The 60,948-nt window shown below is 43.2% G+C and overlaps 1 protein-coding gene across 2 annotated transcripts; it reads right to left on the bottom strand.

Moving 5' to 3' along the window:
* Positions 1-16,061: 16,061 nt before the first annotated feature.
* Positions 16,062-54,444, bottom strand: DCLK3 (doublecortin like kinase 3). Of its 2 annotated transcripts, XM_083188215.1 has the most exons (5): positions 54,204-54,444; positions 37,145-38,928; positions 33,484-33,616; positions 25,451-25,618; positions 16,062-18,528 (listed from the first exon to the last, which is right to left on the bottom strand). In XM_083188215.1, the coding sequence occupies exons 1-5, from the start codon at positions 54,259-54,261 to the stop codon at positions 18,332-18,334; spliced, it is 2,340 nt and encodes a 779-aa protein (XP_083044341.1). In that variant the 5' UTR covers positions 54,262-54,444; the 3' UTR covers positions 16,062-18,331. The 2 variants fall into 2 exon arrangements, with proteins under 2 accessions (XP_083044341.1, XP_083044342.1); XM_083188216.1 differs by lacking the exon at positions 25,451-25,618.
* Between the last annotated feature and the right edge of the window lie 6,504 nt (positions 54,445-60,948).

Consider the following 60,948-nt stretch of genomic DNA (forward strand, 5'->3'; position numbering starts at 1 on the left):
TACCTTAGAATAAACAAAGTGTATTTGACCCTTCTGGGTCAGGCGATAAAGATAGCGCAAAAGAACCGTAGTTAGGGTCCAAATGTGACACCTCAGAAGACAGTAGGTGTTATAGAAACCTAATAATATGGTAAAAAATGGGGTATTCATTTTTATTTTTATTTTTAAACCATATAATAATTTTTTTAGAAAGATTTTTATCCTTTCTATTCCCTTTATGGTACATACCTTCTTATATTTTTAAGATGTTTAATTTATCAGATGTCATTGACAATATATTTATAGCTTGAATGAAGAACCTAATGAGGAAGATATATATGTATATATATGTACCATCACTCAATGTTTTTAAGGCATAAAATGATAATGATAGTAGTGGATACATAAGCATACAATAGCATACCTAATTAGGGCAAATTCAGATTTTATCCCAATGTGTCCAAGAAAGCAAGATATTTTCTTTCTATTAGACCTACAAGTATACAGAATTTTTACAGAATTTTAGTATAATAACCAAAGCCATCATTTTCAAATTAAAAGATTCTATCCTAAATGGAGGTTAAATTATCACCAAAAAATGGTCTTACCCTGTGTCAGAGGAAAGGTGTGCACTCATTGGGATCCAGACTGCAAGTGATTGTGAATGGATCTGGCCTCTCTATATATAGGGCCTATCTATGATGTCACTTCCTTTTTGAGAAAATATTTTATTTTTGTTTTTCTATATATAAATATAATATAATATAATAATATTATATTTATATATAGAAAAACAAAAATAAAATATTTTCTCAAAAAGGAAGTGACATCATAGATAGGCCCTATATATAGAGAGGCCAGATCCATCCACAATCACTTGCAGTCTGGATCCCAATGAGTGCACACCTTTCCTCTGACACAGGGTAAGACCATTTTTTGGTGATAATTTAACCTCCATTTAGGATAGAATCTTTTAATTTGAAAATGATGGCTTTGGTTATTATACTAAAATTCTGTAAAAATCCTGTATAATTGTAGGTCTAATAGAAAGAAAATATCTTGCTTTCTTGGACACATTGGGATAAATCTGAATTTGCCCTAATTAGGTATGCTATTGTATGCTTATGTATCCACTACTATCATTATGATTTTATGCCTTAAAAACATTGAGTGATGGTACATATATATACATATATATATCTTCCTCATTAGGTTCTTCATTCAAGCTATAAATATATTGTCAATGACATCTGATAAATTAAACATCTTAAAAATATAAGAAGGTATGTACCATAAAGGGAATAGAAAGGATAAAAATCTTTCTAAAAAAATTATTATATGGTTTAAAAATAAAAATAAAAATGAATACCCCATTTTTTACCATATTATTAGGTTTCTATAACACCTACTGTCTTCTGAGGTGTCACATTTGGACCCTAACTACGGTTCTTTTGCGCTATCTTTATCGCCTGACCCAGAAGGGTCAAATACACTTTGTTTATTCTAAGGTATGTACCTTTAATATTCCTCCATAAATTGTATGTGTAAAATAATTGGTCCTCTTCATCCTCCTTTATCCTAGTCTCTCCTTTTTTCCTATTTTATATACTTTTTATGTACTACATATGTACTCTTATCAATTTTTATAATGAATATCATGTTTTGTATAAATGTAATGTCCTAAAAAAAGTTATGTATCTTATAAAATGTATGTTATATTTTAGATCATGTACCCCTGATGAAGTCTCTAACGAGACGAAACGCGTTGGGTGTTGGTCAGATGTACTGAAAATAAAAAGAAAAGCTTCTTATAAAAGAACCACTGCAATTTGTCAATATTCTTTGAAATATTTTTATTGAAATATATGTTGGACATTACAAAGTTGGGGCGCTGAAGACACTATTGTTGATATAGATATATATATATATATATATATATATATATATATATATATATATATATATATAGAGAGAGAGAGAGAGAGAGAGAGAGAGAGAGAGAGAGAGAGAGAGAGAGCACTTTTGTCCCAATAGGTACTCAAAGTGCTTTACCATTGTCTTTACAGCTTAATATACAAAACAGGCTTAACACTAGATGTCAGTGAAATGCTTGAGTAAATACTTACGTTTTTAGTCTATTTTTAAAGGATTCTACAGTAGGGCCTTCTCACACTGTGTGAGTTCCATAGAGTTGGAGCAACAAAGTTGAAAGCTCTACCCCAAGATGAATTCCAGGAAAGTTTAGGTACTGTTAGTAGTCCTTCTTCAATGGATCGTAGTGATCGAGTAGGACAGTAAGGAATCAGAAGCTGCTGCAGGTACCTTGGGCCCTGGTCATGTAGGGCCTTGAAAGTGAGTAAGCCAATTTTGAAAACGATTCACCATTTTACAGGTAGCCAGTGAAGGTAGTAGAGAATGGGAGTTATGTGGCAGTAGCAGGGCTGGTTAGTTAATAGTCTGCATTTTGTACCAGCTGCAAGCAGTGCAATACTTTTGATAGGAGCCCGAAATAGAGAGCATTGCAGTAGTCTAGGCGTGATGATATAAATGCATGTATGACTTTAGGAAGGTCTTCTGAGGGAATTATGTGCTTGATTCTGGCTATATTCCTTAGATGATAGAAAGAGGATTTGATTGTGGCTGACACCTGATGTTTAAGTGTCAGGCCACTATCCAGGGCAACACCAAGATTGTGCACATGATGTGGAATCTTGGTGTTTCTTGGCCTTAAGCACTGGCCGTTTTATCAGAAGGAAAACTTCTGATGAAACCAGTGCCTCAGGCTGAGAATGCGTGAAAGGATTGGCACTTTTAGTCACCTATGGAGGCATACTAATCTCAAAATCCCTGACAACAGCCACCATTTAAGGTGGTTTATCCCTTTTTATGTAGGGGAAGGTGGGGCTAGTTGTTACAAATGTAAGTTATTACAATGAATCTAAAACAACACCCATGTTGTGCAGTGGATTTTGCAACTGGGAACAAGTTTGAATATGTAACCGTCAGTGTTCAGCGAAATGGCACTAACGCAGATGTATTTATTTAGTGGGTACCTAGACAAACTCATTTTTTTGTCTTGTTAAGTCAATAGATCCAAGGGAGGAAATAAAAAGGAAGGGGCACTCTTAAACCTCGGGAAAATGTGCTTAAATAGCTATTGGTAAAATACAGTATAACCTATATTTTATCATCTAAACTACATGAATGGTACAAAAAACATAATGTCAATTCAAATTGATAGAAAGCGTTACAAAAATATATTGTATATCTACACGTATATTGAACTGTATACAAAGAGTACTGTTTTGCCTGTACATTTTTCTGTTTGTAGCAATTAACAGGGCTGTTTCTAGACAATTTGGGTGACATTCTATGGGATGAGATCTGCGTTTTTTTGCGTTAATTAGACCACAAAAAGGCGTTATCGCATTTTTCTGTGAAATCGCCAATTTAATGGAATGCGCTAAGGGAGTGAAATCACATATTATGTGCGTTAAGGTATGCGGACTAAAAGTGCGAGATTAATTCGCATTTTTATCGCATCCAGATGTTTTCGTACAGAACAGTATACAACTCGCTTATTTAATGCAATGCGCATTTGCAAATCGCACTTTTTAGGTGTCTAATTAACGCACTTATTTCAGACCAGGTTCTCTTTGGCGAAGTAGCCAGAACCCTGCACAGATCGCAATGTTCTGTGCAGGGTTCTGGTGTTAAAAATAAAAAAAACGGTTAAAATAAAAAAAAAACGAGCGCGGGGTCCCCCGCCAGAGCATAACCAGCCCCGGGCTCATTGAGCCGGTGCTGGTGACATAAAATCAGGGTCCCCGACAAATAGGGGTCCCCTTGATTTAATGAAACCAGCACCAGGCTAAAGGTCCGGCGCTGGTTCCCAAAATACGGGGGACAAAATGACTAGGGGTCCCCCGTATTTTAAGAACCAGCACCGGACCCAACCAGCCAGCAGGGTAATGCCACAGCCGGGGGAAACTTATTATATAAGCTCCCGCGGCCAAAGCATTAACCCCCTGGCTGGTCAGCATGGGCAGGGGTCCTGGGGAAGTGCCCCCCCCCCACAATGAAGGGGTCCCCCCCCTCCAGGACTTACCAGCCCATGCTGATAGTCCGGGGCTGTCCCCGATGCCCCTGGGCGGTGGGCATCGGGCTGATGGATTGTGTAAAAAAAAAAAGAATAAAAACTATTGTTTTCTACTGGCGAACTATGAGTCCCAGCAAGCCTACCCCGCATGCTGGGACTTGGAGAACCACAAGTCCCAGCATGCGGGGCATTAAAGGACCCGCTGGCACTTGGAGTTCTACAGTACAAAAAATAGTTAAAGAAAACAAACTGACACACTGAGAAATAAAAGTTTAATACACACATAACACACACTGATACTTACCTACCTTGAGCCCGTAGGTCGGTCCCTGGATCCTGGGTCCGGGCTCCGGGGCTCCAGGGCAGAAGAGTCCGGTTCCGGGGCCTTGGTCCTGGGGTTCCGGGGCTCCAGGGCTGAAGAATCCGGGGTCCAGGATCCGAGGTAGTCCCCAGGGGTACCTAAGGAAGGAAATCCTACTCACCTGGTCCCCGGCGACGACCTCGGCATCCTATCCGGCAGAAGCGCTGCTCCCATCTGGTACCCGGCTCACAGGACTTTGACAGGCGCAGAGATGTTTCTTCCTCGGCGTCTCTAGTCAGAATGATTTCTGGCCAATCAGGAGCCGAGAAAGTCTTAAAATACGGGGGACCCCTAGTCAGGGGGACCCTGATTTTATGTCACCAGCACCGGCTCAATGAGCCCGGGGCTGGTTATGCTCGGGCGGGGGACCCCGCGCTCGTTTTTTTTTTTTTAATTTGCGCTTTCCTGAAAACGTGCGATTTTCAGACATGAAAAACGCACATTTTCAGGACTAAAGACAGCGCACCACTTCGCCGCAAATCGCACCTCTTCGCACTTTTCAGCCTCCAAAACGCATCACATTAAATATGCGAATTATTACTGAAAAGTGCGATTTGAGAAAGTGCGATTTGCGGAGATGTGGTGCGCTAAAAAAACATGCGCATTTATCTCAAAGCATAGAATGTCACCCTTTGTCTCCAGTGCGAATAAATAAAAATTGCCTTTGGCACGCGCCACAACTAGGGTGTGGTTTAATATAAGGGGTGTGGCCTAGTAGGAAAACAATTACCTTTCACCTCATTTTGCAACCTGCATGACCAGACATTGGTTACTGCAGGAATGGTCGTTGTCATTCCACGCTTAAGTTGACTGGCTGAAGGCAACACAGTGACATATAAACATAAAGGCCCACACAGTGACCTAGTAGGCCTCTCAAATCAAGACCAAACATTGACAGGCTACTTAAATCAATATACACGGTTTATCCATAATGCCTATTACACGTTATTCCAAACACCGTGATGCCCATTACACATTACGCCCCACACCATAATGATGTCCATTACACATTATGCCCCACACCATGATGCCCATTACACATTATGCCCCACAATGTTATGCCCATAACACATTAAGCACCACTGCGTAATGCCCATTACACATTACCCCCCCAGAGTTTAATGCCCAATACACATTACGACCCACACCATGATGCCCATGACACATTATACCCCACAGTAAAAGTCCCATTACAAATTATGCTGCACACCATAATGCCCATCACACATTATGCCCCAGATCCTGATGCCCATTACACAATATGCACCACACTGTAATGCCAATAACACATTATGCCGCACAGCGTGATACACATTACACATTATGCTCCCCAGCATAATGCCCATTACACATTATGCTCCCCACTGTAATGCCCATTACACATTATGCCCCAAACCATAATACATAATATGCCCCACAGTGTAATACCCATTACACATTATACCCCACAGCATAATGCCCATTACTCATTATGCCCCACAGCTTAATGCCCATTACACATTGTGCCCATTATGCATTATGCCACACATAATGCCTATTACACATTATGCCCATTACACATTATGCCACACCGTAATGCCCATTATACATTATGTCACTTAAGTGATACTTACCTACATGGTAGTTGCCAGGAGTTACATGCTCATTGCCATGGGGGATTTTCTGTTTGTTGCCATGGGGAGATTACATGCTCGTTGCCTAGAATGATTTCATTGCCCAATGGGGAAAGGTTTACTTGCTAATTGACCAAACTCAGGGGGTTACTGGTGCACTGCGCGCCTGCCGCTTAAATTTTTTTTAAAAAGTACTGTAGCTGAGGAGCACGGCAGCCAGGAGCTCCCTTCCACCAGCAACTGGCAGAGGGGAGCTCCTGGCAGCAGATAATAGACAGCGGAGCGGCTTCTACGGCAGGTCATGGGGGAGCTGGCACCCGGGCCCGGTGTCGGCTATAGCAGTGGCAGTCAGCGCAGCAGACAAGCTGTGCAGTCACTTGGTGTCAGGTGAGGCACCCTGTGAGGTTGCATGATTTGTCCGTCTCTAGAAACGGCCCTGAAAACTAGCCCCTTCTTCCTCTATTCTAATTATTGTAATTATTTTGTATGTAATGTAGAGTAATATAAATATGTCATGTATACTACCAGAGTGTGTAATGTCGCTTATTATGAAAGGAATTTTCATTCACATAAAAAGACAGTTGTAATGGACACATTAACTCAGACTGCATAATAATTTATATGTGGAATAAAGATCACAAATTTCTCTAGGTTTATTCATATAAAATGATACAATATATATAGTTGAAGATTATTATGATTGCCGGCTTTAAGACAAATAAATATTAGAGCATTAAAGGGGCTTGCACACAGGGCAATTTCAGCCCCATTTATAAATGATCTAACTAGATCGCTTAGAAATGGAGCACTGATCGCTCCGTATGTATGGCCCCATGCAACGGCAATGAGCAGCCCACATGTGCTTGCACTGTCTTTCCTGCTAGATCGCGTGCTTTGCCTATGAACAATAGGCAAAGCCCTGCTCAGCACACATCACAGGTATAACGCTGGCACTTGTGGTTTGCTAAGTCCCAGCATGCAGAGGAGGCCTTCTGGGACTTGTAGTACACCTGGGAAAAACAATGTGTTGTTGTTTTTTTTAAATGAACGCGTATCAGCTCAGTGTCCACTGGCCAGGGACATTGGGGACAGCCCTAGTCTTCAGCACTAAAACCCTGTTATCGGGGTTTTACCGCATTTTGGGATGCTCTAAGCATCCCCTGCCAGGTAACCGCGACGTGGGGCATCACCAGAAAAATCTGGTGATGCCCCATAGAAGCCTATGAACTTCTACCACGACCCACCATTGTCCCCCACCAACCCCCGCCACCCCGCACCGACCCCCCCTCACCTGTGTCCGGGCAGCACAGAGCTATGCTGCCCTGACCTGTAACCTCCTCCTCCCTGCACTATGATCCTCTTCCGGGTGCAGGGAGGAGGAGAGCCCGGCACAGCAGCGCCGGGTAAGGGAGGGAGGGGGGAGCCACCAGGATCCCATGAAACCCACTGACTCTCAACGCAAAGGACAGCTCAACGCAAGAGCTGTCCTTTGCCATAATTATCACATATGTTACAACATATGCGATAATTATGTCGGCGATGAGCAGCGAAGGGGGGCGGAGCTGGGGGCTGCGGATGTTTGAACATCCTGCCCATAGACAGGGGAAGGCTGGGTGGACCCCGTCCCCCAGGTACCCCATCCAGGGCTGACCAGCCACAGTGCGCATGGTGCGGATGGGGGACCTTATGTAAAAAATGTCCCCTGGCTGTGGCATGACATTGCGGGCTGTTGGAGCCCAGTGCTAGTTCCAAAATATGGGTCACACCCAGTTATTTTGTACCCTGCATTTTTGGAACCAGGCCTTGTTTCATTATACAGACCTTTCCCCATTAAGACGTTATCAATTGGGAGCTACAGTATTAACAATTCTACGTGCTTGCGATGCCACCAAACAAATGCCGATATTTTCCATTGCCTATGGTCTTGCCCTTTTATCCAATACTTGTTGCTCCTAATTCACAGATATGCGGAAGCCAAATTGATTAATCAGGTTCCATTCACAACGGAGTTTGGAGATCTTGGGAATTTTTCCTTCCAATCAACGTATGACTTTACATAGTAAGAAACTGTTACTGGCCCTTAGTGCTGCGGGTTGTAAGACAATTTTACAAGGATGGCTAGACAGCACACCTCCACAAATACTATTATTTTTACAAAAACTTAATTTTATTTTAGAATGGATCAGATGGAAACTTTGCTGTCCAAAGAAAAGAAGGTAGCGAGTTGATGACCTACCACTTCCTATAAGGAAACATTTGCATGGCAGTCTCAAAGATACTACCTGGTACCTCACTCAGTTGGCAGCAAATGGTCCCCCGATAAATCTACATTGATTGTATTTCTCTGGGCGGTGGTTTCTCTGGGCTCCGAGACTATCTGTAAGGATCCGGGGACCACCTTGCCACCCCTACCTCCGTTGCCTCAAACCGGGATTGGCGGACGTGTGCAGAGAGCTAGCCTTCACCACTAATAGCCGCGTTCGAGGGAGCCAGTTATTCCGGCTCCGACCCCGATGCCACCTTGTCTTATGAGAGGACAACACGACCGCCAAGGCCAATAGAGAGCAAGGGTACCGCTACCTAAACTTACAGAAGGCAAGGGAACCCTGGATACCTGGTGCGTAATACCCCCGGAGGAAACTACCCAATCATACGGGGTAGATCCAGGGGAGTATGACTAAACGTAACAATACGTGAAGGAGGAACATGAATGTAAATATAAATAATGAGCAAGGTAGCAACCATGCTAAAGAAGATGGTATGCTATCATAACAAATGATGGCAACAATGCCTAAGGTGGAATATAATAACAAAAACACAACTGGCAGCAATGCTTCTAAAACGATGGAATAGAGAATCAGAAAGCACTGGCAACCAGGTTCTCTGAAGAGACTTATCTGTAGCAGGACAAGGGTACACGGGACACGGCACGAGGCACGGCACAGCACAGCACAGTACAGAACTTCCGGGAACCAGGAACACTAAGGCACACTGAGGTATGACCAAAGCTGACTGAAGCTGGACAGAGTGAACTGAACAATGCAACTGAATACTATAACTGGCACCGGAGTGTGTGAGCAGAGAGTCTTTATAGTGAGCACAATGTGGTGCTGATTACACATTGCCTAAAGGTGTGCACTGCAGGCTAGGAGCCTAATCAAGACACCTGAGTCCAGAACACACAGCACTGAAAGTAACCTGCAATGGCCCAGGCTGACCACTGGATGCCACCAGCGAGTAAACACACACACACACACACACACACACACAGGCTGGGATAAACCCAGGGAGCAGAATCCAGGGAGAACATGAAACTACACACAGAATATGTGAATCTGCGCATAACACAGATCCGCTGGAGGCGGATCCTAACACTATCACAATAAAAAACACTCTCACACTTGGTTAAAGGATGGGCTTCCACGCCGGTAACTTTCTATGTTGTTTATTGTTCTTGTTTCTTCAGACATTTCTAACTGAAAACAGATTTGATTATATCAACAGAATGTCTTCATTTTTGTCACAATAACACATATTATGTAACTGAATTATACCAATAAATATTTCACTATTGATTATATTCACCTATGATACTTGTTGTATACCATCTCATGTGATTGTATTGTATTTTCATTGATGCCTCAATGCAATAAAAAAAAAGAAATATGGGGGACCCCTGTGCTTTTTGTCCACCTCAATGACCCAGGGGCTGGTTATGCACAGGAGGGGAGACCCCATGCCATTTTTTTTTAAAATAAAAATGCACATTACATTACCATGTCTCCTAAATGTCCTCAAATTTGCACATTTTCGTTACATAAAATCACACATTTTCATGACTAAAAATTGCACATTTTTGTGACTGAAAATCACACCATGGGTGAAATGTAATAGAATGAGAGATTCAGAAAGTGAGAGATTTGGTAAGAAATCTCCAGTTTTTTTAAACCGGCAATCATTTACAATCATTTGCCGCTGTAAAAAAACTGGAGATTTCTTACAAAATCTCTCACTTTCTGAATCTCTCATCCTATTACATTTCGCCCCATATCGCTTTTTTTGGCCAAATTCGCATCTCATTAGATTTTAGTCTAATTCTTCCAGAAAAATGCGATTTTGAAAAAACTGATAAGGTGCAATTTCGAAACCTTACTAAAAATCGCATCCCATTAAATATCACCCCATAGGTGCATACCCCACTCACCTGTGGGAGATTAAAAATAACAAGACACTTCTTGGAATGTTTTGGAACTTTACATTTGAATATATGTATTTTTCATTTTTTTTTTTATGTTTCATGGAGCTTCACACACCTGCATTGAAGTGTATCTCAACGAAAAGAAAATCACCATATCTGGACTATAGTTCAAGACACACATCACACAAAATAATATTTTTCTTGCCATGGTTATCATAGCACCTGTGATGATTCCAATTGTTGCATTGCATTGTAGTTGGACTAAATTAAGGCCATGTTATACTGTAACATAATTTGATGTTGACACATTAATGGATACCCTTTTTGGAAAGTGTTTATTTTGCAGATGCTTTTTGCCGTGAACATGTATTTAATTAACATATATTTACATAATATATTTTAAATATGCCCTTCACATTTGTTTGTATTTAATTGCATTGTATATTTTAAATATACCTTTCTGACTAGTGTATATGACACTCATTACAGTGTATTGCTGAGTAATAGTGTAATGCATTTGCTACAACTGCCTAGCCCAATCTCTACCCTACATCTTAATGACTCATTGGAGTCTTTTGAGGGCTATGGGGGAAGGGTGGGGGAGGCACGGTGCCCCTTCGCAAAAGCAAGAGCCCCCTCCCGTCTTGTACCACACACTGATGGGCTGGACTGGGACTAAAAGTAAGCCCTGCCATTTAAAGCACACATGGAGTCAGCAGCTGACTCCTGGCATAGACTTCTTCCTGGGGACACATACGAGGAGGAATAGGGACAGACATGAGAGGAAGAATAGGGGGAAACTGGAGAGGAGGAATAGGGGGAGATGTGAGAGGAAGAATGGGGGAGATGTGAGAGGAGGATTAGGGGGAAATGGAAGGTGGAACAGGGGGATATGTGAGAGTAGGGATAGATTTGAGAGGAGAAATAGGATGAACTTTGAGACAAGGAGTAAGATGTGAGAGGAGGAGTAGAGGGAGACATGGAAGGCAGAGCAGGAAGAGAATTGAGAAGAGTAGGGAAAGACTTGAGAGAAGGAATAAGGAGAGATGTGAGAGAGATGGAAAAGGCTGCCTACATGGGGTGCACGCTGTTCGAGGGGTTAGAAGTTGGCTACAGAAGTGAGCATTATGGGGTTAGATGGAGTCTGGCTATAGGGGTCAAATTTATATGTGGAGGGAATCAGACACTATGGAGGTTGTGTTGCAAGCTGGCTACACAAGTGAATCCTGTGGGCTGGGTAGGATACTGTATGTTGTGCATACTGTGTGTTGGGACTGGGTAGCCGTAGACTGGCTAAAGCAGCTCACACAGCAGGGGCTGTAGGCTGGTTTCAGAAGTTCTCACTGTACAGGGTGGGGGCCTGGAGATTACTGTAGGAAAGAGCGGCTGGGTGGAGATGAGGCCCCATTGATACATAATGCTGTAATGTGTTTCTTTGGTGCTTTCCCCAGGCAGCTGCTGGTGGTGGGTGTTTTGTCTTTCGCTCTGCTAAATCTGGGGTTTGCTGGAAGAGGGGGCGTGACCAGTGCGCTTTACCCAGCGGGCCCCATAGTGTGGAGCTTTGTTAGTTTAGTCTTGTGTAGCTCCTCCCTCCAGAAGATACTTGCTGCAACCAATGGATGATAACATCCAGTTTGCGTTCCATATAGTGGAACACAATTCCGGGAACTGCATCAACAGGGCTGGTAGGCAAAATGGGCAAGCCCAAAAGTCACGGTAAGCCACCTCATCAGTGGGGATATTGGACCGGCTAACCAGCAAACTGTCCAGTGGCCCAATCTACCGCTGGACACACCCCACGAATTCTATGTACGCAAAGGTCTAAACCCAGACCTGATTAAAGTTGGGAGGTTTGTTACACTTGAGTATGCCTGGTGGAGATGTTACTGTTTTTAAGCTCCGTGCATCTGTAGATGCATGCGACTCAACGTGTGTGTACATATTCTTTTTATGTTATATCTTACATACCTCTGGAGTGGAGTAATCTCCATACTAAGAGGGTTATTCTGGTTGATTCGCCCTGCGAATGGTGGTATGCCCAACCATTGAATGATTTAGAACATGCACGCATTTCTAAATGACTCTCAGGTCACTTAGATTTGTGTGCACCCTCTAGAGGAAGTGGGCAGGCAGCTGACATCTGGTGATGTCAGCGGCCGCCCCCAGTACTGATGTCATTGCCCGATTACCATGGGAAAGCCCATGAAATGCTGAATGTTCCCATGGGCGCGACTATCCGCCCATGCCTCCCGGCCGCAGCCTTGGGTGCATGCATCTGGTGAACAGTCTGTTCGGCGTGGCTGCACACATGCAGTGTATATGCATGTGCATATGACAAACATCGGTCCCTGTGCGAACGAACGCCGGCTGCGAATGGACCAGAATAAGGTCCCAAATGCTTCTGAAAATGCTTCTGAAAATGCATAAATATCAGCAGAATTTCCACATTTCCCCCAAAAAATGTCACAAGCCACATTTGAGAGGAAATTTTGTACATTTTTCAAGTAGAATTTTATTTAAGTTTAAATCAAGTCACACCACACAACTGGATAAACGGGCAGTCATTTTTAAAGCTGTAGTAACACAATATTTACAAATACAATGTAAAATGGCCTTCTGGAATTAAATATTGATTCACAGGAATTTTCACTGCAATTATCCTAATTTCTACAAATGTTTATTAAAAACGTACTAGAATTTTGCAACGTTAAATAGAGTTTATCAGAACTTCTGATACTGTATTATGGAATTTTTTGCAGTGAGACCTCCACAGATGTTACAACAACTGAACAGCTGAGGAGTAAGACATGGGTGATAACAGAAAACAGTTTCTTACCTTTCTTTACATCGCTAATGTAAATAAACTGCAGTTGTCTAGAATTCCAATTAGATTAATAAAAGGCATGCAGTTTTCAGAGTAAGAAAATTAGCTTTTTACTTTTTGGCAACAGCATGGAAATATGAAGGTAAAATTATGCATATAACCTATGCAATAATCATTAAAACACATTAATGCATAGGGATATTTACAATTGATGCAGGGTATGTGGTACACAATAGTCCCTGGGTATAAAATGGCCCTGCACACCCTGCACCCAGAGTATACCATATGCCAGCTTGCCAGTGAAATCTTTGGGTAGATGTCAGAGTGTTTTGCAAGGACAGACTCTGACACTGTTCCAGAGCCTATGCTTGCTTTTGTGGCTGTGCCATCTTCCCGAATATTACTGGGCACCATGGAGGAAAACGGACCCTCTTGCCAGCACAAGGTAAGAAGCACAACTGGAATGAGTGAGGGAAGTGCAGTGCTGTTTTCGGTACTCTTTACCTAGATGGGCGCCCGCGATGGAAATCGCGGGCGTCGGGGGTAAAAATCGCGGTCATCGCGGGCATCGCGGGTACATAAAAATCTGCTACCCGCGATGACCGCGATTTTCCCATAGGGAACAATGTTAAAAAGGCTGATTGAGCGCGATTTTCATGTAAAATGCCTCAATGCCCGCGATTTGGCCATAGGAATCAATGTTAAATGGGCTACAGAGCCCAAATAGGCACAATTAACCCTTAAATGTCCCCCCAAATTTTTAACGCCACCCCACGATCCACGCCAACCCGAAGCGTGGCGAGCGCAGCGAGCCCGCGAGGGGCGGCGGTACGCGTCCTCCGACCTTTTCATGCCCTACTATCCACTAGGGCGTGGAGTGAGAATAGAATAGTGCAGCGAGCCACCGAGCCCGAAGCGTGGCGAGCGCAGCGAGCCCCGCGAGGGGACACGGATACCTTCACAGGTAAACGCGTCCCCTGGCGGGCTTCACAGGTGTCCGCGTCGCCACGGACACCTGTGAAGCCCGCGAGGGGACGCGTATAACTGTGAAGGTATCCGCGTCCCCTCGCGGGGCGCGCTGCGCTCGCCACGCTTCGGGCTCGGTGGCTCGCTGCGCTCGCCACACTATTCTATTCTCACTCCACGCCCTAGTGGATAGTAGGGCATGAAAAGGTCGGACGAATGCTTCTGAAAATGCTTCTGAAAATGCATAAATATCAGCAGAATTTCCACATTTCCCCCAAAAAATGTCACAAGCCGCATTTGAGAGGAAATTTTGTACATTTTTCAAGTAGAATTTTATTTAAGTTTAAATCAAGTCACACCACACAACTGGATAAACGGGCAGTCATTTTTAAAGCTGTAGTAACACAATATTTACAAATACAATGTAAAATGGCCTTCTGGAATTAAATATTGATTCACAGGAATTTTCACTACAATTATCCTAATTTCTACAAATGTTTATTAAAAACGTACTAGAATTTTGCAACGTTAAATAGAGTTTATCAGAACTTCTGATACTGTATTATGGAATTTTTTGCAGTGAGACCTCCACAGATGTTACAACAACTGAACAGCTGAGGAGTAAGACATGGGTGATAACAGAAAACAGTTTCTTACCTTTCTTTACATCGCTAATGTAAATAAACTGCAGTTGTCTAGAATTCCAATTAGATTAATAAAAGGCATGCAGTTTTCAGAGTAAGAAAATTAGCTTTTTACTTTTTGGCAACAGCATGGAAATATGAAGGTAAAATTATGCATATAACCTATGCAATAATCATTAAAACACATTAATGCATAGGGATATTTACAATTGATGCAGGGTATGTGGTACACAATAGTCCCTGGGTATAAAATGGCCCTGCACACCCTGCACCCAGAGTATACCATATGCCAGCTTGCCAGTGAAATCTTTGGGTAGATGTCAGAGTGTTTTGCAAGGACAGACTCTGACACTGTTCCAGAGCCTATGCTTGCTTTTGTGGCTGTGCCATCTTCCCGAATATTACTGGGCACCATGGAGGAAAACGGACCCTCTTGCCAGCACAAGGTAAGAAGCACAACTGGAATGAGTGAGGGAAGTGCAGTGCTGTTTTCGGTACTCTTTACCTAGATGGGCGCCCGCGATGGAAATCGCGGGCGTCGGGGGTAAAAATCGCGGTCATCGCGGGCATCGCGGGTACATAAAAATCTGCTACCCGCGATGACCGCGATTTTCCCATAGGGAACAATGTTAAAAAGGCTGATTGAGCGCGATTTTCATGTAAAATGCCTCAATGCCCGCGATTTGGCCATAGGAATCAATGTTAAATGGGCTACAGAGCCCAAATAGGCACAATTAACCCTTAAATGTCCCCCCAAATTTTTAACGCCACCCCACGATCCACGCCAACCCGAAGCGTGGCGAGCGCAGCGAGCCCGCGAGGGGCGGCGGTACGCGTCCTCCGACCTTTTCATGCCCTACTATCCACTAGGGCGTGGAGTGAGAATAGAATAGTGCAGCGAGCCACCGAGCCCGAAGCGTGGCGAGCGCAGCGAGCCCCGCGAGGGGACACGGATACCTTCACAGGTAAACGCGTCCCCTGGCGGGCTTCACAGGTGTCCGCGTCGCCACGGACACCTGTGAAGCCCGCGAGGGGACGCGTATAACTGTGAAGGTATCCGCGTCCCCTCGCGGGGCGCGCTGCGCTCGCCACGCTTCGGGCTCGGTGGCTCGCTGCGCTCGCCACACTATTCTATTCTCACTCCACGCCCTAGTGGATAGTAGGGCATGAAAAGGTCGGAGGACGCGTACCGCCGCCCCTCGCGGGCTCGCTGCGCTCGCCACGCTTCGGGTTGGCGTGGATCGTGGGGTGGCGTTAAAAATTTAGGGGGATATTTAAGGGTTAATTGTGCCTATTTGGGCTCTGTGGCCCATTTAACATTGATTCCTATGGCCAAATCGGGTCCATTGAGGCATTTCACAGTAAAATCGCGTCGGTCGGGCCATTTAACATTGATTCCTATGGGAAATCGGGTGCATCGCGTCGCGGGCATCGCGGGTACATTTATGGACGGCCGCGACGCGACCGACGCGATTTCAATGTTTAACATGGGTTTCAATGGGAAATCGCGGGCATCGCGTCGGTCGCGTCGCGGCCACACATAAATGTACCCGCGATCACCACGACGGGCGCCCATCTAGGTAAAGAGTACCCTGTTTTCTCTATACAGAAGGGCCCATGCAATTATACCCAGAGTGTACACTAACCGATGATGAGGAAAATTGCTGTGCTGAAAAATGCTCAGTGCATACACGCTGAGCGTTTATCGCCCGTTTTCGTCCCGAGTTGGACAACTTTCCAGAGCAGGGCGCTATAAAAAGCCATTCGAACCCGTCACTCATCTGCTGATAATACCAGCAGGCAAGCGACTGGGCAAGCGATAATGCGTAAGCGTGCATCGCCGCTCATTGCTGCTCTGTACACACTTGGTGGCTTTCGAGCTTAAAGCAGCTCAAACGGTAAACTGAGTGGCTTTCAGTTCAAAGTCACCCAGTGTGCATGGGCCTTAAGAAACTTTTCTCCAGTATCTATCTATATTACTCTTGACAAACAGGATCAATGCAATAAATCTACAGATTTCAAATACAATGTTGATTACAATGTTGGTGGAAAATTAGTGTGAATAAACGGTAAACATATTTAAGTGGCCTAAAGTTGCGGTACTGCCACTATCCTTCATGATATCAGCGATGCTGCCGGGTGAAGCAAGCAGCACATGCACACTGAACAATATCATTAATTATATTGTTCAGTGATGTCACCGGGTCACCTCGCAGTGCATGCAATCATTTGACGATATGTGAAATTGAGCTGCATGCACATTACCAACCTTCAGGAGCATGCATCAATAGTTGTTCTTAAAATACACCTTGGGTGATAGTTTATAAGATATTGCTCAGAAGGCCCAAAATGAGCGATACTCTTTAATAAAACCACCCTATGCGTGTTTTGTGTGTTTTAGCCAGGAATAAGTCTTCTCCAGGGATGGTGACTGCTGGGATCCTGACGACATCCCTTCTCCTTCAGCATAATCTTACCTGGCCAGGGATAGCTAGAAGCAAGTATCAACAGTAATACTGTAGCTACTGTATTTTCAGGTCTCTCTGAAGAAAACTTCCCCATGCAAAGCATATTAAACAAAAACGACAAGATGTTTGTCATTTCGATAATATTGGAGATTTCTTACAGGAAAATAAATATTTTAGTAATTAAAGTTTAAAAAAATCTTTTATTACTCATTTACAGTATGTTCATGTTTTTCGTAGTGAAAGTGAAACTCCAAGGGGCAAATTTAGTAAAACTTGTAAAAGTAAAAAGTGGAGATGTTGCCCATTGCAATCAATCAGATTCTTGCTATCATTCCTCTATTGCATCCTACAAAATAATAGACCAAATCAGACTGGTTTTGCAGTGTAAATGATTTTGCCACTTTAAAAAAACTGGAGCTTTTTTTTTTACCAAATCTCTCACTTTCTGAATCTCACATCCCATTACATTTCACCCAATGAGTCAATAACTGTAATAGAAGTGCATGACTTTTACTAGATAATGTATATCGCTGTGTAAAAACCATGGTTTGAGTTTCTCTTTCATATTTAGAAATAGGTGCATGGATCATCTACTCTGGTATATAAACAAGTGTGTTTTTCCCTAAACTTTGCATTGTAGTAAAATAATAAGTGCATATTATAGCAGATAAGCCTTTTCCTAACGGGAATAAATAACATGCACAGAATTCCATTATAGATGAAAATGAAAAAAGTGACATGCCCAAGGTGCATTAATACTTTTGTCATCAAAAGTTAAAAAATGAAGAAAAAAAAACACAGATGCGCAACCTTGATGCAAAGTGTACAAATGAAATCAAATCATGTGAATTAATACATAGAAACAAACCAAAGCCATTTTTTACTGATAGTCCCTGTTATTAACATATAATTATGTGACAACCTCTCTTCCACTGTTTCCAAGAGTAACTGTATAAACTGACATCATCTGTTACCATTTTTACACATTACACAACAAATGTTCTGCCACAATTGACACATCTCTTACCTATGCTATACAGTATGAAACATTTTTTTTATTTCAAAATTAAACTCAGTAATTGGAAATGTTGCTTGTGATGAGAGCTGTAAATCAGTTACCTAATAAACATATTTCACAGACATAAGTGGTGGTGAAGAAAAAAATAATAAACCGTAAAATTACTGGTTGCTGTATGAATACTCCTTCTGACGGCGGTTCTGGAAATGACGCTCAATATTCATGGTAACTTCTCTCTGTAGATTTCGATCACTCATTTGTCCTTGTGATCTGACCCAGTTGTGCTGCAAAACACACCTGGCAGTAAATCTTTTCCTGGGATTCAACACCAACAATCTGCTGATCAAATCTTTAGCTTCTGCAATTGGAGAGAAAACCGTTAGCAAATCCATTAGATTGCACTGCGGTATGTAGCTTTAGAGGCATAAGTCACATTTACTAAGATAGGAGTTATTTTGAAGATGCAATGTTGTTATGGGCAACCAATCAGTTTCTAACTTATCTTCTAGAAGGTGCTAAATAAATAAGTAGAATCTGATTGGTTGTTATGGGCAACATTCCATCTTCAATAGAACTCTCATCTTAGTAAATTTAGCCCCATAATTAAAGTGACAGAATACTAACTCATATACTCATATAAATCATATACTGTATATGTAGGGAGTTACTACTGCCTCTTCTACTTAAGTAATTTGTCTGCTTTCATGTGTTCCATCTCTTTTCTGTCTAGTTGTTATCCGGTCAGCATCCTGGTAGACATAATGCCGGCAGTCACATTACTGAATGGGGCACCCCAGTGAGCACCAGAAGACCTGTGCCCCAATGCAGACATTGATAATAAAAATTACTTAGAGCCTGATTCTGGTTTGATTGCTCACTGCCATATTCGACAATGTTTGCACTCTGCACATACTTATATTTTCATATCCGTATTTGCAGGGCCGCGTGCCCACAAAAATGGTGGTTGGACCCAGGAAACCGCTGGGCGTCCCCATGCAAACGCAGGTGTGTTGAAGCCTGCCAGGAACGGATAACTGATGTCACAGGACATCAGCCGCCTGCCCCATTCTCAGAACCGGACGCTGCAAATATAGGTCAGTCAAAACTGACATATTTGCTAACATTGAATGATTTCACCCCTGTACGCTCCCCTGCAAATGGATGTTTATTCTAAACACCCATTTGCATTGTGGCATGGATGTTCACGTGGCAGGGGGCCCACCCCCTGCCACGTGAACATCCCTGCCACAATGCAAATTCACTCAGCCGGTGGGTGGCATTAGATGGCTCACTAAGCAGTGAATTTACGCTGCTAAGCGAGTCAACCAGAATCAGACCCTTAGGGGGAAATTTACTAAAGGAAATTTGTAAAAAATAGGTGTATTTGTATCCAGAAATACACTTATTTTTGACATTTACTATCCAAAAAAGTCGGCAATTCGTATTCGTATTGATAGCACATCAATATGCATACGATTTGCCGTATTTTCGGGATAGTAAATGTCAAAAATAAGTGTATTCCTGGATACAAATACAGCTATTTTTTTTACAAATTTCCTTTAGTAAATTTCCCCCTTAGTGGCCAAATAGGTTAATCCTGCTTAGGGGGCATACATGCTGGGCAATTTTAACCCAATTTCTAAGCGATGTGATAAGATCGCTTACAAATGAAGCATGGATCACTCTAGAAGCACTACAGCAGACAGCAACACCCCAGGCAGAGAAGAGGAACTGCACCGGTTTTCAAAGATGGCGGGTGCTAGAATGAACACTACAAGCCGTATAATGCAAACTTGCTGACATTGTATACCTTCCCCACAGGGGGATCCCTTGAGGGAAGGTTGTATAATCATAGCCCCACTCCCTACTACACATAAGGCTATGACAGCAAGTGAGCAACAGATGCCATCACCCAAGACTAAAGGTAGTAGGAGTGGTAAAGTCACTGCACTTGTAGGGTGCCTGGAGAGAGGAGCAGAGCACATCCTTAGGACATGTCTGAGATCCATCTTCTGGCTCCAATGCTCACCCAGTGTTTGTTCTGCAAAATCTTGCCCAAGGGAGGCCTCTGCTCCGTTCTGTGGAACTATCTGGGCACTGCCAAAGGTCTTGTTATCAAGAATATGGAGAAATGCCTATACTGTACATGTATTTGTGCCCATATAGGGGCATTTATGTCCCTCCAACATCTATGGAAATCATCCTTTTTCCATGGCACAAGTACTAAGAAAGTGAAAGTGGGTATCCCCTCTTTAAATAGATGCCCCGTAATTTATGGAAGCCAGGCTTGTGGAGATCTTTCCTCATTCATGGACTGTGTATGGGTTATTTACTCCACATTGTATGCCCACTAGTGTGGGTAAAAAAAAAAATTCAAGTTTGAAATTCCCAAAAAAAGTTGTGGATCCATAACAATAACTTGTGTGCAAGATGTCAGATTAGTTTTATAATTTTACTATTCCCAATGGGCACTTGAAGTTTTTAAAATTTGACACAAATTAGTATATTTTGTAATCAGTTGAAGGCACGCTTTGGGCCGCATACTGTATCTTGGTAATGAACTTCTGTTTAGGTGAAAACGCTTCAGTTGAACACATTTAAAAGGCGGTCCATGCCATCCTTCCTGAAAAAAGCTTCCACATCACAGCATCACTTTCCTGCTCCATCTGTCACGAGGTGGACCCTATGACTGGTAGCCCTCTCCGATCCCTGGCTGGAGGTGAACTTTTTTTTTTCATGGGGATCCACCTGTGTGTTCATGAAAGCTGCTTCAATAGACCTTAAATATATTTTGGTCATAATAAAATATTGTCAACATATAGTGAAAACACCCTTTTTCACATTATTTTAGTAAAATAAAAATTTTTATTAAATCTGTCACTAAGCCCAAAATTTACTAAGTTTTTCAGTGGAGTTACAACTCACTGGTTATAAACGTGATTGGGTGTGTTCTGTGTGAAAAAAACTCAGCTTATTTACTAAGCTACCATGTTCTTAGGATTTGTATTTACTGATGTTGAAGTGATTCGTGTTTGACTGACGAGTTTGCCAGCAGTGAAACACTGGCAAACATGATGCTGATGTATAAAATGTCAAAGACTTAAAATAAAATAAAAATAAAAAAAACAGTGTGTGAAGCCCCTCCTCAGCATATCCAAAATCACAAAAAGGTTTCACCTGTCGCACACTGCGCTCACAACCTAACCTGGCCCTGGCTCTTTGAGCTGGTGCTGGTTCCAAAAATACTGTGGAAACTCAGCCAACTTTATGGTGAGCAACTTTTACACTTAATATATAAATTGGGTGCAACTCTTCCTGATTTTAGGCCTAGAAAGTGTCTGAGTTGATTGCTTTGCACAGTTTATAACGGTATTGCTAAAAGTGTTCTAAGGCAATTTTCAAAAACAAATCCTGAAAATTACTCATTACAACTTTTGTTTAAGGTTCTCCCTTTACAGTGTTTTACTATTTTGTTATTCTAATTTTAACTCTGCTTTCTCCCTTTCTGTTGGTAATTCTTGCCTTATTTGTACATTAAAGAATATAACAAAGAGAATGTTATGAATCTACCTATTGCGTTTCTTGCCCTTTTGTGAAACCAAGCATTTGCATTCTGAAAGTTGTTAAATTTCAGTATTCAGTATTTCTATACATTAATACATGGTACATTCTACAAACTGACCATCAAAAAAAAGTCTCAACTAGGACAAAGACGATGCTGGTGGCTGACGTCCGGTGACATCAGCCGCTTGTCCCTGACAGGCATCGGCCCGCACGCGTACCTACAGGAACGCCCATAAACCGATGAGCGTTACCATGGGTGAGGTCCGTTTTCACCCCTGTCCACACCCGGCCCTCCCTCCTACCAGCAAACGCCCCGGTGAGTGTATAACTCACTGAAGCTGGTGGATGCCGTCGTTTACATATGCGCAGAAATGCTGGGAGTGAGCCATCCTGAATCGACCCCATAGTTTTATTGTTAGAGATGAATCAGTGTTAAACTTTTTCTAAAATCTATATACTGTAGGTGAAATGATCCAGCAATACAGTCTTAATGTTCTGAGTCTAGATGTAGACAATTCATTATGGAATTCATTATAGAATGTAACCTGATGAGCAGGGCCCTCTTACCTCTTTGCCAATCTGCTATAGCCCAGCTGTTCTATTACTGTTTTGTTCTTTTTTTTTTTTTTTTTAATTTGCAATTTATATACGTACAAAAGAAAGTAGTAAGGACTCCAAGTCCAACACTGACAATACATACATTACAGAGACAAAACAATTTAAAAATTACACAGTACATTTACTTTACAAGACAAACATTAAATTATGACAAGAGAGGTTGTTGCAGTTTTTTTTTTTCGATAAATTCTTCTTTTTATCTTAGTTTACTGTTAAGTTGGAGGGTAATATAGCTGCTGGTTCCAAAAGGTATATTAGGGCAATTCTAATCCTTCTTTAATCCTTTCCCACTCTCTCCATAGTTTGACTCTTCTGTTGTTACTCTTTTCCCCCAAAGTTTCCATTTTGTAGTTATATTCGATCTTATTCATTATTTTCTGCATAGTTGGGGCCTGTTCTTGTTTCCATAATTGAGCGATTGCAGCTCTTATTGCGGAAATTATTTGGTTTAAAAGGTATTTTTCCATAAGGTTTAAATTTGGTGGAAGAATATGCAGCAGTATCATCTGGGCTGACAGCTGTATTTTATGTCCCCAACTCTGCAGAAAGAATGTTCCGATTTCTGTCCAGAGATTTTTAAATTTCTCACAGGTCCAGAATATATGCTTTGTGTCCCCTCTCTTTTCACACCTCCAGCACACGTCTGGTTGATCTGGGAAGAAACTATTTATTTTAACTGGTGTATAGTACATCTGGTAGAATATTTTGAAAAATCTCTCGGTCTGGGCTGTGGAGTTGGACATTTGGTTTACTGAAATGAATAATTGTGCCCATTGTGCACTATCCCAGGAAAAATTCAACTCCCTTTCCCATTTCAGTTGCCATGTTGTTTTACTTTCTTCTCCCTCCCTTTCTTGCATCAGCAATTTATACCAAAAAGGTGATCCCTGCATTTCTTTTTATTCTGTAAATGTGATTCAATACATTAATTGGGAGTACTTTTAATTCTATGGAATCAAAAATATCAGATTGGAGCCAATGTCTGATCTGTAGATATTTATAGAATTCCGAGTTTTGCAGACAAAATTTTTTTTTAATCTGCTCAAATGACATTAGTTGTTTATTTTCGTATATGTCTGGAAGTGTTTTTATTGCACGATTTTCCCATAGTTCCAAATTTAAGTTTGGTATTATTTTTGTTAAGGTATCTAATGGAAGATGTCCTATGGGGGTCCCCAGTATGTTCATTCTGTCCAGCAGTTCATAACATTTCCGCAGGATTATTTTGGTGGAGTTTGTTAGCTCCTTATTTTCATTTGCAAATTTAGGGGGTAGCCAAATTAAATTCTCAAGGGGCATTTCAGCCGATTTACTGGACTCGAGATTCACCCAGCAGATATTATTCATAGGACACCTCCAGTTCTTCATCTGGTCCAGCAGGGCAGCCGCTTGATATAGTTCCAGATTCGGAAGAGCTAGACCGCCTCTATCTTTAGGGAGGGTTAAGTATTCTTTAGCTATTTTAGCTCGTTTGTTCCTCCATATATACTTATTAAAAAGGGAGTTGAATCTCGCAATCCAGTATTTAGGCAACAGTTTTGGTATAGCGCGAAACAGGTATAGAATCTTTGGCAGGAATTTTTTTTTAGCATAGCCACCCTACCCATAAAGGATGCTTCTATGTTCATCCAGTTATTAATTTTTATATTTAATTGCTGTAATAGGGGGGCATAATTAAATTCTATTAAATTATCTTCCCTGGAGGCCAATTGAATACCAAGGTATTGCAAGGTGTTCCTCTTCCATTTGAATTTAAATCGTTCTTTCAAATACTTTTGATCAGTCTGATCCAAATTCAGTGCAAGGGCTTCAGATTTATTTGTATTTAATTTATAGTATGAGACTTTTATGAATTCCTCAATAATGTCTAATAGTGCAAAAAGGGATTCTTTGGGGTTTGTCATAAACAGGAGGATATCGTCTGCATAAAGTAGGATTTTCTGCTGAATGTTATTTACTATCGGCCCTGTTACCTCTACTGATTGTCTGATTAATTCCGCCAGTGGTTCTATCGCTAAAACATATATTATGGGAGACAATGGGCACCCTTGTCTTGTTCCATTTGAGATTTGCTGACAGGAAACCATTACAATATACTTTTGCCGATGGGGCAGTGTACAGTGCAAAGATGGCCTTGAGGAAACTCCCTTCCAGTCCATATTTCTGAAGTACCTTTTCTACAAAGAGCCAATGCAGACGATCAAAGGCTTTTTCTCCGTCTAGTGACAGAACCACTAGCTGGAGTTCTTTTTTTGCAGCGTACTGCATTATGTGAATAGCTCTATGTACATTGGGCCTTATTTTGGTTCATTCTTTCTGACAAAATCCTTCTTAGATGGGCAAAACCATGTGCACTGCAGGTGGGGCAGATGTAACATGTGCAGAGAGAATTAGATTTGGGTGGGGTATTACTTCAAAGTGAGATCTATATTGCAGTGTAAAAATAAAGCAGTCAGTATTTTCCCTGCACAGAAACAAAATTACTCACCCAAATCTAATTATCTCTGCACATGTTACATCTGCCCCCCTGCAGTGCACATGGTTTTGTCCATCTAAGAAGGATTTTGTCAGAAAGAATGAACCAAAATAAGGCCCATTGTGTGGACCTTGTCTATTTTTAACAAATCCTGCCTGGTCAGCGTTTACCAAACCTTCTAAAATTGGGGTAATTCTGTTGACTATTAGCTTGGCATACACTTTGACGTCCGTGTTAAGTAAGGCAATGGGTCTATAGTTTGCCGCAACTGTCGGGTCCTTTCCTTCCTTGCCTACTGTTTTGTTCTTAATTCTAAGTCACAATGGATTAAAGAGGCACTGTATAAGTAATAGTAAATACATAGTTATGGGTTTATTTATCAATGAATGATAAAACTTGTGAATGCTCCAGCCAATCAGCACCTAATTATAATGTCATGAACGATCACAGTTGGGAGCTGATTGTCTGGAGCACCAGCTGATTAATATCTAGAAAATATTACTGACAGAACAAATGTATTATTTGTATTATTGGTTGCTAAGTACTTTTTTCAGTGAACCAGTTTTATTACCATCCACCAGCATGGGATGTTTATCACATAACTAGAGCATTATCCTTTTACCATCAGAGATGTTATCCCAGTATGGTGATGTGAATTCATATTCTCCACACTGTATGGTCTGGAACAGTTCTTCATGATTGCGTTCCGGACTTCGGAAAGGTGGAAATCCACATAGTAGTATATACAAGATAACTCCAGTTGCCCACATATCAACCTCTAGACCGTAGCCTGTAGATTGATAAGACATTGTTGCTGCTGTTTCACACGTACAATTTTATTTTAAAAATAAATAGAACCTAGACTGATGCTATAAACAATGTAAACCCACACAAGCACAGCTAAGCTATACAAACTCCTCACAGGGCCATGGAAGCTGGTGGTCCCAACTACTCGCAGCAACTTGTAAAAAACATATTCCTGCATGTGCTGGCAGGCAATGATTGTAGGGACAACTGGTATTTGTTGAACCACAGTCATATCATGCCCTTCCGAAGTCTCTGACGAGGGATGTTAAGTGTGCTCATCTCATAACAATATCATTGTGCTGGCAACTCTAGGAATGGTTTCCACTGTGAAAGAAATGTGTTTAGTTTTGACACTGACACACAGACAACACTGTTTAATCAAGTGAGATGATTTTTCAATTAATTATAAATGCTATTCAATTCACACACACTTTCACTCACTTATATAGTTATTAGCCTTCATGGCTTTTTATAGTTTTTCTCAAAATATATTTAACAGTACTGATTTCATCAATTGGACACATATGCAATTAAATCAGTACAATAACTGTCTTCAATAATGTTATTTTGCACTGCCATTTGCACACACAATAATCAAATGTATGATTTATAATTGTATTGTTTATTTTAATATAATGAGATAGAATTGAGGTGAAGCTAAAAATGTACCACATATGCATACAGTATAGGCTGTATGTGAGGAAGCTGAGCAGTGCATCAGGAGGCAAAGCTGTTGGGGCAGCCAAAGTCATTATGTGTGCCATTGGCCCTTTTGGCAGAGTGTAAATTTGTGACCAATTAGCAGATGCTAGGGTGTTCAGCATCCCCTGTAAACTATAAACCTGCACCCTCCCATACTAGTGCCTCTAATACACATAATAATGGCAGTAGAATTGCCAATTACAAGCATAATGCCGGCAGTAATTGCGCCACTTATACACAGAGTACCCGCAGTAGCACTGATATTTACACAAATAATGCCCACAGTATAGAGCTGCTTACACATAATGCCCATAGTAGCAGGAATGCTTACACACATAAGGCCCCCAGAAGTAGTGCCGCTTATTCACATAATGCCCACAGTAGTAGCACCCTTTATACATAATGCCCACAGTACCAGCACTGCTTACACACATAGGGTGACATTCTATGGGATGAGATAATCTGACTTTGGTGAATTTTATCGCAAAAACGGCCGTTTTCGCACTTTTTCCCTAATTCGCATATTTAATGAGATGCGAAAATCGGCAAAAAGTGCGGTTTTGCCGCGAAATCGCACTTTTTTAAAGTGCGATTTTTAGTTTTCGCCAGAACTCGCATCCAGATGTTTTCACATTGAAAAGTATACAATTCGCATATTTAATGAGATGCGAATTTGAAAAATGTGTCTAAAAATCTCAAAAAAATCAGACCAGGTTCTGATATGCGAATTGGCCAGAACCCTGCACAGATCATAGAGATCTGTGCATGGCCCTGTGTTAAAAAATGTGGAAAAGTGTTTTTTTGACAAAAAAATAGCGTGGGGTCCCCCCTCCTGAGCATAATCAGCCCCGGACTCTTTTTACAGGTGGACTACAAGTCCCAGCGGGCCCATTAATGCCCCGCATGCTGGGACTTGTGGTTCTCCAAGTCCCAGCATGCGGGGGAGGTCTGCTGGCACTTGTAGTTCTCCTGTATAAAGCAATGTTATGTATGGAAGATTTAACCATATCAGGCCGGCGTCCACTGGCCACGGACGCCGGTGACAGCCCCGGGCTTCAGCCCTGGACGGGTGAAGCCTGGGCGGGGGAGACCCCTTTATGGGGGGGTCCCCATTCCTCCAGGTACCCCGTCCAAGGCTGACCAGCCACGGTGCTCATGTTTCGGCAGGGGGACCTTATATAAAAAGTGTCCCCCGGCTGTGGCATGACACTGCGGGCTGTTGGAGCCCGGTGCTGGTTTCAAAATACCGGGGGACCCCCAGATTTTTTGTCCCCCGTATTTTTGGAACCAGGACCGGCTCAATGAGCCCGGGGCTGGTTATGCTCAGGAGGGGGGACCCCATGCTATTTTTTTTTAAGAACAAAAAATCGCACATTTCCTTAAATTCGCACATTTTCATGCCTAAAATTCGCACATTTTCATGCCTAAAATTCGCACATTATCGCACCTAATCGCACTTTTTTTTCCTGAAATTCGCATGTCATTAAATATGCGAAAAACGGCCAAAAAATTCGATTTTAAAAAGTGCGATTTGGTGCGAATTTTAGACATGCCTAAAAATCGGAACCCATAGAATGTCACCCGTAATATCCCAGTAGTAGTGCTGCTTATTCAAATAATACCCACAGTAGTAGTGTCCCTTTTACAGAATTGCTGCAGAAGTAGCGCCCCTTACATTCACAATCCCCGCACACACACTTTCACTCAGACACTGTCCCTCAAATTAATTAACAAAGTCTGGCTGGCTAAATCTTCTTCCCTCCCTCTGACATGGTCCTGTGTAGTCTCATGTAGTTCCATCACTTCAGTCATTCATCGCTCCACCTCCTTTTCGGGATCTGTTTTTTAATGCTTTTACAGTTGGTGGGAGGTGTTTCAACCTACCGGTGCTACTGCCTGCCAGACAGTGGAACAGGTGCAGTGCCAGCTGGCAGCAAGAGAGAGGAGCATGGTGCACGCATTAAAGAAAATGAAAATAAAGTACAGCTCCTAGCAGACCTTGCTGCAGCAAGCTCAGGGCTGCTGGGGGGTTTAAGTTTACTTTCAGTTTCTGCAATACAGTGCACGTCGCAGTTAGTGCAGCAGTTGTATCTTGCAGCCAGCCAGATAAGAGGGAGCGAGTGGTTCTGGTGGAACAGTCCGAAAAGGAGGCGTGGCTACACAGCACTGGACTGGAGACTGTACACACAGGGCGGTATTCAATGAGGCAGATTCGCCAAGTTTTATGGCGAATCTGTGTTTTTTTCGTGTGTGCCGGCGATTTTTGGAGCTGAAAAAGCGAATCACCCTATTCAACGACCTCTATTCGCCGATGATGACCGGCGAATGAAGCACCAATCGCCAAATGTTATTCGCTACAAATCGCCGGTTTTTGTCTATAGGAATTTTCGGGATGCGGTCATTTGGTCTACTGCATTATGGTAGAAAGTCATTAGGTCGAATCCATTAGGTCGACATGCTAAAAGGTCGACATGACTCTAGGTCGACATGGGGAAAGGTCGACATGATTCTAGTTCGAAAGGTCATTAGTTCGACAGGTCATTAGTTCGACAAGGTCATTAGTTCGACATTGTCTATGTCGACATTCACAAGGTCGACATGGAGTTTTTCACTGTTTTTTGAGCCAACATGTGCCGACAGGCGGTATTTCATGCCCTACCATCCACTAGGGCGTGGTGGGAGAATAAAATAGTGTGCCGAGCGTAGCGAGGCACCGTGCCCGACGCATAGCGAGCGCAGCGAGCGATGCGAGGGGATGCAGTGCACTTTAAACTGTGTCCATGTCGACTGTGTTGACATTCAGGTAAAAAAACAGTGAAAAACCCCATGTCGACCTTGTGAATGTCGACATAGACAATGTCGAACTAATGACCTTGTCGAACTAATGACCTGTCGAACTAATGACCTTTCGATCTAGAATCATGTCGACCTTTTCACATGTCGACCTAGAATCATGTCGACCTTTTAGCATGTCGACCTAATGGATTCGACCTAATGACTTTCTACCATAATGCAATAGACCAAATGATCCCAACCCGAATTTTCATGGGGATTCGCTGGTAGTCGACGGGATTCGCCATGAATCGCCAAAAGTGTATTCAATGAGAAGTTGGCGATTCTTATTTCTTGTTTCATATCGCCGTTCCTCACCGAGTGTCCCTCGTCATCTTTTTATGGTGAACTTTGATCTGAACCTGTGAAATAATTGGTTTTTAAGTGTTCAATTTCACTCTGCAAGTGTAATCTAATATTATTTGCTGCCCTTGTGTGATTTGATGGTTGTAGAAGTGCTATACAAATATATATTTAATTTTTTCTGGTATTTTTTTTTCTCCCACAATGCACTGTTCTTACCCATGGTTCACCTCAATTACCCATGATTCTCCTCCCCACCTCACTCCTTCGTTTGGCCTTTGAGGAGATTACACAGCTTTTGCAGTCTGCTGTATTGGAATCGTTTTTTCAGGGTAATTTGCATTTTTCTTGCATTTCACTGCAATTTCTTACAGTACTGAAGCTGTTTAGGGAAACGCCGGATTGGCTGAGAATCGCCGTTGGGGGCAGCGATTCTCAGCCACGTTGAATAGGGTGACACAGCTAGTCCCGGCGACTCCCGACGAATCCCTACACCTGGCGAATCGCCGTCAAAAAACCGGCGAATGGCTGGCGAATCTGAAATCAGAATCGCTGTGACCAACGATTCACGTCATTGAATACCGCCCATAGTCTTTGCCAGCCAGCCAGGCCCAGCAGCAGCAGCATGGTGAGTGTGACAGTGTGTGTGTGTTTAAATATTATATACAGTGTGTGTGTGTGTGTAACTATTATGTACAGTATGTATTTATCTGTGTGTATAACTATTATATACTGTATGTATTTATCTCTGTGTTTGTGTGTGTGTGTGTGTGTGTGTGTGTGTGTGTGTGTGTAACTATTATGTACAGTATGTATTTATCTGTGTGTGTAACTATTATATACTGTATGTATTTATCCGTGTGTGTGTGTGTGTGTGTGCGTGCGTGTGTGTGTGTGTGTAACTATTTTGTACAGTATGTATTTATCTGTGTGTGTAACTATTATATACTGTATGTATTTATCTGTGTGTAATATCATACTGTTTGAATGTGTGCATGGGTGAATAGGTGTGTGACTATATGTATGTATAAGTGTGTGACAGTTTGTGTATATATATGTGACTATATACTGTATGCATGTGTATAGGCGTGTGATACGCCGCCCGCCAAATGTCGGTCCAATCCCCCCCCCTGCATGCCACGTCTGTTCTCGTGGGCTGCAAATGGATGTTTAACATAAACATCCATTCGCAGGCTACGTGGAAACACCCACATGATCCGATGGTCGCCGACCATCCAATGATGTGGAACGTGCCCGCATATCTAAGTGACTCTCAGGTCACTTAGATATGCGTGCACACTCGAGAGGAACTTGGCAGGCAGCTGACAACCGGTGATGTCAGCTGTCCACCCCTGGCACCCACGTCATGGGCCAATCCCCATGGGAACACCCATAAAATGCTGGGCATTCCCATGGGAGCGAATATACGCAGCCACCCCTGCCCACAGTCTTGGGTGACTGCGGTTGGTGAACAGTGTGGCGACACTGCACCAGCGTATACGCACAACATCGGTTCCCCGTGCAAACGCATGGAGGATGCGAACAAATTAGAATAACCCCCTTTATGTAGGTATATGTGTGAGTATGGGTTATTTTTTCTTTATCTGCAGCCCAAATAAATGGGTACATTTATGCAAATAATGTGAGAAGTGCCAGGAGGCATATTTAATAAGTAAGCAGTCTCTGTGCATGGATGTTTATAAGTGAATGAAGTGTATTATTTTTAGTGACAGAAGTGTATGTTATGTAAGAGGTGTGCTGCTTGTGTGTTTTCAGTGAAACAGGTTTGTGGATGTTTTTAAGTGACAGAGATGTGTGTTTGTCTTTTAAGTGTAAGGTGTTTGCACATGTGCATGTTTGAGTGAAACAGGTGTGTGTTTGTGTTGAGTGACAGAGAAAGTGACAGATTTCGGAGGGCCACCAAGGCACATGAACGAAAAACCCGTGTCGTTTATGTGATTTGTTTTTTTACATATTAAACAGCCGACCCGCATATCACATATCACATATCACAGAAGCGGGACAACCCGTATACCACTCTTGGAGGGAGCAGGACACATACTGGGAACTGCAACACCTCCGTGGGACATTGGGCACCCACCCTCCCCTTCGGCGGGATGTACTAAAGGGAAAATGCGGTAAAACCCCCGTTTTACCGCATTTTCCTATGTACTATCACCGGTTCGCCCCGTTTTCGCAGGCCAGGGTATCGCCACCCAGAGGGTGGCGATACCCTATAGAAGCCTATGGGCTTCTTTCGCCGCCCGACGTAAGCCGTCCGCGCGCCGCCCCCCCTCCCGTCCTCCTTTAACCTCCTCCTCCCCCTGGTGTGACAGCCGGGAGGACATCCGGCTTCAGGGGGGAGGAGGAGACGCAGGGGGACGCTGGCAGCCGCCGGGAGGTGACGGAGACCCCCGCAGCCAACATCACAGGTATCGCGGGGGTCTCCGTTACCGCAGCCCGATGCTGGCCGCATATGTTAGTACATATGCGGTAGCATCGCGGCGGCTGCCGTGCGAAGGGCGCGGATGTATGTTGATACATCCCGCCACTTATGAGCACTCCCATTCTTACGTGGATCCAGTGACACAGAGAAGGTAATGTTGATCTGTATGCTGCTCCCTGCACACTTCTATCAATGCTCTCTCTCTTCTCTCTCTTCTCTCCCTCTTTCGCACACTCCCTCTCCCCCTCTCTCTAACTTTCTCCCTTTTTTTCACACTCACTCCCACCCCCTCTCTCTTTTCTCCCTCTTTCTCACACTCATTCTCCCCTCAACCTCCCCTCTATTCTCCCCCTCTCTCACACTTACTCCCCCCCTCCTTTACTCTCTCCCACTCACTCCTTTTCTCACCCCTATCTCTCTTTTCTACCCTTTTCACTCCCCCCTCTCACTTCTCTCAATATCTTTATCATCCCTCTCTGACCTCTCTTTCTTCTCCCCCTCTCACACACTCACTCTTCCGCTTTCATCCCCCTCTCTCACTGCTCTCTAAAACTCTCTCTCTTCTTCACCCTCTCATCCATCTCCTCTCTCTTTAACCCCCTCTCTCTTGCTTCCCGCTCACACTCTCTCTCCCCTTTCTCTCAACTCTGTCTCTTCACCCTCTCTCACACTCACCCACTCTCACTCTCCCTCTTTTACACCCCTTTCTATGCTCAGCCCTTTCCCTCTCCACCTAGTACCCTCTCTATCTCTCACACTCTCCCCCTTCTCACACTCTCAGCCCCCCCCCCCCCACTTATCACACTCACTTTCACATTTTCTACCCTCTCTCACACTCCCCCCACTCTCTCTGTCCAAAACTCCACCCTTCCTCCTCTCTCTCACTCCCCCACTCTCTCTGTCCAAAACTCCACCCCTTCCCTTCTCTCTCCACCCTCTCACTCACTCCCCCTTCCCCCCCCCCCCTGTTGTTTTGTTCTGAATCCACCCCTGTACAGAAATGTCTGTTTTTATTGAGTGACAGAGGTGTGTATATGTATGTGTTAGGGGGGGTGCACCAACATTTATCTTGCCTCCGGACAACTGGGACGACCTTACGCCACTGGCAAGCACTAATTAGCTATACCCAGTGGAGTCAGTATTGAGTGGCTTGAACCAATAATACATGTATCAAAACACAGAATTGTTCTTGAAGCACTTTCTCATCAAATATGCCAATATATTATATCAGCACAAAGCAAAGCATATTTGTCTACTTCTGATTTTGCTATTCTAGGAGAGTCCCCAGAAGTGCAAAATAAGGGGGATGCAGGTGATCAGTGTAGGGTGCCCCAGACATCCCGGGAGAGAAAGACAGATGAAGCTTTTTTTAAAGCATAATAATAGTAAAAATAATTACAGGGTTTATTTACCAAATAGTTTACAAAATGAAATTTTTGCTGTGTTTTGCACCAAATACACACCTACTGTATGTCCAGAAGGAAATGCAAGAGTTTATATACAAATTCCCATTACTTATGGATATTTTTAAAAGTATAATATATAATGAAAATAAATAAGGATACCTTTTTCAGATAGTATCTCAGGGGCCACATACGTTGGAGTTCCACAAACAGTGAACATTGGTTCTGTGACATATACAGCAAGTCCAAAGTCAGCTAGTTTCAACGTGGAAGATCCATCAACATTTTGCTGCACCTAAAAATGGAATAGAAAAACATCTGAAAATTTCAGGAAAAGGCTGCCAAATAATTTAACCTGTAGGGAGGATGAATATGATCAAATTTGTAACACTGACAGTAATACTGTAAGAGAAAGTCCTAGCTGTATAAGTGATGCCTGCACTGGTATATGTGTGGCTTAGCCTCCTAATTAACTACCACTCTTTCCCTCTCTTACAGCATCCTTGCTTCCTGTCACAGAAGTTGTGGGAGGATCCAAATTATTTGCAGAGCCAACCGCAGCCCCAGAAGAGCAGGCTTATCTCCCACATCCTGCCCACACCCTAATGAAGCGAGCAGGACAGAACGATAATCATGGGCATTCACGTGTCAGTGGAGAGGGGGTCGAGGCTAAAATGAGTCGGCATTTTGCTAATGTGGGGGCCGGGGTTCATAATGCCCCCTAGAATTAGTTTATGCTATCCCACAAAGAAACCCCACATGGTTGGTGCATTGTCCCAATGTTTTGCATACATCTATGATTGTTTGAGATCTGGCACGACACATGTAAAGATCTCATTCTGCAAATATTTGTGGGTGTTGAAGGCCCCCCCCCCCTCCACACACACACACACACACACACAAACACCTACCTTGGAAATAGGGATAACAAATATTGTGTGTACCGGAGGCCACAGTGAATTGGTAGTGCTCAAGCTATGATGTGTTAGAATGACCGGTGGGTCAGGGTCAGACTTATGAGCATTCAGAATCACCATTCACCAGTGGGTCCCACCTCACAGTCCAGCAGCAGCAGTGGTGCACTATCACTTCTTACAGCACAGGTTGAGTGATACCATATGGGAGCCATCATGTCCCCTACTGCAGGTGCTAGCAGGGCTCCTGGGATAGAACTATAAGGGTGTCCCGCCTAGCTCCATTGGAAATGTAACGGCCCTATTTAGTGCTTGAAGACAGAAGGCAGTGGAGATTCGGCAGCCATTCTGAGCAACCTTAATGTTACACAGATGGCCAAAGCTGCGTCCCAAGGGTCGCGATGACAATTTGATTTTGCATCTTTGAATACAGAACTAGGGGGAGATTCTCTAAGAATCTCTGCCCCCTTTCGCCTCTCTTCGCAATTATAATTATCGCATATGTTCTAACATATGCGATAATTATAGAAAATGACAGCTCTTGCGTCCTTTGCGGTGAGAGTCGCCGGGTTCCAGCAGGTCCCGGCGGCTCCCCCTTCCCACACCCGGAGCTGCTGCTGCGCCGGGCTCTCCTCCCTGCACCCGGAAGAAGATCAGTGCAGGGAGGAGGTCACAGGTCTGGGCAGCACAGCTCTGTGCTGCCCGGACACAGGTGAGGGGGGAAGGGGCGATGCGGGGCGGCGGGGGTCCGTGCGGGGCAGCGGTGGGTCGGCGCGGGGCGGCGGAGGGTTGCGATAACGGGTTTTTACCGCATTTCTAGCTTAGAGAATCTCCCCCCTAGGCTCTAAGCAGACAGCGGACCTCTTTGGCCATCATATGTCTTCTGAACCATAAAGTATTTCCACACAGCAGATGTGTACATAGACAAAGCTGTTGTGCTTTTAGTATACAACTCTGAATCAGATCCAAAAGTAGCGTGATAACACTTTGGGAAGAGTGGCACATTCTTTGGGGTAAATCTAGCTCTTTAAAACACTAAGCTAACTCCAAGCAGTGGTGTCAGAAGGGGGAAATAGGGGGTGAGACCAAAATGCTGTGTTCTCCACAGAGACAGGAGCCAGGTGCTGCAGTGTGATTGTTCTCCTGCATAGAGGAGGAGCTGACAGTGCAGAATGACCAGTATCCATTGGCAGCCCAGCATCTACAGAGATGCTGGGTTGCCCCAAGCATTTTCGGTGGAGACCAAATTAGACCTCACCCACTCTTACACTATGTATGCAGCATATGTCCCTCCCCTATAACATACTTACATCATCACATGCTCCAGAGGCACTATGATGATTTACCATCAGTTTGGTCAAATGTTCCAATTGGTGATGAGACACAGTAAGGCCCCATCTAAAGGGGCCACTGCAGGCTTTTTTCCCTTATCTACAGTATATCTCTTTAAAGAAGTGACCTGATTGGGGCAGGTCCTGATCTTTTATAACTGTTAAACTGGCTCCAGTTCATGTTTGTATCCTGCCGTCTAGATAAGCCCATCACTCCTCCTCCTTCTGCTCCCTATCTCCATCATCTCTCCATAGCTCCTCCAATCCCTTGCTAATCACCACCAGATGCAGTGGAGTAAGTTTTCTCAGGCGCCAGGAGGCAAGATGTTTTGTTGCCCCTCCCTCCCCACTGCCCCCCACCCCCCACTTTAATGCAGAGAGCTGGCCCTAAGCAATTTGTTGCCCTACACCCACTCACAGATATACACACACACACACACTCACACCCGCAATCACATCACAGACCACTACGTTAAGAAAGAATAAAAAAATAATTATTCATGCTGGACAGACAGCTTGACCGGCTCCTTGAACTCTGTTCCGTCCCGTGCATATCCAATGAGCAGGGACCCGGTCATTGAATATGCACTGCGCCGGGTAGGGTACCCGCTCATTAGATATGCATGGGGCGGGGACCCGCTCATTCAGTATGCAATGCGCCGTGACCAAACTCGTAGATATACAGGGGGCAGGGACCCGCTCACTGCTGCCTGGGTTGCCGCTCCTGCATATCTAATGAGTGGGGACCCAGAGCAGCATACAATTACCAGTCCGCTTGTGTTGGAGCCCAGGGGACTTCTGCAGAGTCTCCCGCCCTGCTGGCTCAGAACATCGGGAGGCAGTGCCCCCTTTAAGGCTGGCTCCCAGCGGCAGATGACTCCATTGCCTCGGGGAGTTCCGCCACTGACCAGATGTAAGTCTTAGTGCACGGTGTTATACGGTTACACAGAACTGTCAAATATCTTACATCCCACCCCTACCATTACTGGGCACACTCCGCACCAACAACTTCCCCCCTTCATTTTGGGTGCACAGTTGCTTACAATTGTGCCATTCCTGTGTAATAAGTCAGACAGCTGGAGACCCACTAGGTGCTGGCCGTGTTTCTCTGTTGCAACCTGCCAGCCACACAGGCCTGTCACACAGCACAGATGGCCTGGCAGAGCATTCTGGTTTCTGTCCTTCCCAGTCATCACCAATCTGCAGCTGCCTGTGGTTCCACCCAGCACCTGACATTGAAGGGTACCTGGCAACAACCCTCACACTGCCAACATTGTGCAAGGAATGCTGGGAGGAGATGGCCAAGTGTTCTGGTTGGAAGTGTGATGAAGACCGTCTCTCCCAGCAGGTTCAGTACACCTTTCTGATCACTGGCCTAGTGGATGACTTGGAATACAGTCACCATAGCAGCCTTATCCTCTGTCCCAAGGCACCCATTTGGGAACCACTGGCATAGTATATGTCATCATGTGCCAAATAGCACAATGTTTCTAAAATAGTCATTACTTTTGTATATGCTGTACCATATGCTTTTTATGCTCTTACATAAAACATGACTCTAACAATAATAGTACTCACCAGCAGATTCTCAGGCTTAATGTCTCTGTGGACAACATTCTTTTTGTGGATGTACTCCAAAGCCTCACACAGGTTTGTCAACATAAGGGAAGCATCGTGTTCAGTAAATTTAACACTTTCAGTGATAGCATCAAACAGGTCCCCACCTTTTATGTACTCCAATATCAGGAAAATCTCCTTGTCAGTCTCAAAATCATCAATAAGTTTTACAATATTAGGGTGGGAAAGCAATTTAATTATCCGAACTTCATTTTCAATAATATCTTCTTTTCCTATGAGCTTGGCCTTATCAATAATCTTCATGGCATATTCTTCATTTGTTTTCCGAAGTCTACATTCCTTCACAACTGCAAAGTTTCCATCTCCAATAGTTCTACCAATTTCATAATACTTTTCTATATCCATCCTGTTTTTAATATAACATGGTCTATTAATGCTGTAAATTCCCTTTGCCTCTGCCATTCTTGGTGGCTGATCTGCAACTTTTTGTGCTCTCGAGTCACCAATTTGCATGACATCTTTTTTACTGTTGCAATCATTGTCAAAAATGGTTTTGTCTCCTTTTATTTGTACATTTTCTTTTGTGTCTTCCAGGAAATTCTCAATGAGCCTACTACGGAGTTTTATTGCTGAGTAATTGGTATGCTCACCACTGCATTGTTTCCTCTCATGACATTTAATGTTAACAGCTTTCATTTGGCTGCTGTCGCTTTGACTTTGTGTTTTGGAATGTGACCATTGTGAGTTCTCACACAGATCCAAGCTGCTGTCCACTTTGTCCTCTAGCTCACTACAATCCCTACTGAAGTCCTTACACCTATCATGGCAGGATATACATTTCAGTTTTAAGCTCTCGGACTTACACTTATTTATTGATGGCTTCCAACACCTCCCAATCAAAGCAGCATCTTCTAATAATGTATCATGTTCAAGATCCCTGTTCATTCTGTGCTTAGATTTATATTCTTTACAGTGCTCACATTTCATAGCGTAATCCAAGCTTGTGGTCAACATTTTACTTGGTTTGCTATGGCAAATTTCAAGTTTCTTCATAATTCCAGGTAATTGTTTTTGTTCGCTCTTAAATTTGTCATGTTTTTTTAGCCTCCTGGTCTCTTCAGTCCTATTTTTGGTATAACTTTTACCATCACTTTTATTTGGTAATCGTTGAGACATGATCTCCTCATAATTGTTGGTGATGTCTGTGTCTTCATATCCGCTGTCTATATTTAGCGTCTTGTGGTTCAGCTTGTATTTGAGTTTTTCATAGTGATCCTTGTTCTGTCTCAGAGGTCTATCTGGATAAAGTTCATTTAACACAATTTCAATGCTCTTTAGTGTCAGCTGTTCCCTACCCAGTGCTATGAATACATCATCCCCACGGAAGAAATCAGACATGCTACGTATTTCCTTGCCTTTGAGGTTGTAAAGTTTCCTTACACGATCATTTTTCCACCTTGGAAATCCCAGTGCTTCCGATATATCCGCTACAAGCTGTTCAAAGGTCTGGACAGCCCTTCGGTTGAGAAGTAAAGTGATTTTTTTTACAGGGTGGCTACCAGGTTTAACCACAGTCAGGATTCTTGGTTTTACTGGGCTGTTCTCAGAATGTATTGTGTGAAAACCATTTCGAGATTGGAAATAAGGGGACGCATAGTTGTTTATGCCCTGAAATGGTCTGCCAAATCCTCTGGGGGCTATAGGTGGACATGTCACCTGGTGCCTCATGTCTGTGGACCGTGCATGTATGTTGTTACTAAGATGACTATAAAGTGATTGTTGGCCTAAAACAAGAAAACAAATTGTTAAAATAAATCCAAATAATTTTACAACTACAAAATTAACTATTGAATACCTACTAATGATTTTATATCATATGATATATAGTAACGCTATCTGCAAAATATATATATATATATGTATATATAGTTATAGATGCTGTAGGTAACTGGCACTCCCAAGTTGCCTGTAGAAATTATATGCCCTGGTGCCTTCCCTGAGCCAGACAAAGATCTGCTCCCATATAGAGTATCGTATAAGGTGGCACTCAGAGTCGGTTATAACAAACACAAACCAAATGTAGGTTTATTGGAAACGTTTCGGGGCTGTGCCCCTTTCTCAAGCCTCTACAACAAGTGACTTGTTGTAGAGGCTTGAAAAAGGGGCACAGCCCCAAAACGTTGCCAATAAACCTACATTTGGTTTGTGTTTGTTACAACCGACTCTAAGTATCGCCTTATACGATACTCTATATATAGATATATATATACGCACACTTTAAAATTAGTTAAGAAAATTATGCATTTTGAAAACAGCAATAAATGTGTTTTAGATATCTTATAGTACCTACAGTACTAACAGTCTTTCCTTTAATATCCATAACACACTATTATACCTGGTACAAAGTCATAGAGCACTCTAGAGAACACTGCAGAACTCCTACCATGTTATGCCCTTATAGAGGAACGCAACTATGCCATTGTTTTTTCATCCTCATAATGGAACAAATTAATTTTCTAGAGGGGAGGTCCAAGTAGCAAGAGCAAGGGGCGTGCCGCCCCAGATTGATGAAAATGTGGCACATGCAGCAGCGCCACGGCCTTTTCCTCAAGGATACACTTCTTTAATGGACCTATTGTCCCTATTTTTGTATAGAGAGGTATGCAGTAGCTCTACACACTTTCCACATCAACAACTACTATTATTTTTATTCTGCCACTTTTTGTACAATTTTCTTTGTTTCCACATCTCCTACTATACATTAAAGCAGGCATGGGGAACCTTTGGCTCCCCAACCCTCCAGCTGTTGTTGAATTACACATGTCAGTATGCCCTTCTACAGTTTTGCTATTTGGCCAAGTTAAAACTGTTGCAGGGGATGCTGGGATGTGTGTCCCTGCCATCTCTATCTTCTGCTGTCTGTCAAGCAAGCCCTCAAGTTTTTAAGTGATATAAGGGGGGATGGTTATCGATCGCTGTATGTTTGTTCTCTTCAGTCACCGGTTTTTATTATAGAAATCATTATAACTCTGAAACGGCATACATGTAAATATAGTCCAGACTATAGGAATAGGTCACATAGCATACAAATACTACCTGGAAAGACTGTAATTCAACTGAGAAAGCTGTCATTAAAGATGCATCTAGCTGGAAACCTGATATTGTACAGCTGTCTTAAGGTGATTGGAAGAGGCGGCTAATGGGGCCTACACACAGGGAGATGTGCTGCAAGAGCGTTCTGAGTGAAACTAGATCGCTCAGCACACAGCGCTGCATAGCGATGTGCCGCTGAGCGATGTGCCGCTGAGCGATTTATCAGGGCCAGTGTTCTCCGCTGAGTACACAAACCCTGACTTCGAGACCCCGGTGATTAACTAGATTATCCTGTGTGTTTGATATTAATCCCTGGAGGGATAGTGACACTATCGCTATGCCCCTCCACATGGAGCAATGTAGGGGCATTTTCTAACTAAGCTATCTAGTGAGATTGCTTAGAAAATGCCCGGGGATCGTATATGTATATATATTGGGAGAAAGAGAGAGAGAGAGAGAGAGAGAGAGAGAGAGAGAGAGAGAAGAGAGTGATGTGCCATGAGAACAGTGTGAGTGCAGCTGCTCAATACTGTCTGAGCAATCCTTACAGCATCCCCAGGGAATGTAGACTTCTGCAACCATGAGCTGGAACTTGCAAAATGTCTGTCTTCAGATACAGTGTAGGAGCCAGCACTGCAGACACAACAGTCTTCAGGTTCAACCTGCATCTTCCAGACACTGAATTTGGGTTAGGACGCTAAGCCACATCCCATCCCACGAAGCCAAGCTCCATTTTTTTGTGGCACATGTCTATAGCCTGTGCATGGACCGGGCGTCAGACAGGTCCATGCATGGCTGTTAACATAGATGGCTGTTAACATAGATTTTAGTTTGCACCTGCTAGCCATCTGCATGGAAATGGAAATTTGCTGAAAATGTCCCTCCAAATATCGCCACCACCTAGGAGAAAACAGATGCTAGACACAAGAAACCCCCTTCTTGAATTGATATCTGTAAATCGCCTCTTGGAGCTCGAGATTGTGAACCTCTACCTGAGGCTGGAAAAGCTGAACCCCTTTCTGGGGTTGGATACAGTGGACCCACTTGTGGGACTTTAGACAGAAAACTTCTTTCTGAGGCTGGAGATGCTAATCCCCCTTCTGGGGCTGAGGATGCTGAACCCCCTTCTGGGGCTGGATATAGCTAACCCCTCTTGGGCTGAATACAATGAACCTCTTCTTTAGGCTGGAGACGTGGAAACCCCTCTCGGGCAGAAGATGCTGAACCCCACCCTGGGGATGGATTTCTTGATCCCCCTGCTGGGGCTGGAGACTGTAAACACCCTTTTGGGTCTGGAGACACTGAACCCCTTTTTGAGGCTGGAGAAGCTGGATTCTCTCTTGGGGCTGGAGACTCGACATCCCTGCTGGAGCTGCAGCACAATACTTCCCAATGTGAAATAAAGATATGCCTGGTTCACTTATGGTTTGCAAACCTAAAGACCTTTTTGAGGTTGTCAGGAACCTCCCTTGAATTTGTCTGTACAATGGCAGATTTATGCTTGGTAAGGACAATTCTCTTGTGGGACCCCTATTGTAGACTTGGGTCTCTCTCTGAAGGGAAGCAGTAGCAGACCCACTATTCCTGGTTTTATGTAGGACACAGTCTACTACGGAATGATCAGGGTTCCCACAATAGAAACAGAGTCCATGCAATTTGCGTTGTAGATGTTCTGCCTCGGAAAGTTTAGCTTGTGGTCTTCTTCGGAGATTATCCTTCATCAGCACTCGAGAGAGACACTCAGAACTAGGTGGAGCTGAAACCAGAGACCCTTTAGACTCAGACCTTCTGGTAGTAGGCATAGTGAGACCGGAGGTACCGCCAAGCATGTTCGTCATCATAAGCAATATTTTGGACAGGAGTCCTTGCAACTGTTCAAGTAGAAGGTGGAATGGACTTAACAGTTCAAGTAGTGGCTTAGAAAAAAATTAAGAGAAACTACTACTCTTGGAGGGGCAACATTGGTTCTACAGAGGCCTCTTCCTCACTGAATCCTCTATTCCTTTACTGAGGGTAGGCAACAGACCAACTGGAGTGAGGTGGTATTGAATTACCTGATGCGGCAGCAGAAGTTTTTACGGGATTGGGAACATTCGAAGACAGAGCTAGCTGCAACCTATGCAAACTGATAGACAGTTCCTACAGAACCTCCATGACTGGAGAAGGGATTTCCACAGAAGTCTCTACCATGCACAGGCATACCACCACCTTGGTCTCTAACAAGTTCCCTGTGCTCTGAGCAAACTGTCACGATAGGGGTTTTGGGACCCAGTCGTGACCTCAGTGAACCAGTGAGACACAGGAGAACTGGATGTTAGGACTCTGGAGTTTTACAAGACCCCAAGTCTGAGATTGCATACTGGATCCGGGAGTAAGAAATAAATGAAGAATGCCTACTTGGCTAAACTGAAATAGTGCCTACTCAGCTGTAACGTCGGAATGCCCACCTGGCAATAACTGAGATATGCCTACTTGGCAAAACAAAAATAGTGGCTATTTGGCTATAACTTCGGAATACCCACTTGGCAATAACTGAGATAATAACAGTGATGGTGACTGCTTCTGGTTAAAGAATTCCTGGTCACCGTAGGAGCACAGCATGTGCATACACAGTATGACTGTCATTAATGAGATATGACTAGATCTTTTCTATATGAAGTAAAGATCTGAGGCGGCGATGGTGACGCTATCGCTATGGAGCATACACATGGAGCAAACAGTGCTTAATTTTTAAGCTATATAGACAAATCCCCTAAAAAATGGGCTATTATTGCCCCGTGTTTGTGCGCTATAAGAACAGCAGCAGTTACTCAAACATACTTATAACTCTCCCAGAAAGTCCAGTAAAGTGAAGAATATTAGGGGGTGGCCCTTCCCTCTCAGAGAGGGATAGGGCCACAAAGATGCTATAATGGCACTACGCATCTAACCTGCAACACCAACAGGGTTGCCCCCTCTGGGACTCTCCTGACACAGGTGTTGGCAAGTACTGTGAAAGCAGCAGATCCTGATTTTGGTAGGGTCATCACAACTTTAAATGCCTTCAAAGACAGTTGGGAGGTATTTATAGTACTACTGAATCCAAACATAAACCATACTTGTCTAGCCCGGAGAGGACAACAAATTCTGCATGTCGGGGGGTCGCAATTTGCGGCACTTTAGTCCTGCCCCCTCCTGCGGACCCACGGCATTTCTCAGAGGGAGGGGCTTTGGCGGGCATGCAGGAGACTTGCCCACCTGGAAGGGTGATTTTTGGGAGACTCCTGGCCAATCCGGGAGGGTAGGCAAGTATGACATAAACAGGTGTCCCACTGGTGTAAAAGCCTATGTACTAAGCCTTAAAAAGTGATAAAATGGAGAGTGATAAACCACCAACCAATCAGCTCATAACTGTCATTTTTCTAGCATAACCTGCAACATGACAGTTAGCATTTGATTGGGTGGTGGTTTATCACTTTCTATTTTATTACTTTTCTAGCTTAGTGCATCTGACCCTATGTCTGCTGGAACCCTCCATCAGCCTCTGGTGTCAAGGGGTATGGAAAATACTATAAATATAGCACATTTAAAATGTATTAGTGATCTTTGTGTGACACCTACTGTATACAAATCTGTGAATATAAGGATTTCTAAACTGTGACATATGCATGCCTGGTCTGCATGATCCAAATGAAAGACTTTTAAATACTGTTATACTGTTTTTCTTAAGTTGCACACATTCTCCCATTGTATGGGAGGTGTAATCTACATCAGGTAATATGAGATCAGTAATGACACTGGTACATAATGTAAATAATTAAGAATACTAGCATAGTGCTAGAGAGTGGTATGGCTTGGAAACTTAACTGAATAAGAAAATGATCTGTACTGTAACTAAACTCTCCTTATTACAGTAACACAGTGGGATGGAAATAAATCTTATCACAGGCATTCCCTTTCAGCCAGTAAATTTTACATAGGGAAAGTTTATACTATTACACATCATGGGCATAGGCGTGCGCACATTGAGTGTTAGGGGTGCACAGGCATCCCCCAATGTTGTGCCTGCCCTTTTGAACACCTCTCTGCTACTAGCAATACCAGCAATACCTTTAACCAACAATTTTTGCTTTTTAGAACTGTATCCCATTAAAAGAAACGCCCATCAATCAATTATGTGTATTTTGCATTATAACTTGTACTAGACCATTGTCATATCACTACAAACCTGCATCATCCATATATGTATTTGACTTTATTTACATGTACTGTTACACAGAGTAATTAGAAGATTAAAACTGAAATACTGTAGGCAGGAGATTGTGGTGTGGCTGAGATGTTTTATGTTGTAGCAAATGCCAATAGATGATGGGAGATATGCCTGATTGACAGTGTTAGACACACCAAATGGCAGTTTTAGACATGCCCAATAGTCACACCCCTTTGACGGTGCACCCGCTAATAAAATGTGCTGCATAGGTGTTATGATCATGGGGAAACGTTAAACCAAATATTTGAAAACAAAGTTTACAATAGTGGTTTCAAACAAATTTTCTCCATCACCATAATAGCCTGTCAGTTCCATTTTCTATATTCCTGCTAAAGATTATTGCAATACAGTAGAGAGTAGAAGTTCAGAAAACCTAAGTTAAGAATAGTCAGTGTGGCAGTGGCATGCGGTGAGGTCAGTGGCTGGTGAGGCACCCGCATCCAACCCCCCTTTTGGAGATGGCCCTGGTTCCCAAAATATGGGGGACAAAGTGAGTAGGGGTCCCCCCCTATTTTAGGAACCAGTACCGGACTCTTGAGCTGCCACTGTTTCCCAAAATAAGGGGGACAAAATTAGTAGGGGACCCCCATATTTTAAAAAACAGCACCCGGCAGGGGGTGTAATGCCATAACCAGAGGAAATGCTTGACGGGGTCCTGTGGCCAAAACATTAACCACCCTAACTAGCCAGCCCAAGCCGGGAGTTCTTGAGGAGGTGAAGACCCCCCCCAGGGCTTCAGTGGTGTCATCACCTGGGGGTCGTGGCCTTTTAAGCTCTTTTGCATGGCCGCTGCCTCCCTGGGCTCCTGCATCTTCTTCAGGAGCTCTTCTCTGCTCCTCCTCTGCCATCAGACTGCCTGCCCCGTCTCGTGATGGAAAATATAGCCAGCTCAAGTGGGCGGGGCGATGATACAGCCTGTCGTGATTGACTGGCCATAGCCATTTTGAATTGTTAACTTATTTTTTTTGTTTGCCGGTACCCGGCCCGCTACCCCAACGCTGATGCGCACTTCCCCCTGTTGCCTGCTACCGCCACTGCCAGCACCTCTGCAAGCTTGCTCATCAAACTTGTACTCATGAGCATGCCGTCAGTGTCAGACTGACACTGAGCAGCAGGACAGATGATCAGTCTGTCAGATGGAGCCATCCTCATCTAGCTGTCTCTGGATAGTCATGGTGAGCCATGGCTATCAAAGACCTATTGTTCTCAGATGCAATACAATACATAGAACAATACAGTAGAGGATTAGCAATCCTATTACTCACTTAATCATATTAAAGGGTTAGATGAAGATGGCTCCATCTGTATGTCTCAGTGACAGGTGCTGCTTTCCCATTGATTTTCAATGGGGTTTGCAGCCTCTATTTCTGCCCACGGCTTAGCCCCTCCTGTCCTGCTGCTGCTGACAGTTTTCAATTGTAAGCGGGAGGCACAGCTCCTGCTGCTCCACAGTGTGCCACCTCATAAATAATTGGGAAAGTATTCTACTTCACATGTGATGTTCATATGGGCAACCAATCAGATCCTGTCTACTATCTGACTCTAGAGGGTGCTAAATAAATAAGAAGTAGATTTTGGTTAATTGCCCATAGCAACATCACTTGTGAAGTAGAATACACATCTTAGTAAATTTCCCCCAGTATGTGGTACATATAAATATCATGTTTGATTTTTTTTTTATCATTTATGACAGGTGAGGCACTGCCTCCCCTGACTGAATATCCATGCAGTGAGGACACTGTTAGCAAGGTTGCAATTTTTGCAGATGGATAAAACCATGCTGCATTGCAAGTGGGGCAAATGTAACATGTGCATAGAGAGAGTTAGATTTGGGGGAGTTATTTTGTAACTGTAGGGTAAATATTGCATGCTTTATTCTAAAGCCATGTACAGTACACACAAATGCCAGAAACCAGCACTGGCGGGAAATGCAGTAGTTACAGCCGCTGGTGAGAGATATGGCTGCACCTTCCTATACAAGTTCTGACAATCCCCGTCGCTGGCCACCAGTCCCCACCGCCTCCCCGCAATCCCTACCAACCCTTCCTGTCTCCCTGAAGCAGAGAAGGGCAGGGGTCCCGTCCCCCGTAATATGGGACACATGTATGTGCGAGATGGTTGTGCTTCCCTGTCAGATGGAGCGCCTCTTCGCCGGCGATCTCCAGCAGGGGCATTCTGGCGAGCCCCAGCGATGGGCGAGAGGCGCTCCATCTGTATATTTAGAGCTTGTATTTATTTTGAGATTGTCCTTTCATTTCTGTTTCCTACGTGTTGCACAATAAAACAACACACTGTTATGGGATATATAACCAGTATGTATGAGACTTGGGAATTTTACTGCAAGTGTATTGTTTCTCCAATATCACATCCTACCTAACGCTACCTATATTTAATGTGAAAATGCCCCTACAATTCCCCCTTCATTAAATGGTCATGGTATAAATGGTCCACAGTATCTATGTTGACAACTAATGGTCAACAGTAAACAGCAGGTCGACACCTAAGAATTGTTAACATACACTAGATCAACATTGACAGAAGGTCCACACAAGCAAAATGCAGACATGAACGTGGTCAGCAAAGGAAAAGGTGAATGTTTTTCTTGGGGGGGTAGTGTGGGGGTTCGGTGTTTATGTTGACATGGACACCATATAAGTGTACCATATACCCTTCGCATGGCTCACTGCACTGGCAATACTTTGGGCACAGTGCCTCGCTGTGCTCCCCTATTATATTCTCTCTCCCCTGGAAGGGTAAAAAAATCATGAAAAATTTGTGTTGACCATGTTTATGTTGACCTTTTGCTTGTGTCGACCTTCTATCAATGTCCACCTAGTGTATGTCGACATGCTGACCAGATACCTCATTAAATTGTTTAGCAATGCTCCTCAGATATGGGTACCTACAGCCAGGGATTAGGCTGGGAGCTGAAAAAGGTGATTGGGCTGCTGGCTGAGGAAGGATATGGGTCTGTGGCTGAGGAAAATTAAGTGCTGGTGGCTGAAGATAGTGATGGGGCTGGGCAATGTGGTTGAGGAAGGTGTTGATGGCTGTGGCTTAATATGGTGATGAGTTTGTGACTGAGGAAGGTGATAGGGCTGTGACTGAGGATGGTGATGGGACTGTGATGGAGTAAGGTGTTGGGGTCTGTGGCTAAGTATGGTGATGGAGTGTGGCTGAGGAAATGGATGGGGGCCATGGCTGAGGGAGGAAGGGGATGGGAGCAGGCCCGATGACAGGGACGATCATAAGGGGACAGCCATCATGGGCCCTGACTATCTGTGTGTATGGGCCAGTAAAGAGCAGTGATATCCCTTGCATCATCGCTGGCAGCTGCCACTCATCTGCTGGTATTACCAGCAGATAATCGACGGGGTGGACTGCTTTCCATAGCGGGTGTGTTATAGGGGTCCGACAGTCGGGATCCCGACAGTCATTATCCCAACATCGGGATCCCGACCCAGACAGCATGGCAAGTGCAACAAAACCCTTTGTTGGCTCGCTGCACTCGCCACGCTGTGGGCATGGTGGCTCGCTACGTAAGCCACCAATTCTATTCTCCCTCTATGGGGGTTTTGGACCCCCCCTGAGGGAAAATAGAGGGTGGCCGTCGGGAACCCGGCTGTTGGTGTTTTGACAATCGGGATCCCTACGTCGGGTGAATGCCTGTCGGGATCCCGACTGTCGGGACCCCGTCCGGCACCCTCCATGGCGTCCTTCTATGGAAAGTTGTCCACCCCTGGGAAAATCGTTGGTCAGTGTCAAAATCAAAATTTCAGCCTAGCGATTTTCCTATCATCTCTGTCTAGACACACTGGGCAAAATTGCCCAGTGTGTATGGACCTTTAGTCAGCATGGTTGTGAAAGTTATTTATAGTGTATTAGTTAGTTTTTCTCTTAATACAACTAAAACTGTTTTAATTGTAATAATTGCACTGACTCAGATTTCATTGTATATCAGAATTGTGATTTTATTTATATCTTTGTTGACATCATCATTTATAGAGATATGTAGTTATTGAGCAATTACCACTCTCCTAATGTGCTTTGATATGTATTTCCTGGGATATGTTTATTGTATTACATATGTATAATATATATACAGATGGAGCCCCTCTCATGCCTGCCCGGCGCTCGCCAGAACGTCCCCACTGGCAAGCGCCGACGGAGAGGGACTCCATCAAATTGGGACACACGCGTTAATGAAACTGGTCTATCTTTATATCTTGAATCTGTAGATGTAGATATTGTTATATTTTCTTAAATGCACCCAGGGGCGGATCCAGGATAAAATGACAGGGGGGGGCACCATGATAAAAGAGGGTTTAGGTGGGGGAGGGGCGGTGTTAGTAATGCCAGTGTACATGCTAAGAGAGCGGCAGAGAGAGGGTGGGAATGGGATTAAAAATAGGCCCTGGCATTTAAAGTACGCAGGCCCACCATGGCGACAAAAGTGAAGGACGCAGTTGTGCGCGCGCCGAAGGCACGCTCCGGAAAAGGGGGTGTGGCCACTCAACAAGGGGCATGTCCTTGAGTGTAGTGTACAACACTATATACAACTTCTACACATTATGCAACAAAATACTAGACCCCACTATACTTGCCCCTACACATGATGCCAAATGGAATGAGCCAAAATTCATATAATGCCACATGGATTAAGCCAAAATTCACATAATGCCACATGGATTGAGCCAAAATTCACATAATGCCAAATGGATTGAGCCAAAATTCACATAATGCCACATGGATTGTGTCAAAATTCACATAATGCCACACAGATTGAGCCAAATTCAAAAAATGCCACACGGATTGAGCCAAAATTCACATAATGCCACTAGGATTGAGCCAAAATTCACATAATGCCACACGCATTGAGCCAGAATTCACATAATGCCACACAGATTAAGCCAAAATTCCCAATACGCTTCATAAACAGGGACATTGTCCATCAAAGGCGCGCATTAAACATTTACACCATAATGTCCATTACATGTTAAGTTACATGCCATTATGTCCATTATGTATTATGCCAAACACCATAATGCCTATTAAAAATTATGCTACATAAGTGCTGCTTATCTACATGCTCATTGCCAAGGGTTCCATGCTCATTGCCAGAGGTTCCATGCTCGTTGCCATGTGGGATTACATGCTCATTGCCAACAGCCGCCGCCAGGCAGAAGTGATAGCTACTGATAGTGGCAGAGCCTGGCTGTATTCAGAGCACTGCAGGTCCCGGCTCTTTGAAATAATACCCCTTTCACACCAGAAAATGCATTCCCAGGTTGGCCCCCTTTACACCAGCCTAGTCCCTGCATTTTCTGGTGTGAGGGGGAGAGAAAACCACCCCTCCCCCTCTTTAACCAGTTATCTCATTTAATCGGCTATATCTTCAGAACCAACTGACCCATTTACATGAGACAAGTATCATATTGATTTGAGTGGGCTTTGAATGATTTTGGTCCAGTGAAACAGCCATGAAATTACTTTTCAAAAAGAAAAAAAATCGGTTTACATGCAATATCTCTGGAACCGATTGACCAATATGGACCAGCCTGGTATCATATTGAAGGCCTTGCGATTTGGAATTAAAGGAGATCAACCATAAGCTTCTGTGATGCCAGGGAGGGAACTGGCAGCCTTTGGAACTAGGTGGGGGTTGGAATTGCCGGGTCCCATATAATCCTATGGGGAAAAAACGTTACAGCTTTGCCAGTCGATATCTTTGGTTCCCGGGGGGCTAGAGACACGGGGCTGGGCTCGTTGGAAAGCCCTGGTCCTCAGCTACAAAATATGACAGGGGGGCACGTGCCCAGGTGCCCCCCCCCCCTGAATCCGCCACTGAATGCACCGGTTGACTGCCATTTTTGCACGCCTGTGAACAGATACATGTTCATATGTTTTACTCAAAATCACCTCCCTTATATGCAAATAAAAGTGTGAACAAAATGGGACAAAAACATGTAATGCTTCTACAACTAGCAGGTGTACACACAAAAAGTCACAACTGCATGCATATGATAAGCTGCAACTATGATAAGATGTATGTAGGATAACATTAGTAACATATGCTCCAGGCATACATCACATGCACTTATTCCATGTTTATAATCTTTTGATTTGCACGTGAATTATGCACTCAGTAGCAGGTCTACATTAAAAAAAAAAAAAAACTTCCAATACAGCAGCACCAATGATCCATCTCAACCATACCAAACAAAATATAGGTTGAGTATCCTTTATCCAAAATGTTTAGGACCAGAAGAATTTTGGATAAGGGATTATTACGTATTTCTGAATATTTTTATATTTCAATGATGTATCTTGTGGTATTTATGTTGTACAAACAGATCAAACATGAAACAAAGTTGTGTACAATCTCAGACACTCATTTTAATGCTAAACAATCATTTTCTTGCACATATTTACTGCCAATTACATATCATACCCCCAGTAGTGCCAGTTACAGATGTCCCCAGTAGTGCTCTTACCAAAAAATAAAAACATTTTGGAGACTATGGTTTTCTGAATATTTTGGATAACAGATATGTGGATAAGGGATACTCAACCTGTAATGCTAAAATCCACACACACAAAAATATAATATACACACAAGAAACAAATAAATCGATGTAAACCGATTAGTGTAAGCGAGTCATTATTTAATCAGAAGCCGTTCATTTTCGCTACTGAGTGTCATCTACATGTTCTTGGGCCAAACCTCAACTATTAGCAAGTGTTATTATTTGGACAGTCATATACTGTATGTGTATGTTACTATATTCTCCTTACATTATAGTACTATTTTCCTTTCCTGTTTTGCCTCTGGAGATGCAGATCTAAAAAAGCAGACTAGCCTAATTGTGCATGCATGCAGTTTCTGGGCATAATAAAAGCTTTGCAGGCTGTCATCGTGTTCATTCAAGGTCAACCTATATGCATTAACTAGATAAAGGAACTCAAAATTATATATCGGTATTAGTGATTACAAAGCAGAACAGTAAGTGACCTTTATTAACTGTGGGAAACCATATGGAGAAGGCTAACTGTGTATACCATGTAAATTTCTGACCTCATTGGACTTGAATGATCTTTTAATCATTTCTGTTTTTTTTTGCAATTCTCTGCTCACTGTCTAACATAAAACATTTAGGCCAGTATTTATTTAGCTGTGATAATTTTACTGCAGCTAATATTTTGGCCTATTGCTGTCCAATTACCACCAATATGGGACATTTATCGGGGATTATGCTTTAATTGCCCCAAGCACCCAAAGCATAATCTGCGATAAACAATGGTCAGAGCCACAATAATATATGGAATTAGGAACCTATCCAGGATCACATGAGTTATCACACGATAGAGGATCTTTTTTTGTCTGATAAGAGCAACATGCAATTGGACAGTGCAATAATAACAATTAGTAAAAAATCAGGTAATTTTTAGCATCCAAAAAACAATCACAAGTAATTGGATACTGGCATTACAGTGCTGCTTTTTTGCTTTACGCTTTTTATTATGTCTAAATCCAGACTATCCTATATTTGCATATACAATTCTTAAATGTTGGAAAATATAAAGCAAACAAGCAAAAATGTAAATTAAAAAATAAAACCAGAAGTGCATATATATATATATATATATATCCAAAGAAGGGTCCGGCACCCAGGACTTAGGATGAGTCCAGGGATGTAGCTTGCCCTGGTGCCATTCAAGGGGCCTCACAGCCCGTGTAGACAGAGTTAGTAGAAGAAGGGCACTCAGGGACTGAAGAAGCAGGTGAACGTAGGACAATTTTATTGCCTGGTAGTCTACGTTTCGGGGTCTTCCCCGTCGTCAGGAAAAAACAATAATGTTATATATATAACAGATTTCCAGGGGATGGCCGGCACTCCAAAAAGCAGCAGTGTAGGTCCGGGTGCCCTCCCAAGGGGAGAGAGAAACAGACTCGCTCCAATATAACAATATGTCACGGGTGGCACTCCAGGAATAAAGACAACAAAACGAGATCAAATTTCCAACGTTTCAAATGTTATTACATTTTTCATCACCCTGATGAAAAATGTTGTAATAACATTTGAAACGTTGGAAATTTGATCTCGTTTTGTTGTCTTTATTCCTGGAGTGCCACCCGTGACATATTGTTATATATATATATATATATATATATATATATATATATATATATATATACAGGTTGAGTATCCCGTATCCGAGTATCCGTTATCCGAATTATTCCGAAAACCATACATTCCAGAAAGTGAATAAAAATATTTTTTTTGCTAAAAACTCACTGGGGACATTTGTAACAGCCCCACTGAGGACATGATATGTAACTGGCACTATATATGTGCAAGAAAATGATTGCTTGGCCTTTAAATTCAATATCTGAGATAGTACACAAATTTTGTTTCATGTTTTGAAACCTTGTTTTTTGAACAAATAAAATATATTTGTGTGTATTTTATGTGGTAATAAAATATATTTGTGTGTATTTTATGTGTTTATACAGCATACATGCAAGATACTTCAAAATACATAATTGAAATATTAAAATATTCCGAAATACGGAATAATCCGTTATCCAAAATTCTCCTGGTCCCGAGCATTTTGGATACGGGATACTCAACCTGTATATATATATATACAGTATTATTATTATTATTTACAGTTTCTTATATAGCACAGCAGATTCAGTTGCGCTTTTATATATATATATATATTAAAGAGCGATTGTATTATCTGCTTCTTTATGCATTTCTTTTTGTGTGTCCTTGCCATAAATAAAAGGATTTGACAACAATTTACTTTGCCACTCAAAACACAACAAAAGCAAGACACAAACCGCAACACAGTATTTAATTCAACATAAAACTTGCAATTTATTTTTGAATGCTGTTAGAATTTTGAAAGTAATGTCTGTCCAGCCAGTGTAATGTCCAACAGAAAAAAGCCATGAGGTCCCGCATACAGAGATACACAATATAATAAAGTCAAAGTCCCAACTTAAATTCCATACTATAGAAAGTTACACTATTTTTGTAGCCCTAAGATTCCCTATTGCATTTTATTAGGTACATTGTGTTTTGTAGTAGGGCGAGTGCTCTGTAGGGGACAGCTGTTAATGATAGTACCATTAGAAAATACCCTACAAACTTCCATTTGTAAAGTGCAACAGAATTTACTGCGCTATATAACAACCTGTTAATAATACATAGCCGCATCTGTTTATCACGTTAGGGTCATTTTGAGATCTTTCTTTTGTTCCATAACATTTACTTTACAACAAAGAAATGCTTTCCATGCAAAACTCACACTATATTGGTATTTTACAATACACGATAAAACTATTTAACACACAAACCGGTGTGCCAAGTTGTACAGAACATATAATTTGTGTGTTTTACCCTTATTTGACATAAAATTGGAAGTGATAATGCACCAATTTCCCTCCTTCACTTTCCCAGATTTATCCCCTAAATAAAGTAATTGCATTGTGTACTAAGTTTACTTAGATCCTCCCAATTTGTTAATTCTGATATTTCCTTTTATTTCTAGAACAATACTGCTACATGCATCATGCACACACACACACACACACACACACACACACACACACACTCGTTCTCTCACTCTACCTCTCATACACACACAAACACACTTTCTCTCTCATACGCACACACAAAATAATAGTGATGGAGAAATAATAATTACCATGGTGTTTGCAGGTGCAATGTGCCAATTCAGAGGTCACCATATCCCCTCCAGGCATAGCTCTGAGCAGAGTCCCTGTTGTAGCGTGCTCTCACTGGTGCATCGCCTGTCCTTGGCTTGTAGGCATGTGCTGCTCAGCCTTCCATGTACTTGTGTGCAGTGTAACAACTTTCTCCTGCTTGCTAACAACTAGAAATAAATAATGAAGTTCTCTTGTTCTGGAGCCTTGTGGAGGGAGGAAGTGTAAAGAGGAGGGATTAGTAATGTTTTCGGAGGTAGTCAGGCTAAAGTTTTAGTGTATCTATGTATCTTCTAATTGTGTTTTTTTCCTATTTGACAAAGTTTTTTGTTGTTGACTGTGGTAGATGTTCTTTTCTATAGGATGTTTGAGACTTTCTTAAGTCTCACTCAGCAACAGAACCAAGGGAGCTAAATAATGCAGCTCTATTGGGGTTTGTGCAAGAGATCAGGACATTACCCTGGATATTTATTAGGTAGCTTAGCAACCTTGCCAAAGCTCGTCACAAACATCCTATTTGTAGCATACCTACACTGGGTAAAATGATAATATTACAATAGCGAAACTCAATTATCTTCCAAAATGCATTAGTACAGCAAACATCTTTTTTTAATAAACTAGGTTTATTTTTACTTATATTCCACCAGTTTTCTCTACAGTACGTTAACATGTAACGTTGTATTGTGTGTCTGGGTAGAAAATGGTAATAACTTTATTGCCCATAAAACTTGCTAAGTTTTGAAAAGGCTTGAAACAGACCTGTCTTACCCAGCGACTCTCCCGATACTGGCATTTCCGGACGCCGCAGTGTAAACCAGGGTGTGGAAGTCCTGGGGACCCCTGGACGGACGGACCGGCATAGAGTAATCAGCTTGCCTTGTTGATATTTGTCATTTCTTTTGGTAACCAGCCCACAGGGTTCTTTCACTTGGTACGAGCATTTACTTGCAGTATCATGGATTGTTGTTTTTTTTTCTTTTATCAATAAATTACCTATTTTATGCACCAGGAAGCGCCCCTTCGCATTTTGTTTTGTTCATACGTGTTATCATGTACAGATGTAGCCACGCCCATCTATCCAGTTGCCCTGCAATCGTGGCTTTATTGTTGGGCCATGAGAAATGTCACGTTATGGCGCACAAAGGCATACTATGGCAAAGGAACGTAATTACACTGCTTCACAGCTGGGTAGCGATTGCTCCAATAATGAAAATGGACATGTGAAGCACCATTGCCACTTACTGTCCACCTTTGCATCCACTTTATCTGTGTACAGTATGCAGTGCTTACTGTAGCTCCCTAAGACTGAACTCCATTGTGGACAATAGTCTCGGCCCGCCACCATGTTGTACAGTAATTATGCTACACAGGCGCTTATTCAGCCTCAGAGAACCCACCACCAACCAGCAGCATTTATATTAAATACACGTTGTTAATAAAAATAATTTTGTATACATTGCAACAAGCCCCGATCTTAGCCCTTAGCACATCAGCATTTACAAGCCGCCTAATTACATTAGACATCTGGATTCCTGCATCAGATGTGAATGAGATGACAGCCTTGCGGTACAGTATCTAAAATGAACTTGCGGTTAAGCCCATAGCTTGCCCTACACAGTGCCTGGGGTTTTGTGGTTTTATATTGTACATTAAAATGTGTCTACACTGTATTTAGGCTTTGCTGACACTTTACTTGTGCACAGCATTTAGAGCATATAGCCTATTTATATATAATTTTAATGAGCAAAGCTGAGTGTTTACACTCAGTCTCTTACTTGCAACAGATGTTACACTGACTGACATGAAAACACTGTTGGCAGGATGCACTAACATGTGCCACCCCTTATGGCCCCCCTCCGTCGGCTACCACATCAATACTAATCACATATGCGCTAACATATGCGGCTAGTAAGGCAGCTCTTGCGATAAGATAAGAGCTGCCCTTTGTGAAGCAGCCTGCGGGGGTGAGCGGGTCCCTACCTCTCCCAGCTCTCCCTCTCCACGTGTGCACGGCAGCTGCAGACACTGCTGGTCTCTAGTCCCTAGCACCTTCCGGGTGACTGGTCTAAGCAGTGCAGCAGGAGGCTGCCCGGACATCAGGTGAGGAGGGGTGGTGAGGGTCACGAAGAGAAGTTGGAGATACCCCCCACGCGGTTACCCAGCGTTCAAGTTTTAGTGTATACAAAAATGGGTACTCTTTACTTAGAAGGGCGCCCATCATGGCCATCTCGGGCATTGAATGCACTAAAAAATCGGGTGCGATGCGACCGACGAGATGCCCGAGATTTCCCATAGGGAACAATGTTAAATGTCTCGATTGACCCGATTTTCCTGTTCAATGCCTCAATTGACCCAATTTTTCCATAGGAAACAATGTTAAATGGGCCACAGAGGCCAAATAGGCACCCTGAAGTGTATAAAAGCCACCCAAATTGTTAACGCCACCCCACGATCAACGTCAACCCGAAGCGTGGCGAGCGCAGCGAGCCCGCGAGGGGCGGCGGTACGCGTCCTACGACCTTTTCATACCCCCACTATCCACGTCGGCGTGGAGTTGAGAATAGAAAGTGTGGCGAGCGCAGCGCGCCACGGAGCCCGAAGCGTGGCGAGCGCAGCGAGCCCCGCGAGGCTCGCTGCGCTCGCCACGCTTCGGGCTCGGTGGCTCGCTGCGCTTGCCACACTTTCTATTCTCAACTCCACGCCGACGTGGATAGTGGGGGTATGAAAAGGTCGTAGGACGCGTACCGCCGCCGCTCGCCACGCTTCGGGTTGACGTTGATCGTGGGGTGGCGTTAACAATTCGGGTGGCCATTATACACTTCAGGGTGCCTATTTGGCCTCTGTGGCCCATTTAACATTGTTTCGGGTCAATTGAGGCATTGAACAGGAAAATTGGGTCAATTGAGACATTTAACATTGTTCTCTATGGGAAATCGCGGGCATCTCGTCGGTTGCATCGCACCCAATTTTTTAGTGCATTCAATGCCCGAGATTTTTTACTAACGATGCCCACGATCAAAATCGTGGGCGCCGTTCTAAGTAAAGAGTACCCAAAAATGTGGTAATAACCCCGATAATTAGGTTTTTACCGCATTTTTTCATAAAAGCTTACTGCCCTGTATGAGAACAGTTTTTATGCAGATAAAATTGCAATTACATAGAATATGTAGCCATGCTACTGTATATCTAATTTTAATGAGCAAACATTGCTTGGCCTACTAATTCAAATCCCGATGGGCAGAACATGCATTTAATAACGGCGGGGGGGGGGGGGGTGTTATGAATATCATATATAAGCTATTTTGACAAATCAAAGTATATTTTGCAATTTTAAGGTTAGAAGTAAGCTATAAAATGTTTATTTATTACAAATCTGCTCTAATTTTGTACATGTGTGTCAATTTAATCATTGCATACATGTACAAAATTATAGCAACATAAATCTCGGGGCCCTGTACACTGATATTTCTGGGGCCCCCCACCCCCCCAATCCCAAACCTTAATTTCTTTATTACTCCTGGCCACTAAACAGGACCTCCTTAAAATAATAGTTGTCCACTTTGACCAATCATGGGCGATCGTCGATAGTCTCAGCCAACCACCATGTTGTACGGTAATTGTGCTACGTAGGCGCTCATTCAGCCCCAGAGACTTGGTGGGGAAATGTACAGTATGCTGAGTTTAGCCCACTCTTACGGAGCTAAGCTCGGCATACCTTTCTCCACCGAGACCCTGGGGGCCGAATGAGTGTCTTTGTAGCATAATTACTGTACAACACGGTGGCGGCTGAGTATGATTGACTACGTAGCATACTGTATTTACAAAATGGTATATTCTTTCTTGGACTATATTAATGTACTGTATTACATTGGAGACCTCACTAATGTGCAATGGTGATTTCAATAGCGGCATCTGGTGAATGAACATAAGCATTACACTCCCTAACAACACCATATGACCCACTAGCCAGGTTGCACAATGATTTGCCATGCTACGACATGACTCATCTGTCGGGCCAACTGCAACAGGTAGGAGAGCGTGGCTACATCTGTATGTAATGTATGAGCCGGCTGGTTTTACCGGGGATCAAACACACTTAGCAGTTGCAATCCTCTTACAATATGTTTGCATGGGGGCTGCAAAGCAGTCAGATTTTGCAAGCTTAGGAATCTGAAGCATTCCAGAGCTTGGCCCCGGCCATGCAGATAGATGAATTAAGTGATCATTAATGCAATCACTTTGCGTCTAACACATTGCAAGGACTAGATCTTACTGCCGCAATAATTTCACTTCTAACCATTGGTGGCTGCAGTCCCCAGGCTACAGCACCAACCATATAGTGCCTGCTATCATGTAGGTCAGTGGTTCCCAACCCTGGTCCTCAAGTACCCCCAACAGTGCACGTTATTCAGGTCACCCGGCAGGTGCACTCATTATTCAGGCACATTTGAAAAGATCCACAGGTGGAGTTAATTATAGCACTTTGTGAGACCTGCAAAACATGCACTGTGGGGGTTCTTGAGGACCAGGGTTGGGAACCACTGATGTATGTCATTTATGTGCTGGCTGGTTGGAAATGGATGAACCGTGCCAGATATAAGACATATGTATACTGCGCTCCTTCCTTCATACATTGGGGAGGATATGCTGCAATTATTGACATGGATTTAACCCATTTGTCTGAATGTCCACTGTCTGTTTACCAAAGTTAGAGATTTGTCCAGCCAGACAGATTGGACAGATAAAATCTGCAAGTGTGTACCCAGCTTAATGATGGGTACACAATGGCAGATATACTGGCCAATCAATCAATTGATCAGCTGTTTGGTGATTGGCTAGTGTGTACCAGCATTGGCTGTGAACAGCGCCCTGCAGTACTCCTACACCATGAGCTGGCAGTAATTGACAGCTTAACTGGGTGGTAGCATGTGAATGCATCCACCCTGTTGTGACATCAGCGGATGGGCCAGTGTGTATGGACAACACGCTGCCCAATCCATCTGCAGATAAAATGTACCCAGCTTAAGCGTCACAGAGGGATTTGTTTTATATAACTGTATAATTAATGCAGGTGAAAAAGAACTTTCAATAATGACATTAAGTACAGATGTGTTTTTCCACTGGTTTCAGTTGTGGCAAATTACTAAAGGGACCTGACTGATGTGTATTAATACCCAATGATGTTAACTTATGATGTAATTTCTTCAAGTAAGGAAATAATGTTTAATCATTTACCCGCTCCTTTTTGAAGTCACTTGAACATGAGCATAATGAGCTTTCTTGAATAAGGCAATGTTGTTGTTAAATGTTTGTTCATTGATAAAAACTTTAATAAAAATCATTTCAAAAACAAAAAGGGACCTGACTGGAACATAAAACTAACTAACTGCACACTGCCAACAACAGACAAACCAGGGAGAAAAACATAGATGACCTAGTCCCATACCATGGGTCACCTCTTTGCATATATAAGAAAATGACACCACACAAAACACAATATTACACCACACAAAAGCACAGCAAAACCACACAAAGATACAGATAAATACTGTAAACAGGTAATCATCCCACTGGGGTAAATATAAACAAATGACGCAGACCTGCGGCAAACTCAGGAGATTGCAGAGCGATAGGGACCAGCGGGATCTATCTGAATAAAGAAAAACACAATCCACCAAATAACAACAGGACAAATGGTATAGAAATGAAACCGGGTCTCCAGCGCAGAGAACTTATGATTATCCAGAACCGGAAAAGGACTGGCAATAAGCGATACTGGGATCAGATGAACCAAAAAGCCAGGAGCAAGTGGAACCTGAAGAGAGGCAGGAGATTAGCTAGGAAATAAGCTGGATGCTGACTGAATGCTGGCTGCATGCACAAGGAAGCCATCCAGGAACATTAAGCATCAGATGGACCAAACTGCTGGAAGCAGTAGGCAAGAAACTGGTACTGTAACTGAGGGGTAGTTTATGAACAAACGATCAGGGGAATATGCGCTATCCCCATGCCTTATGGCAGGGGATAGCGCTTCCCCTGATCTATGACACTCGCTGAGCGTCTAGCGTGCAGTGCTGTGGGGCAGGTGGTATAGTGCAGCTATGATATTTCGTGCTGCGCGCCTGCCTCCTGCCCAATTTATGAGCGGTCAGCATCGCTGACCATTCTGCCGCCTGCAGCTATCGACTTCGACAGCTGCAGACGGCGATGCCCTATACCTACAGCAGGGACAGCGCTGACCCTGCTGCTGGCTCTTATGTGTGTTTGGATCTCGCGTGAAAGCGAGATCCCGCGCATGCGCAGTCCAGCTGGCCGGGGAGAAGCAGGCAGCGCGTCAGTGTTAACTGACTTGCTGTCAGCTGGAGGGGACATAGCCGGAGGGGGGAGTTAGCGCTCCCCCACTTTGGCGGCAAGATCTTAGTAGATCTTGTCGATGTCCCCTCCTGCTTCGCCTCGCTACTGAGGCGAAGCAGGGAGTGTTATAGCGGCGCTCTTAGCGCCGGAAGCAGGGAGTGTTAAAATCTACCCCTGAAAGTTGTGAACAAGAAGCTGGAAGCTAGTCACAGGAAGCTGAAGCTATAACCGGCCTCAGGGTCTGCAGAGAATATCAAGGGAGCAAGAACCAATCAGGATTGCTGGAAAGGCACAAGCCACCTGACGCACAAATTACTGCAGCTGAGACCTAAAGTAAGAAGCTAAGTAAGCGATAGCCTTGTGCAGAACAAT

Source organism: Crinia signifera, chromosome 5, assembly GCF_055691185.1.
Source record: "Crinia signifera chromosome 5, ASM5569118v1, whole genome shotgun sequence".
NCBI lineage: Eukaryota > Metazoa > Chordata > Amphibia > Anura > Myobatrachidae > Crinia > Crinia signifera.

Coding starts and splice junctions, on each gene's coding strand:
- DCLK3 (XM_083188215.1), bottom strand. CDS start 54,261: ATGCCTGGAGGGGATATGGTGACCTCTGAATTGGCACATTGCACCTGC. Junction 33,617..37,144: donor TTAAGCCTGAGAATCTGCTG/GTGAGTACTATT, acceptor TTCCATTTTTAG/GTGCAGCAAAATGTTGATGG. Junction 25,619..33,483: donor TGAGATACTATCTGAAAAAG/GTATCCTTATTT, acceptor ATCAATCTACAG/GCTACGGTCTAGAGGTTGAT.